The sequence below is a fragment of the Nothobranchius furzeri genome, chromosome 1 (genome assembly GCF_043380555.1).
Source record: "Nothobranchius furzeri strain GRZ-AD chromosome 1, NfurGRZ-RIMD1, whole genome shotgun sequence".
NCBI classification, from domain to species: domain Eukaryota; kingdom Metazoa; phylum Chordata; class Actinopteri; order Cyprinodontiformes; family Nothobranchiidae; genus Nothobranchius; species Nothobranchius furzeri.
This window is the reverse complement of record NC_091741.1, coordinates 99,013,968-99,085,051: the sequence shown is the minus strand read 5'-3', so window position 1 is coordinate 99,085,051 and position 71,084 is coordinate 99,013,968. Positions and strand designations below refer to the sequence as shown.

Here is a 71,084-nt window from a genome sequence, read left to right as displayed (position 1 = left end):
ATAAAAACTGGTGCGGACAAAGGGGGAGTGTAAATAAAATGTATTTTTATTAACACAGGGCTAACACAATTACTCAGTCCTTGACTGGAAAAATGTCAAAACGCAATTACACTGGGATATAACTAACGAAGGCGATGGAGAAAACTCAAAACAACTGAGACAAACGGTCTCAGGGAAGAAAACACGAGAATATCGGTACTAAAGAAAAAACATGCCGGAGCTAACTAACTAAAACAAATCTCGATGGCTATAACTATGATAAATATTATTACTACTAGCAAAACTTAAAGAGAGCTCTAAGGCTGAAAAGAACTGAAATTCAAGCACTAGAGCAGACGAAACATGGATCACTAAACGAAAATAGCTAATAATTATTCGAGGATTAAATGAAAAGAACTATCTATTCTAATTATCACAATCATAAAAGTTCTTTATCCAATTCGAAACCGTAAGTCCACAAAGATCCACACCGAGGAGAGAAAGACAGGGTGTTAAGCTGTGAGTCTCTCCACGAGAACTGAAAGCTGCAGTCCTTTAAACCATCGGTCTTCATTAGTTGATTGTATGCAGCTGGGACAGCGAAGGCGGGCAGAGGTGGAGGCCAGCCTGACGAGGACCTGTCCAAGGTCCTGAATGGCATGGAGGGAGCAGGACTGGGCCATTCAAGGTGCAGGAGCCCAGGATTCATAACAGTTAAACATGGCCTAAAAAAGATGTGAAGTCCTTTGCATTTGCAAAATACTGTGTTGAAGGAATAACCAAAGGGAAACAGCCAAAAATGTGATAACAATTTATATTGTGTCTCCATGTTTCTGCCCTTCCCCTGAACTTCAACTGTGAGTCTGGGCTGATTCTGTCCACCATCTCTCAGGCTTTTGTGGTGATCCATCAGATCAGAACAGCTCCACAGAATGACGTATTAAATAGAGTGACCATACGTCCTCTTTTCCCCGGACATGTTCACTCTCTGTCCGGGACGTCCGGTAGGGTTTCCTACATGGAATAAAGTGTCCTGTTTTTCATCCAGGAGCAGGGATCGACTTATGGGGTCTATATCTTTCAGGGAAAGATCCAGTTTCTACCATTATTACAATATTTATGGACTCTCAGCGTAGCGGGATTCTGTTGAGCGGAGAGGACGCAGAGTGCTGATCGTTGGTGCGCGCGCTGCGTCCGGCCCACGATACATTCACAAAGTGGCGCAACAAAACATTATTATTAACACATGATCATTCGCATCTGTTTAAATCCTCTGGTATTCTGTCTTTTAATCGTTCCTGACGCACTCCACTCATCGTGTGCTGCGGTGATTTCACCTCACTGAGGCAGCATCGAAACACGCACTACGCTTTGCGGTCAGGAGATCCCTTTGATCTGCTTAGTTCAAAAGTAACTGATGAGGTGAAAAAGTAAGAATCCAGGCAGCAGTTTTTCTGGAGAGTTTAGAGGAGATGCAGGAAGATGAGAGACAGACAGGACAGGAAATAGTTCAATAAAAACAAGAAAACAAAGCAAAGTGTTGAAAAGTAAAATGTAGGTAGGTTTATCCCCAGTACACGTTTTTACCTGTACAAAACTATAAGTTACACACATGTAATATTTATACATCTGATACAATTCAGATCACCTTCAAAACTCAGACAAACCCAGGGCCGTTTCAAGGCATTTTGGGGGGCCAAGGCAAAACAGAACACCCCTCACCCCTATAACTGGGCTCCCCAGAAGTTATACAGTGTTTGTAAAAGCATCTCAGACATCACTGACAGCTCCTAATATTGTCAGACGAAAAACAAAATTGTCGGACACGCTGTCATCTGTTTCTTTTCTAAACTCACAAACAGCGCCGGCGCTCCACACACGCACACCACGCACAGCGCTTAGGGCACCACGCGGGGGGAGGCGCACCAAACGCAAGCTTATGAAAAACTAATATATATGATAAAGACAGATTTCAATTAGAAGATGTGCAAAGCAAGTTAACAGCATGTTTACAGAGAGAAAACAATACAAAAAGTAAAGGAGATGGACCGTGTCACACCGTCCCCCCACCCCACCCCACACCCCAGCAGTACACCTGCGGAGGATGCAGCTGGCACAGTCATGGCTCCGAAAAGGCTGCAGGAGTCCGGGGCAGTAAAGAGACAAAAGAAAAAACAGCGGGATAATGCTGTTCCTTTGATTGCAGGTAAGACAAGTATTTTAATGGAAATTATTGCTTTTTTATCCATTTCTAATTCTAAACACGTGTGATCAAGTTCAGAGGGTCGTTTCACCTAGCTTAAATTCGGACTTGTTACTGCTGTTAATTAATCTGTTTTTGGTCAAATTTTGCCTAGTTTGGTAAGCATGCTGCTTTTCAGGACTTTTATTCAGTGTTTTTTTGCACTCTGCTTCCGCACATTTAACATTTTGACTCTATCTGCGTGGTTTGGGCAGATTTCGTACTCTGCTTCTCCAGTCTGTTAAAAGTATAATGCGCCACTCTGTCCCGCAGCCTCCCGTCTGCCTACCGGGCGTTCATTAGTAGCTGAGTGAGAGAGGCTGAGAGGGAGAGAAACTCAGAGAAGCTTTAGAGCTTTTTTACTGCTGGAGAAAATAACGTAGCAAGTCATCATCTTCCTAAATGCAGTTATTCTCTTCTGAATCAGCACTTCTTTAAAGAAGAAGAAATAGTTAAATGCAACAAAGGGAAATATCCTTTTATTCAGCCTGTTCATGTGACTTGTATCAACAAATAAGTCTGAACAGTGTTAAAGGTTATTCATCTAAAAAATAGACCTTGAAGAGTTAGAAAATTTGTTTTAATAAATTCATCTTAAAACATCTTTCTCAAGTAAAATAAAGTTTCCTCTGTGAGGTCAGAGAGGCCCATCTGTGCTGTTTTGCAACAGAGATAAACAAATGAATCATATTTGTCCACCCAAATACTTAAATATCACAAAAACAGGAAGGACAAAAACACTGTCAAGGTAGAGTAAGACATTTTATTTTTAAATAAGCGGCTGTTTGTGATTAATCATGAGTTAACTATGGACATGATTTATATCATTATTAAATAGCCCATGTGGCCTATAGGCTATGTAACTGAGATTTAATATGAAAAATTAGACAAACCTATTTTCAAATTAGGTATTTGCTCTCTTAATATATATCTCATAAACATTTACAGGCCAAGGGGAACACCAGCTGCTGATGGTATAATTTGAAGAAAAAAGTCCATTATGCTAACCTCCTCCCTTCATATTCAGAATTTTCTAGTTGTGTATAAACGTGTATATTGTGCCTCTCTAGTTCTTAAAAAAGGTTAGTTTTGAATTTAGTCATGTCACATGCCAGTGATTTATAAGCCAATATAAACCTATAAATTATCTATTGCAGTATTTTTTTTACCATGGTTTAAAACTTTTATCTTATTATAAAATGAATATGACAAATTATATTTTTGTGTTTGAATGCAGGCTCAGTGAACAAGTACATTCAAGGAGGAGCTCACGCCAAAAGTTCAGATCAGCCACCCACCAGCAGTTCAAGAGCTCAAGATCAGTTGTCAGCCATCACGTCTGTACCTTCTACAACATCACCCAGCCCTGACCAGGAATTACGAAGTAAAGCACACCTACAGACCGAGCACAGCCCACAGCCAGCACCTCGGAAGGCAGAGTGAGTCCTGGATCTGAAAAATACATTGGAGAAACACATGTGCCACAACCGGTGCTTGTGGTGTGTGGACCTGTTACATAGTTCTAAATAATAACAATATGGAGTTCCTGTGTGTATGTTATATTATGTAAATATCAATCCTACTTTTTGGAAATAATAAGCAGTTTGTGCATACAAGAGAATTAAAGAGAATTTAAGGAGAAGCGCTTGCACATACTGTGTTATTGTGTTGTTTTTTCTGCGGTGGGGGGGGGGGGGGCACCGCGAAGACTTTATGCTTAGGGCACCAAAATAGCTAGCAACGGCCCTGCTCACAAACATCTGTCAGTAACAAAAGCATCTGAAAGCCTCTATTTGTGGATTCTCTGAAAGTTTCCATGGAGTCCATGACAAACTTTTTTATCATTGATCCTATCGTCTAATCTCACAGCTGAAACAAGCATCCTTAATAATCTGTGCACATGAAGCATACAGAAGCTGTAGTAAAACAAAAGGTATAATAATTTCTTATTAACAAAATGTTGTTGCAGCACTTAAGCAGCAGAAAAATGAGATTTTGCAGTAAATATGCAAATATTTACACATGAATTGTTTTACAGCCATTTTGTTGGCAGAATCTGATATTAATTTTAGCTCTTCACCTGGGAAAAAAGGGTCCCAATGTGGTTTGTGTGGCGTTGCCATAGTGTGATGTCATCAGTAGGCACAGATCTCCTGTCCTCTTTTTTGGAAGTGGAAATGTGGTCACCCTATATTAAAGCTGGAGCAGACTCTAAGCAGGTATAAAGTCCTGGTTTTCAGCTGAGCTGAGTTCACTGAACCAGACAGACCCTCTGTGTGCTGACACACTTTGAAGGGTTGACTTTGGTGTGTTTATATATTTATCGTGTGCTGCACCCTGGTTCAGGATGATGTTTCAGTGCTGCCAAGTGAAGAGATTAAATCAGTGAAGTGCACCACCAAGTGGTGGATCTGGGTTCTTTTCTCAAAAAGAAAAAGGAAATCCATGCAGCTGGTCTGTTTTAGAGACATACTTTTACGTTTTATTGTTTTAGTACAGAGAGAACTGTTTCTATGCTACCTGTGTCAGTCCTGATTCAAACATTTCAATAATAAATGTATTAGCTGTTTGTACAACAAACATACATATACCTCTTAAATCAAATTTACTTTCACTCTTTTCAAAAAACATTTGTATATTTTCTGGCAGAAACATTAATTTTTCTCTAAACATAAATTGCATTATTTTATAATAATTTAGATCTTCTATTTTCATAATCCGTGATTTTAAAAACAATGGATCAGTATGAGCATAATAATTGCTCTTGTTTATAACTCGAATAGTTTTCTTTTGTATAGTTTTTATTTCATTTATATGTGTTTTAAAAGTTGAACCCCATATTTCTATACAATATGACATGTAAGGTTGTATTAGTGAGCAGTATATTAAACGTGAGGCCTTATAGTTTAGCCTGTCTTTCACTTTATATAATAGACCCAAATATTTTGCAATTTTTCCTTTTATATAATTTAAATGATGTTGTCAGGATAAATTAAAGTCAATCACAACGCCTAGAAATTTTATTTCAGACACTCTTTCAATTTCAGTATTTGAAAATGTTAATTTAAAGTCCCCATTTTTTACCTTCTTATTTCCAAATATCATTTTTTTTTATTCAATGATAATTTATTTACATCAAACCAAGATTTGAGGACATTTAACTCTTTTTCGGCCTTCTTTAAAAGTTCTTTTACATCTTTACCTGAACAAACTAACTAATTGTGTCAGATTTATGGTTGTAAGTTCTGTTCCATCTGACTGGTGTTCTACTGATTGTTGTTGCCTGTAAATTACTGCTTAATCCTTCAGGTTTGAGTTGAACTCAAGTCTAACAACACTTCTGAAAAGAAAAGCATAACATTAATATTTGGTCTCTTGGTAAAGTCTGAGTCATCTGTTTAAAGGCACTCATGTGAAGACGTAGCTGCAGGGTTTGAACGTTCACCCAAGCTCTGGACAGGAAAGGAAGAAAGTCATTTCCCAGTTACTTTAGTCTTTCTCACATTTGTTTTGTCTTATTTTCACTTCTCCATAAAAACCACTTTATTTTCTCCTGAGCAACATCTGATAATAATCTCATCTGATTATTGTTCTGCCCTGTGTGCTGTCATCATTCAGACAAGTTTCTGATGATGTCATCCTCTGAAAGCTGGACAGATGTCTGTGAGTTGTTTTTGCTGTAATCTAAAATAGTTCTAAAGACAATTACAACTTGATTCGTAATGACTTTTTTTCCCCACAGATTCATGATGGATTTCTTGTCCATGCAAGTGATCCCAACACGTCCCGGAGGAGGCGCTGTGGCTTTGTGATCCGTTATGTTCCCACCTGTGCAAGCCCCATTCAGGTGAGACTAATCTCTTCAGGGTATTTTAGAACGTCTGACCTTCTTTATATAATCATGTTTCTGATTGGTTCTGCTGCTAGGATCCTGATCGACCCAGGAAGTTTCATGCAACAATGTTGGCTTGTGGAGAAGACCAGTTCATTCATTTCTCCAACAAAAGCTCATGAAGGATCAACCATGTGGCTGGCAGCAGTCGTTCATCAAAGTCTTTTCTGTGTTTATCACCATCTCATTGATTTAAGTTACTAACTATGATGATGAACTGAATTGTCTCTGAAACATATAAACAACCCTGCTGTTTTATATGGTTGAAAAAGTAGCTTTGTTACAAACATAAAAGCACTTTCTTACATTTATAGTGGATCTTGTTTCATAACGTAAATAAGCCGTGAACATGCGTAGATGTGGAAAGTAAAATGTAACGTTTTCCAGGGGATTAGGAGGCATTACATTCATGTGTTCAAGTAAATTATAATTTCTTTGTTAACCTCTGTATTTATTCATGACTGCTGGTGTTTTACCATGAGCACACAGAGCCTAGTGAAACACATATACTTTATATTAGATGATCTCAGTGACATTTAAAAGCTGTTTAATGTACTTAAAATAGTATTTGTTTCTGTATCTGTCTTTAATTCAATAAAAAATACATGTATGTATAAAAAAGTACTCATGTCATGAAAAGCCATCAACTTAAACTAAATAAAATTTTAAGTCTTCATTTGAAATCGACTGAACTTACCTGTTATTTGAAGGTGTATCTAAACTTTACAGAAAGTTACATCAATTTCACAAAATACATTTTATTATTATTTTTTATTTATTGTATATTTTTTTATTATTACTTTTCTAAATGTGATCTAATTTTAACTGAAAATAGAAGCTGTTTTAAATGTGGTGGCGTACACTTCCAGGCTGTTTAACTATGAAACTTACAAATGACTCACTGACCAGTTTAATGTGAAAAATGTTCAGAGCTATTTTCTGTCCTTACTTTGCCCAGTTCCGAGTCACGGAGCTCATACCAGTATTAACCAGGAGAGAGACTAATAACACCTGAACAACAGGAAAACAGAGCTGACACAGAGACATGATCATAGATTAAATTAGACTCCTAATTACTCTAAAATAGATGTTTTGGGATTGCAGGGAGGGAACTGAAAAAAAAAAAACATAGATGCAAAAATATGTTTACTGGAAAGTTCCCAGCAGAGATTTGAGCAGCTTCTTGTATCACACTGCCCCATCATAACCATTGTTCTGTTACAGTAATGGATGTTAATGTTGTTGCCTGTCAGTGTGTGTGTGTGTGTGTGTGTGTGTGTGTGTGTGTGTGTGTGTGTGTGTGTGTGTGTGTGTGTGTGTGTGTGTGTGTGTGTGTGTGTGTGCACCAGAAGTGAGCAAATCCCATGTTAATAATGCCAGTTTCACAGCAGAAATAAATGTGTTTATAGCCTGGTTTTAGGCTTCATAGATCTAGTTTGCACTGAACTGTGAGTGTTAGCCCGATATCCTCGGTCAGCTTACCTAGTTATGATTTCATTACTAAGCAGGCCAGAGGTGCTTTCACGTTGGAGTTTTTCTTGCTAAAAATGCCCGGGAAAACTCTGTTAGCTTTGGGTTAGCATGTAGCTAAGTACCGCTGATCTCTGACCGTGGAGTGTCTAAAAGCTAAATAACAGTGTTAAAAAGACAGGTGGTTATACATGATTAAAATGGAGATTTTCAATTAAAACAGACATCTAAAAAGCTCCCACACATGTCACAGAGGTCTACTGACCATACTCACAAATGTTTGGAGCTGAGAGGGAGCCAGCACTCTGGTCCCTCGTCTGTTTTAAAAGCCAAAAAGCATTATGGCTTTCTCCCATCTAAAATAGTTCAAACTAAAACCCGTAAAACACTAATGAAGTCAAAAATTAGACATGGCACAGATATGTGCAAATCAGATCAGACAAACACAAGCAGCCAGGCGACTCTTCCTCTGGCTTTCTCCAGTCTTCCACCAATATTTTGTTCTGTTACCAATAAATCACAGCAAACGTGTCTTTAGTGTACTGCATGATTAAGTCTAGAAGCATCTGATGCCTTTTTTTAGCCTATTTTCTGATTGTTTTTCAACAGCTGAACCAACCCTAACCCACACAATAATGTCTGTGTTGTTAGGCTCTCTCCTGCTGTTGGTGAACGGCTCTGCCAGCTCTCCTCTAAAAGACTTCACCCCCCACACTGCCCTGGGGGTTTTGCTCCTCATCATCACAGTCCTTGTAGCTTATGCAGGTTTGTTTTGAAGGTTTCTGCTGACCAATGTGATTTACTTCCTGTTTCCAGCCTGCTAACTGGACCGTCTCTCCCTCCTAGGTGTCCGTCACAGCCTGTCCCATGCCCAGCTGTTTTCCACTCTGTGTCTCACTGTCTCTGCTCTGTGGTGTGCCTCAGGTCTGATCTACATTCTGGTAGGACAGGGGGTGCTGCAGCTCACAGACCTGAAAGCCTCACTGGTTCCTGGTCTGGCAGCGTTTACTCTAGCCTTGTTCATCATAGGCAGTGTTGCACTCTTTGTGAAGAAACAGGTTCTGTTCCTCATAGCCGTCTGCATTTCTTTAGCTTCTGCCCATCAAATCGCTGACCTGTGTGCTGCAGGGTTTGGAAAGTCTGCCACTGCTGCAAACTACCTTCTTGTCTGTCTGGTGTGTGTTCACTTTGGATTTGGACGTCTTCTGTCCACAATCACTCAGGGTACAGTGAGACCCCCAGGAGTTGCCCTGAAGCTGAAAGCTGAGCTGAAAAGAGACCAGAACCAGAGGTGCAGTGATGTAGCACGTGTAGGTTTGGTGATGAACTTGTTGTCTGCCTCTGTGTTGGCCTGTCCCCTGTTACGTGTTGTCCCTACACCCTCTGTTAGACTTGTCCCCATGCTGTGGACAGCTGGAGTCTTCCAGCTAAGCCTGTGTGTCCTCTTTTATCGATCTTTGGACATACTGGCTGCTACTTTCTATGGTTTTACAGCCCTGCTGAGGTTTGCAGAGGGCTCACAGTACTTTGTTGTCCTGGTACTCCATCCAGCCTTTCTCTCCGGTTCCCTTTCCTGTTGTCTTTGCGGTGCTTTTCTCCACTCTGGCCCTGTTCAGCTGTCAAAAGAGCCTGCTGGTGGGCCTCTACCAGTTATTCTTGTAGCCTATTGTATTTCCATTGCAGCACAGCCCAAAGGCTTATTCCAAGGAGGTACTCAGGGAGTGCAGGGTGCTATATTTGTAGCTACGGTTGGAATGCCGTTAATCACTGCATTCAACATGGTTTCCAGGACCAAGATTCCTGCAGGGCAGGGTGTGTTTAAGGCTTTAGTAACCAGGTTGGGGAAACTCAAGCCCAGAGGTCTTTTTTTTTTTCTTTTCTTTTTTTTTTTTTTTTACCGTGTCCTGTCTGGCTGTGAAGCAAGCAGAATTGATGTCTGAAGGCTGGTGCCAAGCCTTACAGATTTACTCTCAGGTGGTGCATCAAAGCGTTTGCTTTTAATGTCACGCCTGATACTTAAAACTTTATTGTTACTGTTGTTGAATGCTTGGTAATTCCGACCAGACACGGAGACAGAGGTGAAAGAGAAAGGAAAAGAAAAGGTGGTGGTGGTGGTGGGGGGGTGGGGGGTGGTTCCACAAAAATAAACAATGAACAAGAGTCTGCTTCTAGACCTGCAGAAAAAGACAAAAAAAGCAAAAGGACAAAAAAAAAGGGACACAACAACAATACAACAGGATCAAGCTATCCCTGCGTCAACTTGATGAAGAAATATATAATCAACATTGCTTATCTGAAGAATCACGATAATAAATCACAGTGCATTAAGTGCCCACCATAGTCTTAAGACCTGTGTTGAACGTGCCCAAGCCCATACTTTTGAGAGCACCATGTGAGCACCTGTCTGTGTACACGCGCTTGTTTATCTAAGGTTTCTCTATAGGAGCGTCCAACAGAGTGTGAGGGACCCCAGATCCGCCCCCCAAAGATGCGCAGGAGACGGGGAGAGCTCCAAGTTCCAGAGATCCAGGCGCTGCACCAGAACACAGGAACCCCAAGGAGACTGCAACCAGAAAGGCCCCCGCCCCCCTCGAGAGGCACAGAGGATCGCCCCGGGGGACCACAACCAGCAGCCGGCAGAGTCCCGGGAGATATCAGCGGCAAGCCCATAGGCCCGCCCGCAGCCTCCCATCCCCTAGCCGGCCGAGCCCGGGACCCAGCGACCCGGGACCCAGGGACGACCACCCCCGCCGGGGACCCAGCAGAGCCCAGGGACCCAGACCCCACCAGGCAGCCAGCGGGATCTATCAGGCAGATGCCAAAATCTTAAACCCCCAGACCCGGTTGCCACGAACACTCAGGCAGACCATGGCACAACCCCTCACACCAGGTGTGGCAGGGGGAGGGGGGACAAAGATCTATATCATAAAGAGAAGTTCCAGGAGAGGAGAGGAGTCAAAGGCCCCACCTGACATATACAGTCATACACAAACACAGTCACACACTCCCTCCCTCATGCTCACACATGCACATACAACCCAAGACTTACAAAAATGCATGCCGGACACCCACTCAGGCTCCCCATACACACCCTATTCACTCTGGTCCCAGTACTGCTGCACATTGGGTACAACCATCACCGGTAACCAGAGTTTGACCCTTTCTGCTGGGGTGCTGATGAGCAGGCTCCCCCGCCCAAAACTTAGCACAGCAACCCACCACCCCAGACTCCAACCAGACGGCCAGATCCCCCTCCTAGCCTCCAGCCCCAGGAAGCCTAGCAACAACAGAGGTGGCAAAGACCCCTAGTCTCCCTCCGCCTGCTCCAATATAGTGTTGTGTAAACATGAGGCGTATTCCATGGCTGTGGTGAGTGGGCAGTGCGGGCATCATCCGGGCTATGCCCGCTGATGCCACCGCACCACCACACTCACACCTTCAGCCATCAGTGTCTAAGTGCAGTTTAAAATTGGAAGTGGGCACTGGCACCCGGGAGGAGGCTGAAATATCCCCCTGCCAAATGCCGTTGAATGTGCTCACTCCCAAGGCCCTAAGTGTGTGTTTGTGTGGAATGTCGTCAGTGGAAGCGTATAAGGTGCAAATAAAATTGGGGGGCAGGTTGCCACAGGAATGCGGAAATGGGGTCCATACCCGCACTCCCTGACTTGCCCACCCCCCTAGATCCTATGTGTATGTTTGTGTGATGATGTGAGGGAGCAGGAGGAGAGAAATATGCAGTGATTGGGGGGAATGGCTGGTTGGGCTTAGCCCTCCAGGGATCCAGCTCCCCTACTGGCCCCAATAGGCACCTCTGTTGTCAAACTGCCACCCAGGGCATGGAGACCCCAGCCCATCCTGCCAGGGCCCAAAGCAGCAGCATTACAGAGCCTCACGGAGTCCGAGGGCACCAACCCATCCCCACCCCAGCAGAATATCTATGCCCGTCCCTGCATTTGCACAACTTCCAGAATATATAAGACATGGGACATCCAGGTAAGGTTGGGTCCTCCCCCTCCTGGACCTCCCGCTCCCCTGTGATGGAACGGCAGAGGAGCCAAGGTCTACCTGAGGCCCCCGAACCCGGGCCAGGCACTGCTGCGTGTTCCTGCCTTCTTCCCGGCAGCATACATGTCAGGACCCGACCCCCAAGGCCCCGCCCAGATCCCCACACGGGGCCGGCCACCCCCAAACCCCGAGCCCCCAGGCCCCCACCCAGACCCGCCCAGGGGCATTGCAGCCGCCAGGCAGTGACCCATGGCCGCCGCCAAGATCCCCAAGGGGCCCCACTCACAACCGCCAGTAGTCCACCCCCCCGAGGCAACCCAAGCACCTCCAGAGGGGGGCAACGGCCGCCCAGTCCCAGACACCCCCAGTGAACCCACCCCCACGGAACATCCGGATACTCCAAACTCAGACCCCCACCCCCCCCCACCCCCCCCCCCACCCCCACCCACCCACACCATATGGCAGGACAACATCAACGGCCCCCCACCCTCGCTATGTGATGGAACCGATCAAAGGAGCCCAGAGAGATTCATCTGAAGTGGAAGCAGAGGCTATATCAAGTGCAATATGATCTAACAAAAGATTTTTATTCTGGTTAAAGCAGAGAGTTTCTCTATTTTTCCAATTCAAGAGGATAGTTTTCTTAGCGATGCATATGACAGTCAGAACCACGTGAACCAAAGATGTTTCAATCGGGACATCGTCCAGGTTTCCCAGTAAACAAAGAGAGGGGGAAGTTGGGATATGACATTTCAGACATTTTGACAGATCCTCACATACTCTACCCCAAAATTCCTGGACAGGTGGGCAGGACCACAGTGCATGAATGTAATTGTCAGGAATGTTGTTTGTGCAGTGTGTACAGGTGTCAGACGACACAAACCCCATCTTGAACATCCGGTGACCTGTATAGTGTACTCTGTGTAGAATTTTGTACTGAATTAATTGTAAATTAGGGTGTCTGATCATTTTAAAATTTTTTAAACAAGTTTGGGACCAGAAGTCCTGGTCAAAGCTAACTGATAGATCCACCTCCCATTTTTCAATAGGGATTGCAATTTTATCGTTTGACTACAGATTTAATTTGGTGATATTCTAAAAAGCTATTCTTCCAAATTGTGAGACTATTTGATTAAATGGGATGAAGTCCAATCCTTCATATATGTGTTCCAGGTATAGGATTCCTTTATTTTTCCAGTCCGGAAGGTTCATCATTTTGTTGTTTTGCAAAATGTCAGGATTATTCCAGATAGGTGTGCGTCTGCATGGTACTAGTGAAGACTCGGTCATTTTAAGATACTCCCACCATGCTGTCAGAGAGGTGCTGATACTAATACTTTTGAAGCTTTCATGTTTTCTTATGCTTGAGCTAATAAATAGTAAGTCTGAAAGCTCTATCGTATTGCAAAGTGTCTGTTCTATATCTAACCAGGACTCATCTAGTGGGTTATCTTGCAACCATCTTGGTACATATTGCAGCCTGTTGGCTAAGAAATAATAATAAAAGTTGGGTAAATCCAGTCCTCCTCTGTCTTTGGTCTTCTGAAGCGTTTTTAAGCTAATTCGTGGAGGTTTATCCTGCCAAAGGAATTTGGTAATTGAGGAGTCCAGAGATTTAAACCAGTCAGCTGGTGGTTTGTTTGGGATCATCGAGAATAAGTAATTTAAACCATCATTTTAATTGTAGCTACTCTCCCCATGAGTGATATTGGTAAGGATTTCCATCTTGCAAGATCATCTTCCACTTTCCTTAAAATTGGGATGTAGTTTAGTTTGGTTAGATCTGCTAACTTGGGAGAGATATTAATTCCCAGGTATGTGATATTCCCTGACTCCAATTGTGTATTAAGCAAATTGACAAAAGAGAAATTAATTGGTAGAACTGTGGATTTTAACCAGTTTATAGAGTAATCTGAAATTCTTGAAAAAGAGTTTATCAGTTCTATTGCTTGGGAGAGAGAGGATTGAGAATTCTCGAGAAAGAGTAAAACATCATCTGCATAAAGACTGATCTTATGTTCTATTTTCTTACACTTTATCCCTTTAATATCTGTTGTTTGCCTAATTGCTGCTGCTAGTGGTTCGATAAAGATAGCAAATAGTGAGGGGGAGAGTGGGCATCCCTGCCTGGTCCCCCTCTGAAGAGAGAAGCTAGCCGATATTTGGTCGTTCGTCCTAACACGTGCTGTTGGTGAACTGTATAATGTTTGTAGCCAGTTTATGAAGAAGTTCCCAAAGCCAAATTTATGTAAAGTTGCAAATAAGAACTTCCAGTTAACTCTATCAAAAGCTTTTTCTGCATCTAGAGATAATATACTAGTTTCTATGTTTCTACTGTAAGAGAAATCTATCAAATTAAGTAATCTACGTGAGTTTGTGGATGACTGTCTACCCTTAATGAAACCAGTTTGGTCAGGGTGTATTATGAAGGGGGTTACCTTCTCTAATCTTTTGGCCAGGGCTTTACAAATTATTTTGAGATCAACATTAATAAGAGAAATTGGGCGATAGCTGGTTGGAAATGTTGGGTCTTTGCCTGGTTTTAACAAGAGACTAATATTGGCTGAATTCATGTTTGGCTGTAATCTGCCGCTCTCTTCGATTTCCCTCACCATTCTGAAAAATGTTGGAGCCAGAATGATCCAGAATTCTTTGTAGAATTCTATTGGGAACCCGTCTGGACCTGGAGCTTTCCTATTAGTCATGGATTTAAGGGCTTCCTGGAGCTCCGCTGATGTCAGTGGCGAGTCCAGGACTGTAACTTGGCTGTCTGATAATTTAGGAAGTGTTATCCTGTCAAGGAACTCATTGATCTCATTATCTGATGGGTTTATCTGTGGTGAGTACAAAGTTTGGTAAAAGTCTCTGAAGGTGTTGTTTATTCTTTCAGGGTCATTAACTATATTCCCGGTTGAGTCTTTAACAGCAGATATGGTAGTTTTCTCTTTATTTATTTTTAATTGGCTAGCTAAGAATTTACCTGATTAATTACTATGTTCAAAGTTTTCTATTCGTAGTCTTTGTGCTAAAAATTGTGTCTTTTTGTCAATAATTTCATGAAGTTCTGATTTAGCTTCACGTAATTTGCTCATTGACTCTTCTTCTGTGGATGCCTCTAAAGACTTGATGATTTCCTCTAACTCCTGAATAAGTTTTTTTCCTATGTGATGAGAAAGAGATTATTTTACCTCTCATCACTGCCTTTCCTGCCTCCCAAAGAATAGGTGCTGATGTTCCAGGCAGGTCATTATGTTCTAAATATAAAGCCCACTCCTTTTTAAAAAAATCAATAAAACCTTCGTCTTTAAGCAGTGATGTATTAAACCTCCAGTTTTTGCTTGGTGGGATTGTCTTCTTATTTACCAGAGTTAAAGAAACTGGAGCATGGTCGCTGACAACTATGGGGTGTATCTCAGTGTCTGAAATGTCAGCCAACAATGAGCTGCTGACTAGAAAATAATCCAAACGTGAGTGAGAGTGATGGACGTGCGAAAAAAGTATGCTCTCTACGGTTAGGATGAAGAGATCGCCATGCATCACAAAGCCCATAATCACTCATGGACTGTTTAACTATGTTAGTGGATTGCCAATTGCGCTGAGTCCCAGCTGTACTGAGCATGTCTGTTAAGGAATTCATCCAAAAATTAAAATCACCTCCAAGTATAAGTGGACAGTCCAAGTGTTCGGAGAGTACAGAGAAAAAATTATGAAAGAATGGAGGGTCATCAATATTTGGGCAGTATATGCTGACGAAACATAAGCGTTGGTTCTGTATGGATATTTTTAACATTATAAATCTACCCTCTGGATCAGAAACTGTGTCCAATACTGTGAAATTGATGTTTTTGTGTATTAAAATAGCTACACCTCTTTGCCTAGTGTTATAGCAGGCAGAGAACATGCTGGGAAACTCAGGTGTCTTAAGTTCATCTGTGGATGTGGCAGATCTATGAGTCTCTTGTAACAATATTACGTCTGCTTGCACTCTCTTTAACTGATCAAAAAATTTTAATCTCTTCTCTCTAGAGCCAGCCCCATGTAAGTTCCATGAGACAAACCTTAGTGCACCTGTAGATGTGTGTGTGAGTAGCTAAAATATGACGCCTTCATGTGAATAAGATGGAATAAGTATATAAATGTATAAATAGTATGTTAATAAATAACAGAAAAGTAAATAATAATAATAATAAAGATCCAACAGTTTTTGTGGTTGTATTATTTGACGCATAAATTATGATATTTTGCTGTGAATTTAATATATCCGTGTGTGTGTGTGTGTGTGTGTGTGTGTGTGTGTGTGTGTGTGTGTGTGTGTGTGCGTGCGCGTGCGTGTGTGTGTGTGTGCGTGTGTGCGTGTGTGCGTGTGTGTGTGTGTGTGTGTGTGTCGAGTCTGACGCAGTGTTGGAAAGTTGTGTGGTTGTGCCATACAGGTGTAAAGGTACAGAAGCAGGTAAAGAGGAAGGGAAAGTACAGATACAGGTTAAAAAAGAAGAAAGAACTAAAAAGAGGAGGTGATGGGGTGTAAGGTGGTGATGAACAGGTGATCTTATCATCTAGAAAACGGATTTAGCAGCTGTTAAATCCTGACGTGATCAAACCCAGTGAATCCTGATAAGAATAATAATGTCTGACCTGATGTTGGGCTAATACAGCCAGTCTGTCACTCCTCGCTCCTTGTAAAGTTTATTGTCCACATAATGCTTATGCACCGAGATGACAGCCCTCTTCCCATCCTGGATAAACTTTTTACGCAGCGGAAAGAGGACTCTGCGCCGATCCAGAATTTCCTTCGGGACCTGATCATTCACGGTGAAATCTTTCCCTTTGAGCTCTCTTCCGTGACTTTTAACAAGATCCTTCTGCTTAAAATGTTCAAATTTAGCCACGATGGGACGAGGTCTTCTGCTGTCCACTCGTCTAGCTCCAAGGCGATGTGTCACGAACTCCTCCAGCTGACTGCATTCCATTCATTCCTGCCACTAACGTGGCGACTGACGTCATCACGCCGACACTACTTAAGGAAGTGCCGGCGTTTCATTCATTGCTCAGTCATCGTTCTCACCAGACTTTGTATCGAGTCTCCAGGCTTACCAGCCCTCTAAACCCTCAAGCTACACCTACAGGAAATAACCACGCCGGTTATCTCCGTCTCTCCGCGTCTGGGCAACAGAACTCTCAGTCACGCTCAGATCTGCCAACGAACCTGAAAGGATGACTGAGCCTAAAGTTGACCCAGCGGAGTTCGCGCGTCTGCGTGCCGAAGTGGCTCAACAGCGCGCAACCTTGGATCAGCATACGGCAGAAATGAACCAGCTCCGTGCCATAGCTGATCGCCAAGCAACTAAGATCGAGTCACTCACCGAGCTAGTACTCCAGCTGACCACCGCTCTGCAACGTCAGACCGCAGCTGTTCCTGACAGGATGGAACCACGCCTCAGCCTTCCAGAGAAGTGGGACGGAACCAGGGGATCCCCGGAGGGCATGTTGGCGACCCTGGCCATGACTTTCGAGTGCCAACCGGCACGTTACCCCACATCCTGCTCTCATGTCGCCCTGCTGACCTCACTGCTGACAGGTCGAGCCGGTGAATGGGCGGCGGCTCTTTACAATCAGAAATCTCCTGCCTGCAATGACTAAGAGACTTTTGTAAAGGAGATGAAAAAGACTTTTGTGCACCCCAGCAGCGAGGTCTCGGACGAGACGCGGCTGCTTCAGCTTCGCCAGGGCTCCCAGACGGCGGCTCAGTACACCTCTCGCTTCCGGACGACAGCAGCTCGGTTGAAGTGGGATGACGCCGCCCTAAAGGCCGTTTACCTGGAGGGACTGTCACTGAGAATCCGGGAGGGCATGATCGGGCACGAGGTCCCAACCTCCCTGGACCTGGCAGTGGATCTGGCTCTCCAACTGGACCGCTCCATCCTGAACCGGCCGAGCACCGTGTCAGCCCCCGTACACACCAGGACGTCACCCCGCCGGCCGGCTCACAAACTGACGGAGGAGCCGATGCAGCTGGGACATCTTCCCCCTGAGGAACGGGCACGGCGCTACCAGGAGGGAAGATGCGCTTACTGTGGGGATTTGGGTCACCACCGTGGCGCGTGCCCAAAACGACCGGGAAAAGGTCCCTCCGGGTCGGAGTAGGAGCTGTCCCGCCCGGAGTCTCCACCTTTCCAGCTCCACACCGAACCACTCTCCCGGTCTCCCTCCACCTGGACCAAGGCCCGACCAGACTGGAGGCACTTTTAGACACTGGGGCTGCGGAGTGTTTTATCGATCACGGACTGGTTACTCGGCTCAAGATACCCCTCACCGCCCTCGACCGACCCATTCCCGTGACCTCTGTGGACGGCCGGCCCATCATGCTGTACCCTCTCACCCACCGAACTCAGGGTCTCCACATGACTATTGACCAACACCGGGAGACCCTCCACTTCCTGGTTATCCAGGCTCTGGCTACGCCACTCATCCTGGGTCATTCCTGGTTCTGCCGCCATGAGCCTCACATCTCCTGGTCCACCAGTAAAGTCCTGGCCTGGGGTACGGGTTGCCATAACCACCGGGACTCCCCTGCACCTCGGACTGGAGCAGCCACTCCCACAGACGTAGACCTGACGCTCATCCCTCCTCAATACCACGACCTCGCTCAGGTCTTCGCTAAAGAACCCACTACCAGGTTACCTCCTCACCGACCCTACGACCTGGAGATCAGGCTCCAGCCCGGCACCACCCCCCCTCGGGGTCGCCTGTTCTCCCTCTCTCCGGCGGAAACCCGGGCTATGGACAATTATATAACTGATGCCCTGCAGAAGGGATTCATCCGACCCTCAACATCCCCCGGGGCCGCGGGTTTTTTCTTTGTAAAGAAGAAGGAGGGGGATCTCCGGCCCTGCATAGACTATCGAGGGTTAAACAAAATAACGATCAGGGACCGTCACCCTCTCCCTCTCATGGGCACCGCTCTGGACGCCATCACACAAGCCTCAGTGTTTACTAAACTGGATCTGCGCAGCGCCTATAACCTCATCCGTATTAAGGAAGGTGAGGAGTGGTAGACCGCTTTTATCACGCCCACTGGCCACTATGAATATTTGATGATGCCTTTTGGACTCTGCAACAGCCCCGCCGTCTTCCAGCGGTTCATTACAGATGTGCTGAGAGACATGTTGGGCCGCTGGGTCTTTGTCTATCTAGATGACATCCTCATCTACTCAGGCACTGCCGAAGAGCACATCCGTCATGTTCGAGCGGTTCTGTCCCGCCTCCTGGACCATGGACTTTACTGCAACCTGGAGAAGTGTGCGTTTCACCAGGAGTCCACCTCCTTCCTGGGTTTTACCATCTCCTCCCAGGGCCTGAAGATGGACCCCCAGAAGGTTCAGGCCGTAGCTCATTGGCCTCTACCCACGACCCTGAAGCAGCTGCAAAGCTTCCTGGGTTTCTTGAACTTTTACCGGAGGTTTATACGCAACTTCAGCTCCCTCGCAGCACCACTGACCTCACTCACCAAAACCACCAATCAGCCTCGCCCTTTTCGCCTTACTCCAGAGGCTGTCCGTGCTTTCCATGAGCTGGTCGGACGTTTCACTAAGGAACCCATCCTCCTCCACCCGGACCAGACCCGGCCCTTCGTCGTGGAGGTGGACGCCTCAGATGTGGGAGCGGGGGCCGTTCTCTCGCAACGGGGTCCAGACTCTAAGCTCCACCCATGTGCCTACTTCTCCCGGAAGTTTTCCCCCACACAGCAGAACTACGGAATCGGCGACAGAGAGCTGCTGGCAATAAAATGGGCGCTGGAGGAATGGAGGCAGTGGCTCCTGGGGACCACCGATCCCTTTCTGATCTGGACCGACCACCAGAATCTCATTCATCTACAGACTGCCCGCCAGCTCAACCCACGTCAGGCTCGGTGGGCCCTCTTTTTCGAGCCGTACCACTTCCATATCGCCTACCGGCCCGGCTCCAAGAACCTCAAGGCGGACGCTCTCTCTCGGTGTTTCGCACCAGATGCCGCCCCCCCGGAGCCTCGGACCATTCTGCCGACTCAACGCTTCCTGGCCTCCCTCCAGTGGCCGTTGGAGCAGTCCATACAGGCGGCACTTCCTGGCGATCCAGCGCCGCCGGAGACCCCACCGAACCGTCTCTACGTTCCCGCCTCCTGCCGGCAAGAGGCGCTCACGTGGGGGCATTGTTCGCGGCTCGCGGGACATCAAGGACAAGCCCGTACCCTCCAGTTCCTCCGTCGGGCTCTCTGTTGGCCGTCCATGAGGAAGGACGTCCGCGAGTTCATGGCTGCTTGTGATGTGTGTGCTCGCTCCAAGTCCTCCAACCGACCCGGCGCTGGAGAGTTGCAGCCTCTCCCTGTGCCCAAGCGGCCGTGGTCACACATCGGGCTGGACTTTGTCACGGGACTGCCGGCGGTCGACCACCTGGACACTATAATGACTATCACGGACCGTTTCTCCAAGGCCGTGCACTTAGTGGCCCTGGCCGGCCTCCCCACTGCCAGGAGAACGGCCGAACTGCTCCTGGAACAGGTGGTGCGGCTCCATGGTTTCCCTCAGGACGTGGTTTCCGACCGAGGACCCCAGTTCGTCTCACGCTTCCTGAAGGCGTTCTGTCGCCTGGTCGGTGCTTCCACCAGTCTGTCCTCTGGACACCACCCGCAGACAAACGGTCAGACAGAGAGAGCTAACCAGCAGCTTGGACGCTACCTGCGCTGCTTCGCTTCGTCCCAGCCGAGCACCTGGCCCCGCTTCCTCCTGTGGGCGGAGCTGTCACACAACCTCCAGACCTCCTCTGCCACGAGTCTGTCTCCCTTCGAGACCTGTTACGGTTATCACCCTCCTCTGTTTGATCATCAGGTGCCCGAGGTGGAGGTCCCTGCTGCCCAGACGCTGGTCCGCCGCTGTCGGCTCGCCTGGATCTGGCCTTACGGTTATCAGCCTCCTCTGTTTGATCATCAGGTGCCCGAGGTGGAGGTCCCTGCTGCCCAGACGCTGGTCCGCCGCTGTCGGCTCGCCTGGATCCGGGCCCGTGCGGCCATCACCCGGGCCAACACGGAGTATGCCAGTCAGCATCGCCGCCGCCACCGGTCTGGCCCCGTCTTCCGGTCTGGCGACCAGGTGTGGCGCTCCTCCGCTAACCTGAGGATGCCGGCTGGCTCCCGGAAGCTCACTCCTCGCTTCCTGGGTCCGTTCCCTGTCCTCAAGGTCAACAATCCAGTCACCTGCCGTCTACGCCTCCCGGCTACTCTCCGGATCCACCCGGTCTTTCACGTCTCCCAGCTTAAGCCGGTGATCTCCTCTCCTCTCCACCCTCCACCGGTCCGGGTGCCTCCGCCCCGCGGTGTTGAGGCGGATCGCACCTACACGGTCCGCAGGATTCTGGACGCCCGCCGCCGGGGACGAGGTTGGCAGTACCTCGTGGACTGGGAGGGGTACGGGCCTGAGGAACGCTCTTGGGAGCCCACGAGCTCGTTTGTCGACCCTGCCCTGCTAACAGACTTTTGGGCCCGCCGTCCTGGGACTTCGGGTGCCGTCCCTAGAGGGGGGGGTCCTGTCACGAACTCCTCCAGCTGACTGCATTCCATTCATTCCTGCCACTAACGTGGCGACTGACGTCATCACGCCGACACTACTTAAGGAAGTGCCGGCGTTTCATTCATTGCTCAGTCATCGTTCTCACCAGACTTTGTATCGAGTCTCCAGGCTTACCAGCCCTCTAAACCCTCAAGCTACACCTACAGGAAATAACCACGCCGGTTATCTCCGTCTCTCCGCGTCTGGGCAACAGAACTCTCAGTCACGCTCAGATCTGCCAACGAACCTGACACGATGTACCCGGTGAAATGTGATCTTTTGTACCGTTTCTTCGGGTATCTTCATTTCGGTCTGGAGAAAGTTCTTGATTGTATGCTCGCAGTTCTCCGCCCCACCCGTCTGCTCCGGCAGACCTGCGAACACCAGATTATCCCTCATGCTACGGGCCTGAAGGTCCAAAACCGTCTCCTTCAGAGTTTTGTTGTCCTGGGTGATCCGCGTCATTCCCTCTTCCAGGGAAGAAACGGACTCCCGCAGAGATGCGTTCTCAGCAGCGAGCCGCTCAACCTGTTCCTGACTGAACTCCAGAGATGTTCGGAGGTTCTGAAACTCCTGGTGAAGAACCTTGAGCAGATGAAGTTGCCCCTCAAATCCCAGAAGCCGTTCATCTATAGAATCTAATAATTCTAATACGTCCTTCCGGGGAGATGAGGCCTCAGGCGAGTCCTGAGGACGGCTCCTCTTGGTCCCAGCAGGTGTTTCAGCCTCAGCTGCTGATTTCTTCGGACCCATGACGACTAACTCAAAAACTTTGTCAATATAATTTAGTAAACTTTCTGAATTTTCTTCACTTACCTCCAGAATGAGTGAGTTATACTTACCAGATTATTTTTTGCATTGTCAGTAAATAAATTAGGCGAAAATGTGTCTTAATTGTTTGTGGATGTTTGTTAACGAGCTGCCATCAGCTTCAAACGCTGCCGTGTATACGGTGACCGTCCGTCAGCGCATGCTCACTCTCCTCCTCCTGTGTCTGTGTGTAGCGGATTTTTGGCTCTTAAAAGAGCCGTCTGGCTGTGTCAGCCTACAGTGTGCAAAGAGGCTTTGACTGTATATCAAAAGCGATGTCTGGAAGATGCTTGTTCCTGAATTGGCCGGTTCGAGAGTCAGCTAGAAACTGAATTAATTGGGAAGTAATTCTTGTTTTAATAAATCACAATGTTATGAGTTTTGGTCAAGTTTGGCAAATCAAAATTTTGCTAAGATAAATATTACATAAACATATTGTTTTTGATTTTTCAAACATCTACTGTGATTACAACAGAAAATGTGTTTTTCAGATTACAGTACTTTTCTGTTGTGTATTTACACCATTTTTATGTAAATTTCATGGTCATTTTTTACTGTGCAGTGATGTATGATGTGCCACCACTTATACAAATATGATAAAGTTTTAATGACTCCCTGAGATTTCTGGCTGGCCCTGTTCTCAATCACAGCTCTTTTACTGCTACTTCAGAAATCCTACGGTTTTCAGTAAACACTTTCCCACAAGTATCGGTGTCATTTGGAAACCAGCTGCAGAAAAATAAAACTGGTTCCCTTTCAGTAGATCTATGGAACTGACAAAGACTTTCCTCCTCTTGGAAACCATTAGCTAACACACGTGTGAAACACTTTTCTCATTCTGTTTGGTCTTTGACTGAAACTTTGAGAGGATCTATAATTACAGGAGCATTTCCATTTACAAGATTTGTTTTACGCCAGCCTCCAACAGGAAGTTGCTAACAAATATCCCTCAGCCTGGAAACGCTTCTCCTTGTTAAATTACCAGTTGCAATAACAGATTAAATATTAAGTAGTTAAAAGTGTTTTAGGTGAAACTGTCCTGCAGTCTTTCTACCGAATGAGTAAAGAAGAAGAAAAGATCTTTTCTATAGCGCCTCTCAAGATAAAAATCACGAGGCGCTTCAAAAAACAAAAAAAATGTAAAATATAAAAAGAATTTAGAAAATTATTATAGGTATATTTAAAATGAGCAAATAATAGACAATTTTGATTAAAAAGTGTAAAGACAGAGAGAGAGAGTAAAAAAGAAAAAGGGAAATCAGTGGATACTGATGAAGGTGGAATAGGTAGAAAGAGCAGAACAAGGAGAGGGTGATGAAGGTCACACCAAAACCTCCCTGAACAGGTGAGTTTTCAGTTGCTTTTTCAAGGAGACCACTGAGTCCACTGATCTCAAGCTCAAGGGGAGAGAGTTCCAGAGTCTGGGGACCACAGCAGCAAATTATCTGTCACCTTTGGTCTTTTGCTTGTTCCACTGCACAACCAGTAGGCTTTGATCACTGGACCTCAGGGACCTGCTGGGGGTGTAGGGACTGAGAAGATCACCAATGTAAGATGGTGCTTGTCCATGTAAGGCCCTATAGACCAGACCTAGAATCTTGAAATGAACCCTGAAGTTGACTGGTAGCTGGTGATGCTGGAGGAGAAGCGGGGTGATGTGGGTGTGCTTGGAGGACTTGGTCAGAAGCCGAGCACAGGCATTCTGAACCACCTGTAGACGGTTCAGGGAGGTTCTGCTCAGACACATGAAAAGAGAGTTGCCGTAGTCTAAGCGTGAGGAGATGAAGGTGTGGATAACAGTCTCAAGTTCAGAGCAGGACAGAATGGGACTCAGCTTAGCAATGTTCCTGAGATGGAAGAAGGAAGAGCGAACAAGAGAACTGACATGAGAAGCATAGTTAAAATAACCCTTTTGTCTTTTCCGTGTGACAGCGAAGGTTTTCTTTAAACAAACAGACTCCAGCAACAGGTAATGTTCAGTATTTGTTCAAAACTCTCAAACATGTGGAAATGTTCCCTTCAACTTTAAAATTATAAGAAGCTTCCAGGGACTTTTATGTATAATTTTTGAATACATCTAGAAATGCCTAATTAATAGAAAAACACAATCAGTTCACACATTGCCTATTCAGATTACTAATACATTCTTACATAACAGTTTTGCTGCCTAGGCAAGTTTTTTAAATGAAGTCTAACCCAATCAGTGTCTTATTAAAAAATGTTTATCATCTTTCAATGTGGAGTCTCGTTTCACCAATTCCTCCCAGTGGTTGGAAAGTTCTACAGATGAGGATGTTTTTCACATCTGCTGTGAAGTGACTCAGAAGAACAAGGGACAATGCTGTCATAGAAATCTTTGTCAAGTCAACCACCCCCTCAGAAAGCCGATTCAACTCATTCAACAATACAAGAGATGTCTGAGATATGGTTGAGACGACCCAGCAACACGAGGCCAGAAGAACAAACAACCTGAAACTAGAAATTCCACATTTTCCCCGCAAAAAAGCTTCACAGACCATTATGTCTCTTTTCAAACAGCTGTTCCTTATCTAGACTATGGTACCTGAAGAAAGTACAGGCATCAGTTACAAGTGAGTAATTTCCTGTATCGGCTGATAATGTATACTACAAATATATTTAATTGTTTGTACATAATATTGTAAATGTGAACGTTAAAGTGGATGAATGGATGGATGGATGTCTGTTAGGGACAATAATAGTCATGGCATCGAAGAGAGAAAGAAGTCTTCTAAGAAACAAGAGAGATTAAACAGCCTATTCCAACTGAGTCACCTGAGAAGCGAGCTTTGGTAATCAGACGAACTCTAGTCGAGTAGATGGTGGTAGATGGTGGTGGTGGGGGGTAGGTCGGGTTTTCACAGCATCTGTCTGCATTCCTTCGTGGGGTTTTTTTTGTTGGCATCTCAAGGCTGCCATGGCGTCAAATTCTGATAACAAGACTTTGTTTGGTCAGGCTGAGATAATTTCCCCCTCTGCCTTCAGTCTGTAACTGATCATTCAAGTCCTCCAGTGAAGCCACTTTAGGTTTTAAACATCTCCACACCGTCCAGTGACCCTCTCCGAGATGACATCCATTTTGCACACTAACTTCGGTATCGCAGCTAGAACATTGTCCAGCTTGCGATTCACCTCAAGTAGCATCCCAGTCTGTGAGGTCTCCACAAGGACGGTGCTCTCCGTGGGTGCGGGTCGCCCTCCAATCGCTCCCGTCTTCCCAAATTTCCAGAAAACCAGACATCGTTCCACTCCAATCAGAAGAAATCCAGTGATCATCAGGCCAAACATCCACAAGTCTACGACGTCCTCAATGGACGGCTGGGAGAGGCATACGATCTTCCACTATTTTCAGGAATCCATCATATATCCTGCCGGGTGTGTCCTTTGCGGGCAAGTGGGAGCCCCCTGCTCCGTTCTCATTGTTGAAAAAATCTTATCAATTGCGTTGAATGACCAATTTATCAAATTCATTCCTAAAAAATAGGGTTTTCCTCACATACATAGAGTATGTGAGGATCTGTCAAAATGTCTGAAATGTCATATCCCAACTTCCCCCTCTCTTTGTTTACTGGGGAAGCTGGACGATGTCCCAATTGCAACATCTTTGGTTCACGTGGTTCTGACTGCCATATGCATCGCTAAGAAAACTATCCTCTTGAATTGGAAAAATAGAGAAAGTCTCTGCATTAACCAGTATAGAAATATTTTGTTAGATCATATTGCACTTGATATAGCCTCTGCTTCCACTTCAGATGAATCTCTCTGGGCTCCTTTGATCGGTTCCATCACATAGCAATGGTGGGGGGCCGTTGATGTTGTCCTGCAGGATGGTGTGGGTGGGGGGGTGTGGGGTCTGAGTTTGGAGTATCCGGATGTTCCCTGGAGGTGGGTTCACTGGGGGTGTCTGGGACTGGGGGGCCGTTGCCCCCCTCTGGAGGTGCTTGGGTTGCCTCGGGGGGTGGACTGCTGGCGGTTGTGAGTAGGGCCTCTTGGGGATCTTGGCGGCGGCCATGGGTCACTGCCTGGCGGCTGCAATGCCCCTGGGCAGGTCTAGGTGGGGGCCTGGGGGCTCGGGGTTTGGGGGTGGCCGGCCCCGTGTGGGGATCTGGGCGGGGCCTTGGGTGTCGGGTCCTGACATGTATGCTGCCGGGAAGAAGGCAGGGACACCAAGCAGTGCCTGGCCCGGGTTCGGGGGCCTCAGGTAGGCCTTGGCTCCTCTGCCGTTCCATCACAGGGGAGGGGGAGGTCCAGGAGGGGGAGGACCCAATCTTACCTGGATGTCCCATGTCTTATATATTCTGGAAGTTGTGCAAATGCAGGGGTGGGCATAGATATTCTGCTGGGGTGGGGCTGGGTTGGTGCCCTCGGACTCCGTGAGGCTCTGTAATGCTGCTGCTTTGGGCCCTGGCAGGATGGGCTGGGGTCTCCATGCCCTGGGTGGCAGTTTCACAACAGAGGTGCCTATTGGGGCCAGTAGGGGAGCTGGCTCCCTGGAGGGCTAAGCCCAACCAGCCATTCCTCCCCATCCCCGCATATTTCTCTCCTCCTGCTCCCTCACATCATCACACAAACATACACATAGGACCTTGGGGGGTGGGCAAGTCAGGGAGTGCGGGTATGGACCCCATTTCCGCATTCCTGTGGAAACCTGCCCCCCAATTTTATTTGCACCTTATACACTTCCACTGACGACATTCCACACAAACACACACTTAGGGCCTTGGGAGTGAGCACATTCAACAGCATTTGATAGGGGGATATTTCAGCCTCCTCCCGAGTGCCGGTGCCCACTTCCAATTTTAAACTGCACTTAGACACTGATGGCTGAGGGTGTAAGTGGGGTGGTGCGGTGGCATCAGCTGGCATATGCTGGATGATGCCCACACTGCCCACTCACCACAGCCATGGAATACACCTCATGATCACACAAACACTATATTGGAGCAGGCGGAGGGAGACTAGGGGTCTTAGCCACCTCTGTTGTTGCTAGGCTTCCTGGGGTTGGAGGCTAGGAGGGAGATCTGGCCATCTGGTTGGGGTCTGGGGTGGTGGGTTGCTGTGCTCAGTGTTGGGCGGGGGAGCCTGCTCATCAGCACCCCAGCAGAAAGGGTCAAACTCTGGTTACCGGTGATGGTTGTACCCAATGTGCAGCAGTACCGGGACCAGAGTGAATAGGGTGTGTATGGGGACCATGAGTGGGTGTCCGGCGTGCATTTTTGTAAGTCTTGGGTTGTATGTGCATGTGTGAGCATGAGGGAGGGAGCGTGTGACTGTGTTTGTGTATGACTGTATATGTCAGGTGGGGCCTTTGGGTCCTCCCCTCTCCTGGAACTTCTCTTGATGATATAGATCTCTGTCCCCCCTCCCCCTGCCACACCTGGTGTGGGGGCTTGTGCCTTGGTCTGCCTGAGTGTTCGGGGCAACCGGGTCTGGGGGTTTAAGATTTTGGCATCTGCCTGTTAGATCCCGGTGGCTGCCTGGTGGGGTCTGGGTCCCTGGGCTCTGCTGGGTCCCCGGCGGGGGTGGTCGCCCCTGGGTCCCGGGTCGCTGGGTCCCGGGCTCGGCCGGCTAGGGGGTGGGAGGCTGCGGGCGGGCCTGTGGGCTTGCCGCTGATATCTCCGGGGACTCTGCCGGCTGCTGGTTGTGGCCCCCCGGGGCGATCCTCTTAGCCTCTCGAGGGGGGCGGGGGCCTTCCCAGTCTCCTTGGGGTTCCTGTGTTCTGGTGCAGCGCCTGGATCTCTGGGACTTGGAGCCCCCCCCCCCCCCCCCCATCTCCAGCGCATCTTTGGGGGGCAGATCTGTGGTCCCTCACACTCTCTGTTGGGCGCTCCTATAGAAAAACCTTAAATAAATCAGCGCGTGTACACACACAGGTGCTCACATGGTGCTCTCAAAAGTATGGGCTTGGGCACGTTAAACACAGGTCTTAAGACTATGGTGGGCACTTAATGTGTTGTGATTTATTACCGTGATTCTTCAGTTAAGCAATGTTGATTATATATAAATATATATTTTTTCTTTTAATCAAGTTGACGCAGTGATAGGTAGATCTTGTTGTATTGTTGTTGTGTCCCTTTTTTTGTGTCCCTTTGTTTTTTTTTTATCTTTTTTCTGCAGGTCTGGAAGCAGACTCTTGTTCATTATGGTTTGTTTTTGTGGAACCCCCCCTCCCCCTCCCCCACCCCCCACCCCCCTCCCCCCTCTCTCTCTCTCCCCACCTTTTCTTTTCCTCTCTCTTTCACCTCTGTCTCCGTGTCTGGTCGGAATCACAAAGCATTCAACAACAATAACAATAAAGTTTTAAGTATCAGGCGTGACATTAAAAGCAAATGCTTTGATGCTCCACCTGAGAATAAATCTGTAAGGCTTGTCACCAGCATTCAGACATCAATTCTGCTTGCTTAACAGCCAGACAGGACACGATAAAAAAATAAATAAATAAAAAAATAAATAAAAGGTTTTTTCAGAAACTGTCTTTGGGTAGACAGGACAAAGAGCCTTGGGAAAAAAGATAAGGGAGCAAAAAGAGAAGCGTCTGTTCTCTGCGAGTGCCGGAAAAGAAGTGAATATATATATTCAAAGAAAGAAAAGAAAAGATTATATATATATGTGTATATATATATATATATATATATATATATATATATATATATATACACACATCCATATACAGTGTATATATATATATATATATATATATATATATATATATATATATATATATATACATGTATATGAATAAATATATATATATATATATATATATAGAGAGAGAGAGAGAGAGAGAGAGAGAGAGAGAGAGAAGAGAGAGAGAGAGAGAGAGAGAGAGAGAGAGAGAGAGAGAGAGAGAGAGAGAGAGAGAGAGAGAGAGAGAGAGACAGAGAGAGAGACAGAGAGAGAGATAATGTCACGTAGCATTCATGGACTCGTCTATCTTGACTCACGACAGGGAAGGCTGTTGTTGGTTTAGGGTATCCAACAGTCTAAGCTAACCGTTAGCATTAGCTACTTCAGGCCAATCCTCAACTCTGATGTGGCTCATTTCTACTTCCTGAAACTGTTCCTGAGCTCTGTTTCCCCAGAGTACGACTTACAAGGCTTCATTACTACTAGAGACCACTGCAAATGTATTGATTAAACAAGGGATCCCCATATTTAAAGAGCTCATAACAAAGTTAGATGGTTGAATTGTTTCAGAGTTCTTGAGCTGCTAATGACCTCTGACAAATAACTAGATGCTGTCAAGTGTTTAATTAGTAATTGTTCAAAAATATATCTATTTATGTCAAGCTTTTAAACACCATTGTTGTTATTGTTTTATCTGAAGATCTGAATAAAGATGTACTGAGGGAGAGAATGCATTCATCTAGAAAACATTTAGTAATTATTTAAAGATGCAAGCCTTAATAAACTTTAGTTATTTTTATTGCACAAATAAATTAATGCATGAGAGCGCTTCAATGCAGAAACCACACAAAGACATTCTGTTTTACAGTGAGTTCAAACATTATAAATTAAAAAAACATAAATACTTATTTACACATTCAAAGTGTTTGTGTTGATATATTTTGAAAATAAATATAACAATAAATATATAAATAATGCAAAACATTGTGGACTTCATGCAGTTTAAGATGACTTTTGAATTAGCCATCTATCTATGCATCCACTAAGACACAAAAGTTACATCCATATAAACACACATCTTTAGTTTTCTTTTCCCTCTTTTGCTGTTTGTCAGTATGAAAAGCAAAGCACAGCTTGGGTTAGACAAGTTAACTTGAACGTGATCAGCCAGGAAGACAGTCTTCGCTAAGAGACACTCAAATCATGGAGTTCTTCAGTCTGTCAAAGATCTGTTGGACTTTGATAGCAGGGACACAGCCTTCTCTCACAATGGTGATGACTCCTGAACGAAGGTTAGAAGAGCTTCAGTTAGAAACTTGACCTTAAACAGCCCCAGTAGGAAGAAATCATGGCCCCTTACCTTCATCAATCCTCAGGCAGTTGACCACAGTTGAAGCAACTACTTCATTCGAGTCACCATCACAAAGTACTCCTTGGATCTTGTGTCCCAGTCGACTGCAGCAAAAGAAGCAGTTTGAAACAGTAATTAGTGTATGGTGCTAAAAGTTTTAGAGATGTGTTGTTTGTTAGTTTGCATTAAACTTCTTTGAGGAGACTCTTACTTAATGACCATGCTGTGGTGGGTGCTGTCTGATTCTCCACTGGGATTGGCTGATGTTATGGCCAGGGGTCCAGTGATGTCACATAGGTGGCAGGTCACGGTGTGGTCTGGGACACGGATCATGATGCTGTCTCTGGTACCAACACGGTCATAAGAAGGTCCAACTCCTACAGAAATGAGGTTAAAGTTCACGTAAAAACTGAATACTGATACAGAATTCTGCCACTCAACATTCAAACACTCTACACTGCTGACCTAGTCTGTAAAGCCAGTCTCCTTTGCTGACAATGCAGCTGATGCCTCCAGGATACACATTCCTCATGAACTCCCACAGCAGAGGGCTGAAAGGAGGCCTGGCTGCAACCAGCTGTTCCACACTGGAGATGCAAATGCATATAGGCTTCTCTGCAGGTCTGTCCTGCAAAAGGTCCAATTCAACAAGATGGTGACTTCATGAAAATGTATATTGCTGTTAAACAAGCCTCCTCTATCTTCTTACTTTAATGTTGTAGATTTTTTCTATCGCCTGAGGATTCTTGCAGGAAGCAGCCAGAGCGTACACAGTATCTGTGGGAATACCACACACCCCCCCGTCCTCGAGAAGTCGAGCTATCTTCAACAGACCGCTGGTGAGACGCGAGCTAGCCACCGGACAGGACGGCTCGTCACAAGCTTCCTGTTTCACTTTTTCCTAAAACAACACACACACACATTTTTATTAATTATTCACGCTGATTCTTAAAGGTAGGTCAATCTAAACTTCAGTCATTACCTTTATTATGGGAGGACCCATTGGGATCACTCTTTGTGAGAAGATGCAGTTCATCAGTGAAGCCAAGGTGCCATAAAAGCAAATGATGGATACCAATGCAAGCATGGCAACTGCAATACATCGTTTCTGGATGTTAGACTTTATTTGTTCTGATGAGAGTCAGTATCGTAAACACATAAAGTTTATAACAGGCGGTTTTAACTCACTTTCAAGTTGGTATGGAAGTCTGTGCAGGGTGGAGAGAAGGAAGCAGACAAGAACAACCTCCATGATTGTTGTTAGAAACAACAGAACCACGTTCCTATAAGCAGCTAATAGAAGAAACAAAAGTACAAAATTATGAATGAATAAAAACTGTGATTTCCAGCGCTGAAAGCAGATACTAGACCTTACCAATCAGCATGAGGAAGGCATTAATGACCAGTAAAGCAACGCCTCCAGCTGTGAATCCATAGGCTGCCAGGACGGGGAGCTGAAGCTGAAAACCTGTAGAACAATAACTCCTGATGAGAATATTGTTCAAATCAGTCAGAAAAATGTATTTTGCTCATACTTTATGCTGACATACCTGCAAATCGAAACCACGTCCATGTTGCCCATACAACCACGTAGATGGATGAGATGACTGATCCAAACCGGCCCTCTCCGGTGACTTGTAGCCTGCTGACATAGGTCTGAATGATGCCTCCAGAGATGAGGACCCAGGGGACAGTCAGATGAAGGAATGAAGGGTTCCCACTTGACACTTCTGATTGAAGAGCTGAAAGTGCTGCAACCCCGTTGGTGAGATAAAACAGAGCATCTGAGGCCTGGTCACTGTTGGGCAGCTCTTTTTGTTCTCCCTGTTGAGATCTTCTACACATCAGAGCTCTCTTCAGCTGCTCGGAGGAGACCGGCTGTGGTCCCACAGGGATTAGAGACTTCTCTGCGATGGTGTTTATGAGGCGTGAGAAGGTACCGTAGACTGAGACTGCAGTGAAGAGAGAGCAGGCTACACCAAAGAAGATGTAGTAACCCTGCAGGGGGATCTGGGGGATTGTTGAGACTGTGAGCAGAACAAAGAGCAAGTTGTGGATCAGCTCCAGAGTGTCCATGTTCAGGCTTCCCACACAGAGCACCAAGCCGGCCACCACAAAGAACCAGTCTCCCACCATGGCTTCCCTACCAGCAACAACTTGACTGTGCTCCACAATCAGGGCAGATGCCACAAACTCATCCCAAGCCTTGATCAGCCAATACATGGCATGAATCCCAAATTTTGTAGTGTGGTAGCTATCCTGGCGCAAATGAGCGTAGTAGCTGGAGAACAGCTGGGCGACTGAGATGATTGATACCCATGCAACTCCTAAACCAAACGATTTCATGTACCCAAAGCTGTAGAAGGCAACGATGAAGGGAGCAATAGAGTCACAGAAGAAACCCAAGGCCATGGGCTCTGCATATTTTGTGTTCTTCTTCTTCTCTTGACCAGGTTTCTGAGCACCTGTTGAGTTGGTGGTTCCTAGCAGGAGAACATTAAAGAGGGGGGTCCCAAAGCCTTTAAGAACTAGACGTTGAGTCAGCCCTTTGATGAGTAGAGCAGCTGAACCGTAGATGGCAAAGATCAAAATGAGCAGCTCCAGAACCCCAGAGACCACCAGAGCCCAAGGACCTGTCACCAGAGCTGCTGCTTCAAAGATCAAAGTGGCCGTGATGGCTCCAAAAACAAAAGGCATGATGTAGTTGACCGTGGCAGAGCAAAATGCCAGGATAAAGGACAGAAGGATATAAGGGATCAGACCAGCAATGGCTGACTCTTCTATGGACACACATAAGTGGCACTGTGTTGAGTTTTGAAGAGAAGTGTTGACCATGATGTTGGTGGTTGAACCATTGAACATGTGCTCTGACACTGGTGGTATAGTCTGATTGTTAAATAAAGCACCATAGTAGATTCTGGTCGCCCCATAGCTACCCCAAAGGGCAGCGTAGCCGATGAAGGCAGTGCCACTCAGGTGATCGTACTTTCTAAAGGAGAGCAGTCCAGCCACCAGCTGGCACAAACCACCAATCAGGATGAGATGAACACCTGGAAGAAGTGTTAGAAACTGCTGTAAGCCACCTTCACAGGTTTATATATGAATAGATATTTGTTTTTATGTCAAGAGTTTTACCTGCAAGTATGTTCTCCACTCCAACTGGTTTAATGCCGGTGTGAGCTGTGCTGAAGTTCTGTAGAAGTACAAGGAATGCACTGATCCCATTGGATAACATTCCTAACACTCCTGGTTCTCCATAGAAACTGGCAGGAAAACCGTCTGAGGCTGCCATGGTGTTTCTGTAGACAATCCAGTCAGTACAGGTAACATATGATAAAAGTCTAAAATGGTAATGCTCAACAACAACATTTATATATGAATTTTAATATGACTGTATAATATAATATAATATAATATAATATAATATAATATAATATAATATAATATAATATAATATAATATAATATAATATTATATAACATAAAACGGTCCTTGCCTGTCATAAGTAGGCTGAGCCACTCTTGTCATGTAACTAATGTAAAAGTCATTTATTACGACGCTCCTCTAACAGGCTCTCTGAAGAGGAAGAATTTATTCTAAATGAAAACAATTTTATCAATAGAATAATACCCCTAACATTACTGTTATTTTCATATTGTTGAAAAACTACAGGATATTGCAATGATAGTTTTAATATTTATAAATAAGCTCTTGTCAGGGAGCATCCTTTATGCAGATTTAGGTCTGATTCAATCTACAAAGCAGAGTATATAATAATCTAGCTACAGGTTTAAGGATTTTTGATGGGTGACATGCAGAAACAAAATATTTACTCCTGTCGGCAATAAAAGAAAGAACAAAGTTTTACCTGTTGAAGTTGTTCAGACTGATGGAAAGCTGAGTTGTGCTGAAGGAGGGACGAAGGTTTGCCTTAAATATGATCTGTTTGTGTAAAGGAGGAGTTACTGAGAATTCCCCACTCTGTCACACAGCAGCATACTTACAGGTGACATCACTGCCTTTCACTTTACACAAAAGTGGCTTTTCCTCCTTCTTTCTCCTTCCTCCCCCTCAAGGCTATTGATGATGGTGAACGTTACACCACAGATAATGACCCGGGTGGAAAAGCCTCATTCTGATGTGATGCAGGATTGCAAAAGGAACCTGCCCTTCCTGCTCCTTTGGTGTTTCCGGTCATTGTAAGTCCTGGACTATATAAGGCAGGTGGATTTTCAGCCACAAAAGCATCAGCATCCTTCACTGCTCAGCTGCTGCATCCAAGAGAAACAAGAAACAAGATCATTGTGACAGAAAGTTGAAGTCATGTTCTCCACGCTACAGGTAAGATTACAGACATATTTATGCTTTTAGTCAGTTTTCAGACTCTAAAAGTGATGGTTTTAAGTCCTTTTCAAATAAAGAAGTCATAAAAATATCTAAAAGTAGAGGTTTGTAGTGCAGCCAAGGCAGGGAACTATAAAATAACTCCTGCTAATTGTTGAGGAGAACACTCATGCTGGGAAACACCTGTTACACCTCTACACTGGCTCTTTCAAACACAAACATTAGATTAAAGACGTGAACAAGTAAATGCAGGAACTCATCAGCCTGTAGTCATCCTGAGATGTGAAAAATAACTGAAATGCTTTGTTCTGATTTATGTTTTGTCCCAAAGAAAACCATCAGACCAGTGCGGGCTGCCAGAAGACTGCATAACACTGCAGTGGAGGGTAAACAGATATGCTGACTTTGATTAAAAATAATAATAATAATAACCTTAATTAATAACCTTTATTAATCAACTTTTATCTTTTCATTCCTGCAGTCCAGAAGCACCCAGCCCCAGAAGATACGGTCACAGCCAGTTTTGGGAAGTTCATCAGTGAAATAAAGCCTCAGCATTTGTCTCCGGTTGTGCTCCATCGCAGCAAAAGGATGGTGCTGGACAGCATCGGGGTCGGACTGATAGGGAGCAGGACAGATGTGTTTGAGCTGGCTCTTCAGTTCTGCCAGGTGAGGCAAAGTGAAAGTCTGAGTCAGGTCCAACCCAAATATGTCCAGAACAGATGAGTGAATGTAGGGTTGTTTCTGTGTTTGTTCTTAGCACATGTATGCTCCGGATCACATCAGCTCTGTGTACGGACGCAGAGGGATCAGACTCTCCCCAACACTGGCAGCTTTCGTTAATGGAGTAGCGGTGAGAAACATACGTGGAAAACAACCATATATAAATAACCACATAAACATCAGTGGAAACATTTTGTATAAAAAGCTTTTCTCAGCTGTTGGTGCAGCGTGGCTCCCAAAGACAACAGGGTTAGGATATAGAAATAAAATCAGCTGAGCTGGCCTTAAAGTTTCCCATCAAACATTTCCAAAGAAGCTACTTTCTTCCCCCTCGGTGGCTGGATTCAGGAATGAAAGTCATTTTTCTTTTGAAAACACACCAGGAACAGAAAACATGTCAGTGTTCACTTCAGAAAAAAAACATAAAGAAGTGGATCATTCAGACACGGCACAGGCAAGGTGTTCATAGCTGGGTTCTGATCTAGTTATGACCCTCACAGAAAAAGTTATTATTCTGACTCCTTTCAGCTTCAGTATGATGAGACACAAACTCTGGTTGCTTCCAGACTCATTCCATGGACTTTGACGACACGTGGCATCCAGCCACTCATCCCTCAGGAGCTGTTCTCCCAGCTTTGTTTGCTCTCAGTGACATGATGCCGGCTAACAGCAAACCAAGCGGTCTGGACTTCTTACTGGCCTTCAATGTCGGCATTGAGATCCAGGGCCGTCTGATGAGGTTCTCTAATGAAGCACGCAGCATTCCCAAGAGGTCAGTGCCTCACAGCACAAGTCAAGCTTGAACCAGAAAGTCTGGTTTTAGCACGATCTTCATGAACACGTTCGTTTAAAGACGTCCTTGTTTGACTGTGCTGATCTCAGCACTGAGGTGTAAGAGGCCGTTTTAGTGATGTCAGTGTAATGATGCTTACTGTAGGAACAGCAGGGGCTCTTGGTGTAACGTTAACAGAATTAGCACAAACCAAACCCTTCATCTGGTGGGTGTTTTAGAAACTCAGGTGACCTGAAACGAGTCATATCAATTCATCTTGTTCTAAAGATTCAACCAATAGAAACTTTCTTAAGTGGTGATGCAGATCAGTGATTGTTTCAGTTACAACAGAATAAATGTCCTAACTGAACTGTGTGTGTGTGTGTGTGTGTGTGTGTGTGTGTGTGTGTGTGTGTGTGTGTGTGTGTGTGTGTGTGTGTGTGTGTGTGTGTGTGTGTGTGTGTGTGTGTGTGTGTGTGTGTGTGTGTGTGTGTGTGTGTGTGTGTGTGTACAGGTTCCATCCTCCCACTGTGGTGGGTCCTATGGGAAGTGCAGCAGCCTGTTCTCGTCTCCTGTCTCTGGATCCGTCTCACTGCAGTCATGCCTTGGCTATAGCAGCTTCTCTAGCTGGAGCTCCGATGGCTAATGCTGCCACTCAGTCCAAGCCCCTTCACATCGGCAACGCCTCTCGTTTGGGGCTTGAAGCTGCTCTGCTGGCCTCCAGAGGCCTAGAGGCCAGTCCTCTGGTCTTGGATGCTGTTGCAGGAGTGGCGGGCTTCAGCGCCTTTTATGAAGATTATGTTCCTCAGCCTTTAGAGTCACCTGATGATGGTGGACATGTGTTCCTGTTAGAGGAGCAGGACATGGCTTTTAAGCGTTTTCCTGCCCATCTGGGGATGCACTGGGTAGCTGATGCTGCAGCTGCGGTCCATGAGCTCCTTGTGGGACATGGTCTAGGACAGGTGTCCCCACATCAGGTCCAGGACATCCTGCTCAGAGTCCCCCAGTCTAAATACATCAACAGGCCTTTTCCCGAGTCAGAGCACGAGGCACGCCACTCCTTCCAGTTTAACGCCTGCAGCGCTCTGCTGGACGGTGAGGTGACCGTGCAGTCCTTCAGCCCGCCCGCCATGAGCCGCCCAGAGCTGCACTTCCTGCTGAGCCGTGTTCGCATGGAGCATCCTGAGGACAACCCCGCTAATTTCAACCGCATGTACGGAGAAGTCCAGGTGACTCTAGATGGAGGAGACATCCTGAAGGGCCGCTGTGACACCTTCTACGGCCACTGGCGCAACCCGCTGACAAACGAGAGCCTGAGCAAGAAGTTCAGAAGAAACGCAGAGGTGGTGCTGCCATCAGAGAAGGTGGAGCGGCTGGTGGAGGTGGTGGAGGAGCTGGACAGGCTGGATGATTGTGGAGCTCTTCTCTCACAGCTGCAGTGATCAATAACACTGAACAATAAAGCAACAATCCTTCAGCATAGAAATAAGAATAATATTATTTTTATATTAATGTTCTGAAATGATCTGCTTAGTGTAGACTGGAAATAAACACATTGTCATGTTTTTCCTCTGAAGTTTTCCTCAAGCTGATGTTTCCTCTATTGTTCAAGATTGTCTTTTGGTATTGAATTCTGTTTTTATCGTAACAAAATTCAGATAAAAACATGACTCGTGTGTGTGAGTCATATTAAATGTTTAATGCCTGTTTTTATATTAATATTGTTAATGTATGAAAATGTGTTTCCTGCAACCTTTTCTCAAAATGTGTACATAATAAAGTGTTTTAAACATGTAAAACACATGGTCATAAAGTCACCTGTGTGTGTGTGTGTGTGTGTGTGTGTGTGTGTGTGTGTGTGTGTGTGTGTGTGTGTGTGTGTGTGTGTGTGTGTGTGTGGTGTCTAAGACAAGGACATGTCATTCAAATCTCACGTTAAACTGGTTTGTAGGATTTCCTTTTTTCACCTTTGGAATATTGTTAAGATTAGAAGCATCCTTTCCAGGAGTGATGCTGAAAAAATAGTTCATGCATTTATTACATCAAGACTGGATTACTGTAATTCATTACTCTCAGGAAGTCCACAGAATGTAGTTAAAAGTCTTCAGCTTGTCCAAAATGCTGCAGCAGGAGTTCTGATGAGAATTAAAAAGAGAGATCATAACTCTCCTGTGTTAGCTTCCCTACATTGGCTGCTTGTTAACTTCAGAATAGGTTTTAAGATCCTCCTTCTCACATATAAAGCTCCATCATACATCAGTGACCTGATTGTTCCATACGTTCCTAACTGAGCACTTTGCTTTCAGACTGCAGGTTTACTGGTGGTTCCCAGAATATCTAAAAGTAGGATGGGAGGCAGATCTTTTAGCCATCAGGCTCCTCTCCTGTCGTTAACCAGCTCCCAGCTTTAGTCCGTGAGGCAGACACCTTTTCTACTTTTAAGACTAGACTTAAAACATTTTTATTTTGATAGGGCCTAGTTAATATCAATGGAAACTTCAGGGTTAATGTTACAAACCCTGATGTTGTAAGACATTGTGGTAGAGGGGTAACATAAAAACTGGTGCAGAGAAAGGGGGAGTGTAAATAAAATGTATTTTTATTAACACAGGGCTAACACAATTACTCAGTCCTTGACTGGAAAAATGTCAAAACGCAATTACATTCGGATATAACTAACGAAGGCGATGGAGAAAACTCAAAACACCTGAGACAAACGGTCTCAGGGAAGAAAACACGAGAATATCGGTACTAACGAAAAAACATGCCGGAGCTAACTAAAACAAATCTCGATGGCTATAACTATGATAAATATTATTACTACTAGCAAAACTTAAAGAGAGCTCTAAGGCTGAAAAGAACTGAAATTCAAGCACTAGAGCAGACGAAACATGGATCACTAAACGAAAACAGCTAATAATTATTCGAGGATTAAACGAAAAGAACTATCTATTCTAATTATCACAATCATAAAAGTTCTTTATCCAATTCGAAACCGTAAGTCCACAAAGATCCACGCCGAGGAGAGAAAGACAGGGTGTTAAGCTGTGAGTCTCTCCACGAGAACTGAAAGCTGCAGTCCTTTAAACCATCGGTCTTCATTAGTTGATTGTATGCAGCTGGGACAGCGAAGGCGGGCAGAGGTGGAGGCCAGCCTGACGAGGACCCGTCCAAGGTCCTGAATGGCATGGAGGGAGCAGGACTGGGCCATTCAAGGTGCAGGAGCCCAGGATTCATAACAGTTAAACATGGCCTAAAAAAGATGTGAAGTCCTTTGCATTTACAAAATACTGTGTTAAAGGAATAACCAAAGGGAAACAGCCAAAAATGTAATAACAATTTATATTTTGTCTCCATGTTTCTGCCCTTCCCCTGAACTTCAACTGTGAGTCTGGGCTGATTCTGTCCTCCATCTCTCAGGCTTTTGTGGTGATCCATCAGATCAGAAAAGCTCCACAGGATGACGTATTAAATAGGGTGACCAGACGTCCTCTTTTCCCCGGACATGTCCACTTTTCACTCTCTGTCCGGGACGTCCGGCAGGGTTTCCTACATGGAATAAAGTGTCCTGTTTTTCATCCAGGAGCAGGGATCGACTTATGGGGTCTATATCTTTCAGGGGCTGATCCAGTTTCTACCATTATTACAATATTTATGGACTCTCAGCGTAGCGGGATTCTGTTGAGCAGAGAGGACGCAGAGTGCTGATCGTTGGTGCGCGCGGTGCGTCCGGCCCACGATACATTCACAAAGTGGCACAACAAAACATTATTATTAACACATGATCATTCGCATCTGTTTAAATCCTCTGGTATTCTGTCTTTTAATCGTTCCTGATGCACTCCACTCATCGTGTGCTGCGGTGATTTCACCTCACTGAGGCAGCATCGAAACACGCACTACGCTTTGCGGTCAGGAGATCCCTTTGATCTGCTTAGTTCAAAAGTAACTGATGAGGTGAAAAAGTAAGAATCCAGGCAGCAGTTTTTCTGGAGAGTTTAGAGGAGATGCAGGAAGATGAGAGACAGACAGGACAGGAAATAGTTCAATAAAAACAAGAAAACAAAGCAAAGTGCTGAAAAGTAAAATGTAGATAGATTTATCTCCACTACATGTTTTTACCTGTATAAAACAATAAGTTATACACAAGTAATATTTATACATCTGATGAAATTCAGATCACCTTCAAAACTCAGACAAACCCAGGGCCGTTTCAAGGCATTTTGGAGGGCCAAGACAAAACAGAACACCCCTCACCCCTATAACTGGGCTCCCCAGAAGTTATACAGTGTTTGTAAAAGCATCTCAGACATCACTGACAGCTTCTAATATTGTCAGACGAAAAACAAAATTGTCGGACACGCTGTCATCGGTTTCTTTTCTAAACTCACAAACATCTGTCAGTAACAAAAGCATCTGAAAGCCTCTATTTGTGGATTCTCTGAAAGTTTCCATGGAGTCCATGACAAACTGTTTTATCATTGATCCTATCGTCTAGTCTCACAGCTGAAACAAGCATCCTTAATAATCTGTGCACATGAAGCGTACAGATGCTGTAATAAAACAAAAGATATAATAATTTCTTATTAATAAAATATTGTTGCAGCACTTAAGCAGCAGAAAAATTAGATTTTGCAGTAAATATGCAAAATATTTACACATGAATGTTTTAGAGCCATTTTGTTGGCAGAATCTGATATTAATTTTAGCTCTTCACCTGGGAAAAAAGGGTCCCAACGTGGTTTGTGTGGTGTTGCCATAGTGTGATGTCATCAGTAGGCACAGATCTCCTGTCCTCTTTTTTGGAAGTGGAAATGTGGTCACCCTATATTAAAGCTGGAGCAGACTCTAAGCAGGTATAAAGTCCTGGTTTTCAGCTGAGCTGAGTTCACTGAACCAGACAGACCCTCTGTGTGCTGACACACTTTGAAGGGTTGACTTTGGTGTGTTTATATATTTATCGTGTGCTGCACCCTGGTTCAGGATGATTTTTCAGTGCTGCCAAGTGAAGAGATTAAATCAGTGAAGTGCACCACCAAGTGGTGGATCTGGGTTCTTTTCTCAAAAAGAAAAAGGAAATCCATGCAGCTGGTCTGTTTTAGAGACAGTTTTATGTTTTATTGTTTTAGTACAGAGAGAACTGTTTCTATGCTACCTGTGTCAGTCCTGATTCAAACATTTCAATAATAAATGTATAAATTAAAAATAAAATATAAGGAATCATAGGTCATTAGACAGCCATGTTCAATGTGTTTAACTACCAGTTCAAGCTCAGAAAAACAGAAAAGGATTTCTTCATGTGCAGTTTTTTCCCTCTAACTGTGGACAGAAAGGTTGAAGGAACCCCGACTGGAATTCAAAAGAGAAGAGAGTCTCCGTTAGGAATAAAAGAAATGAACAAAAGACAAACTTAAGGCACTCAGAAGGTGAAATGTGAGACGTCAAGAGACAATCTGATACTGCAGGACTGAGCAGCAGAGGTAGAGAGAGAGAAAGTATTATTTTCTTTTGAAGTATCTCAGCAACATTTGAGGAAACTTGAACGTGACAATTTGGCTACAGATATTTTATTAATTATCTTTAACTCATTTTTTGTATCTAACTCAGTTTTAAATTATTTAAACAACAACAACTAACACCTGACAACAAATGATTATTTTAGTGACATCATACGGTTACACGAGTGATGAGTTTAATCACCTTTTATGTTTTCTTTGCCTTGAAAGGATTTGTGTAAGTGTTTCCTGCTCAGCGGGGTTTTCTGAACCAAAACCACTGACACGGTCCAGTGAAACAATAACGTTGAGTCCTGGTGGTCAGACATGACCCGCTGGAGTTTTAGTCCAGGAATATCAGGATTCTTCCTGGTTCAAAGGGTCAAAGATTTGCTTGTTTTTTTGTAAAAACTAAACTAAATGTTGTAAATAGCAAAACAAGTGATTTCTGCATTTTCAGTCCCAATTAGATTTAGTCATTTTCTTAAATACATTCTTAGTATTTAACTTTATTATAAACAGCTCATCAGCATAAAAGAGGTGGAGCTGGAGTGGTGCTAGAGTAGGTGAGGGCCAGAGATGGGTAACTGTAGAGCAGGTGGTGAACCGTAGGGAACTTCTGAATGGAGTCTGGGTAGAAGAATGAGATGCAGCTTATGGTATAATGCTGGAGGGTGGACAGGAGACACACAGTAGCTGAGGATGATGATGGTAATGATGGAGGTTAACAGGAGCTCAGGAGGATCTCAGGAGATGAGGAGGCCAGTAATGAAGATTAGGAAGGTGGGTATGGCCTCCTCTCCTTTTATCCTCCTGGTTGTAGTTGGTAAAATGGAGTGCAGGTGTGTGGAAAACACACCTGCCACAGCAGCTCCTAGAGGGAGCTGTGATTAGCATCTCCCTAGTGCCCTCCTGTGGCTGCCTGAAGGTGAAAGCAGACACAATGGCTGCAACAGATGGGGGTTGAACCTGCAACCCTCTGGTTATGGGGCGGACACTCAACACCTCTGCCACTGTCGCTACAAATGTTCTTCAGATGTTTTAAATCAAATGAATCAAATTATACTAGTTAGTTAGTTAGTTAGTTAGTTAGTTAGTTAGTTAGCTAGTTAGTTAGTTAGTTAGTTAGTTAGTTAGTTAGTTAGTTAGTTAGTTAGCAGAGGTGGAAAGAGTACTAAAATGTTGTACTTAAGTACAAGTATAATTACTTTCATGAAATTTTACTCAATTACAAGTAAAACTACCTGCCTCAAAATGTACTCAAGTAAAAGTAAAAAGTAGCTTATTTCAAATGTAGTCAGAGTAAAAGTTACGTAGTTACTTTTTTGATTGTGCAAGAACGGGCTCTTCTGAATAGTTAAAAAAAGACAGTGGGGTATAAATGTCAAAGTGGCCGTTTTTTTAATTAAATGAACAAATATGCATCTTGAAGTACAAAGGCAGTTACACTGCAAACTAGTAACATAAATTAGGTAATAGTCACAAGCCCATGACTTTTCCCTGAATGACAGCAGATCCTGATAGGCCTACCCAGTCTCTCAGCCTCTCCAGTAGCAGGTGATGGTCAACAGTGTCAAAGGCTGCAGTCAGGTCCAACAGGACCAGAACAGAACAGTTCCCTGCATCACTGTGGGTCAGTAAAGGTCATTAGAGACCCTAAGAAGAGCTGTTTCAGTAGAGTGAGCTCTACGAAAACCTGACTGGAAGCAATCATAGATGTTATGTTCATCAAGAGCAGCTGTGAGTTGTTTAGCCACAACCTTTTCCAAGATCTTGGAGATGAACGGAAGTTTAGAGATGGGTCTGAAGCTGCTATGGAGAGAGGGGTCGAGACTCGGTTTTTTAAGAAGCGGGTGGATTACAGCGTTCTTAAAGTAAGCAGGGACCTGACTAGAGACCAGAGAAGCATTAATTATAGAGAGCACGCTGGGACCGATGGACTGAAAAGCACTTTTAAACAAAGATGAGGGTAAGATGTGATGACTGTTGCTTGACTTGCTCCGCCCCAGCCTCTGCCATCTGGTCAAGGTGTCTTCTCATATTGATCAAACCTGTTGAATGACAAATACATAACACATATTTAATATATCTGGCAATTAAGTTTTGATAGAAGATGCAACAAGAATTGTTTTTAGTAATACATGCCTTACAAATACTATAATTTGTGTCGACAGACTCGTATAATTGAACTTTAAATATGTTGACAGGATTGAAATGAATAAGAAACAGATTAAGGTATGATATTAAATTATAAAATGTTACCTGCTTCAATGATATCGTGCCTCTCAGTCCAGGTGGTCTTGAACTTTGGAAGAAGGATTGCAGCAGCAGTCAGCTCACGGTCTTCCATCATCTCACCAAAGTGCTTTTGGACACCATCCTGAATGGCTCTGAAGAGTGGCAGACACATCTTGGAGAAAGTCTCCAGTCTGCTGAGTTTTTCTTTTAGCTGGAAGATCACTTGAGGGGCGGGACTAGGAAGCTCAAAAATGACCAATCAGAAAAAAGAAGGAAATCCCGACTGTACCACACGACGCGGTAGATTTCTAGTTGTAGTAAAAAATATAGCATCTGGCAATGGTGCAAACATCTTTTAGTATCTCATAACTGAACAGGTTTAGGCAGAAGCAAAAGCTTATAGAATTGCCTAACCTACTTACAAATCAATTTTTCTGTTTCCCTCAATGTGCCAATAACCAAAAAGAAAAAAGAAAACACAATCCCATCCACCAACATCAAATTAATACTCTTCAAAAATATTTTTACTGATAAGTATTTTAAAAACTGAAAGGGAAGTTGCTCATTTCAATTGTAACTAACCCCAAAATGACATCTTCTTTTGCTTGTATTTTAATTTGGCACAACTTGCCTTTATTTATAATCCGTTTTATTAACTTCCGGTTCGAATGAAATGCTTTTATTTTGAAGGGTCTATTTCCTGTTCTAACAGTTAATGCAAGCTAGCGTAACAGCGATAAAACGGCCAAAGCGGCTTTGACGGAGATCTAACATGGATTTTGCTATTAGCAGCCCCCTTGATAGAGGCACAAGGTAAATTTAGTATCTTAATGTACTTATGTTTTAAATATTTTTTGTTATAAAATGGTTGGATCCAAATGCATTGATTTATCTTATAAAGCTAAGGAAATTGTAATTTATGGTGTATGTTGTAAACTGTTGTAAACTGTTAATAACAGTTGAATTGATGTAAGAGTATGGATCAATTTACATGTTTTCTTTTGTACACATCTCCAGCTCTTACAGTGAAATTGAGGGTCATCGTCATTAAATCCAAAACTTCATCAGTAAAGTGTCATCCTTCATTCGGGGGGGTATTCTACATCAATTATATTTTAGCGTCATTCCAAAATTGTACTCCCATTACAGAGATACATCTCCTTTTTATACCTTTTTTAGCTGTTTGTACAACAAACATACATACTAATTCTAATTCAATTCAAATTCAAAAATACTTTATTAATCCCAGAGGGAAATTAGAGTTTCAGTACAGACAATTCTGAAATCAGACATACATACATATGTCACGATCTGCTCCTACCTTCCTCTGACTCCTACTCTCTCCTGCCCCTTGTTAACCTGCCCATTTGTTCCTGATTGTTCCCCGTGTATTCAGTGGCGGCTGGTGAAAAATATTTTTGGTGGGGCTGTGCTATTTATTATTTCTAAACAAACGTGTGCTTTCTGAGCTTTGTGCACAACTTCACTATTTCCTGAATTAAGCACAGCTCTTGTATTTCCTGTATTACATTATTTGGACAAACTGATTAATCCAGGTGTGTCTGACTATTGGCACGCTGCCTTGCAGACCAAGGTTGAAAAATATTGCATTAAATTGCACATAAAATAACATGACCATAAATGGTAAATAGGCAATGCAAGAGGCAAGTAACAAAAACATTTTGTTTAATTTCAACATTTGAGTGAACACGAAAAATTATGAGCAGGTCACTGTTACAGTAATGGTAGTAAACACCACTTAGACAAAATGCCAGAAATTTACACTGTTAAATATTTCTGGAGTGTTGTGCCAAGGTCAACTTTATACAAAGATCAAGTGGATGCATTTGTGTGTGTGTGATACCTCATTTGTACAGAAATTTTGCCCTTCTGTCCTGAGTGGCAAAGCTCTCGATGAGCTTTTTATTGAAGTCAGGAATGTTTGTGACAAGCTTTTTTTCCATGGAGAGCATGGCAAGAGCATTCAGCCCATCCTGTGTCATGGTGTTCCTCAGGAAAGTCTTAATCCTCTTTAAAGTAGATAAATAAAAAAACAACAGATAAGTACATAGGAAACACTTTCATAGGAAATAATGTCATCAGTATCCTCTTACAAATGTCATATTTCCCAGTTTTTGGGACAATAAAACATTTCTGATTCTCAATCAGATGTTTTTACATTTGAATTAAAAACATCTAATTGAGAATCAGAAATGTTTAATTGTCCCAAAAGCTGGGAAATTTGTTTGCTGCAGCAGAAGTGTAACAAGTAAAATGGAATCAGATTGATGTATGTACAAATTTACATGAAATACACATTTACATGATTAAATATGTATAATAAGTATGTGTGTTGAAATTAGTTTTTACAGTTATTGCACATTAAACATGTTATTAAACAAATGTCCCGGTTTGTGGAACAACCAAGGATTTCTGATTCTGATTGTCTTGTTCACAGAAATGTAATGTACAGCTTACCTCTGCACCCAGCTGCTGTTGTTCCCTGCATGGCAACGTTAGCTCTGCTGCCTAGCATGGCTAGCTTCACCGTGTTGTTGTCCATGTGTGCCCGGGATGACTCGCGTTTCTTCACCTTCTCAGAAAAATGTTTCATGTCTGTAACTCCTGACTCATCCATGCCTTATCTGTCCCAGCCGTTTTGAATAACAAACACGGAAAACAAAATAACGCATTAGCGTGATTGCATCCAGCTAGCCAAGCCTTCCTGGTGTACCAATTTCGGGAGAAGCCTAGTCTGTACAGTTTACCTCTCTCCTTCTCCTGCTGGATTATCTTTACGTCGGGCTGATCTGGTCCAAGCTCTTTGACATTAAGTTTTTCCACCATAGTTCTCCTATCGAACGGATACTGGAGAAGGGACTGAACTGAATTCAGTGGCTGCTGAGATCCGGTATCCATGTTGGTTGTAGTCACCGGCGGCGTCCATGTTACATCTGCGTCACGACCAAAAACGACTCTGCCGAGTTCTACCGAACACCAACGAAACCTTTGGCGGTAGCTCCATCGCCCATCATGCTTCTGAAACGTTCTGAAACAACGTCGACGCTGATTGGATACATTCCCATTCCTACCCATTGATATTCTTGTCAGCAATTGGACAGCTGGTCTCGTCCTGTTTGGGCGATTGAAAAACAGCACACAGCCTCCACTGCTCGGCAGAGACCGGCAGAGATCGGCAGAGACCGGCAGAGACCAATATATATATATATATATATATATATATATATATATATATATATATATATATATATATATATATATATATATATATATATATATATATATACAGTGTTGGGAGTAACGCCATTTAAGTATAACGGCGTTTCTAACGGCGTTCTTTTATAGGTAACGGAATAATCTAATTAATTACTTTTCCCGCCGTTGCAACGCCGTTACCGTTACTGGGGACGGAAGGTTGTGCGTTACTATGTGCTTGTCGAACGTTGAGCAGCAGTGTGAGGCTTTCTGACCGCCACAGGGAGAGAGAGGTGTCGGTAACGCACTTACAAACACGATGATGCTTGACCGGGTGGGCGGAGACCCTCACGGTCTCAGTCGCTGCATTCTGTAGACACAACGGGAATAACTCCGTTTAAAATAACCGCGTTCTGTAACGAGCAAACTAATTAATTACGTCTTCTTTTATCAAAACGTCGTTTCTGTTACTGATAAGAAAATGCGTGCGTTAAGCAGCGCGGTGTGTTGAAGCTGTCATCAGCTGATCAGGAGCTAAAGAGGTAGATGTATTCATCCAAGTGCGTCACGGCCCGTGAAGAACGAGGAAGACATGATGAATATCTACGGCTGCAGACCCCCCAAACCCCCCCAACCCCCCCAGATTTGTCGCTGCAGCAGCGAATCTGCGGGGGTCTGCAGCCGTGCCCTTCTTAGCATGACAGCGGGACGTCCCGAAGGTCTGCTCACCTGTTCACCGCTCAGACGTCCTGACCTTCCTAGATCATCCAGCTGTAACCTGTTTCTGATCATGTCTTTAGTCCCGCTGTAACACTGATGCATCAGTCTCAGATGTCATGGAGCTCAGGTGTTATTAGAACTACCTGTGTGTGTTTACCACCCAGCTTCAGCTCTTCTGTGGTCGGGTCTGACCCAAGTTAGTAAATGTAAGTCCTCCATCAGGCTTGTGCCTCTTCTAGTGTCATTTTAAAGGATATTTATTTATTTAACCGTTACTAGATTACCAGCAACAGAAATGCTAGTAAAAACACACAATTATGTGAAGCTGGAAAAATTAAAATACTGTGCAAAATTACATTTATTTCTGTAATTTAACTAGACTGAGATTTAAAGGCTCGGGAACCTTTACAGGTGTTTCTATTTGCAATTTTAAATTTTAGCTGATTGGGGTTTTGTTAAATATCACACAGTGACCTTTTAATAGTCTAGATAAGTGTAATGTTCCTATTAGTAGTTCCTCCTGTTAAGTTCTTATTTGTTTAAATTATTCAGGTTTATATAAAACAGTTGGACATACATTGTATTATGTTCCAGTCATTAGTCATTTATATTTTACTATTGTAGTAATTCTTGCATTCTTTAATGAAAAAAGTAACTAAGTAGTTACTTTTGTTGGTAATTAGTTACTTTTATGATCTTGTAACTCAGTTAGTAACTGAGTTACTTTTTTGACAAAGTAATCAGTAACTATAACTAATTACTTTTTAAAGTAACGTTCCCAACACTGTATATATATATATATATATATATATGATTTATTTTTGTTACAAAACACACAATTAACTTAGAATATGTAATTATTGTTAATTTTATTTATTATTTTTTTAAATAAAAATTAAAAACACGAAAAAACTGGGAGGGCGGCGCCCTATCGCCCTCTACTGGCCAGCCGCCACTGCGTGTATTTATACCTCCCGTCTTCAAGTGTCCCTCGTCGGATCATTGCTCTGTCTTGTTGTTCCTGCTGCATCCTCTGCCATTAAATCCATTTTTTACGTTATCTGAGCCCGCATTCCTGCCTCCTGGTCAGCTCCACCACACATGGTCCGCCGCCACCCACACCACAGTGTGACAACATGCACACGTATGACAAGAATTGGTGACTGTGGTCATTCACAACCCGAGTCACGCTACCGTTATAGATCAAGAGGGTTTAAATGAGGATAGAGTCAAGGGGAGAGGGAAAAAAGGCACTTCAGAGTTACCCTCAACAGAGAGGGTAGCTTTGCTATGCAAAAAATAATTAAATAAATAAATAAAAACCTCTTAAATCATATTTAGTTTCACTCTTTTCAAAAAACATTAGTATATTTTCTGGCAGAAACATTAATTTTGCTCTAAACATAAATTGCATTATTTTATAATAATTTAGATCTTCTATTTTCATAATCTGTGATTTTAAAAACAACGGATCAGTATGAGCATAATAATTGCTCTTGTTTATAACTCAAATAGTTTTCTTTTGTATAGTTTTTATTTCATTTATATGTGTTTTAAAAGTTGAACCCCATATTTCTATACAATATGACATGTAAGGTTGTATTAGTGAGCAGTATATTAAACGTAAGGCCTTATAGTTTAGCCTGTCTTTCACTTTATATAACAGACCCAAAGATTTTGCAGTTTTTCCTTTTATATAATTTAAATGATGTCAGGATAAATTAGAGTCAATCACAATGCCTAGAAATTGTATTTCAGACACTTTTGAATTTTAGTATTTGAAATTGTTCATTTAAAGTCCCCATTTTTTAACCTTCTTATTACCAAATATCATTATTCATTTATTTTATATTCAGTGATAATTTATTTACATCAAACCAAGATTTGAGGACACCCAAGCTCTGGACAGGAAAGGAAGAAAGTCATTTCCCAGTTACTTTAGTCTTTCTCACATTTGTTTTGTTTTGTTTTCACTTCTCCATAAAAAAGACTTTATTTTCTCCTGAGCAACATCTGATAATAATCTCATCTGATTATTGTTCTGCCCTGTGTGCTGTCATCATTCAGACAAGTTTCTGATGATGTCATCCTGAGTTCTTCTGACCAAAGCAAACGTACAAGCCCCTTGCTTCCTTGTACAGAAAAAGGGCGGGAAGTCAACACTCGGAAAGAACACAGCTGATTAAAACAAAAGATTTCTCGTTACCTGAGAGAACAAAAATGTTTGAATAGGCTCCACACACCAGAATGTTGTAACAATAGATACATCACTGCACGGATTCTCCTCTTCGATTCTGTCTTACTGGAAATATGTGACATGACTCCAGCTGGCATAAGAGCGGGCGTTTCCAGAGGATGCCGGCGAGTATAAAATCTGAGCCTCGTGTGTTTGAGTCCAGACTCAGAACACGAGAAAAGACTGAGCAGACAGGTACGGACAGAACCAGCTGTTTTCTGCTGTCACTGTAGCCTAGAAGAAAAGTTTAGATTTGCACCTGAAAATACTCATTTCTATAGTTTTATCATGTTTTCTTTTTAAAAGGAACAACAGTTTTTATTTTGTGCATGTGTTATAATTAAATGACAGGAAAGATTTAAAACAATTTAGTGACTTTTCCGTTATAATTAAATTCAGGGAGGTAGTGAGTGTTTTATTGGTCTTTTCTCAAAAACCAGTTGGGAAAAATGGGCATGGCAGGATTTATTGTTACATTTATGAGATAAAGACTGAATGAATGTTTCCAAAACTAATCTTTTCTTTGTCTGATTAGTTATCCAAACCTTTCAGAGGCTTCAGCAGTGAGACGATCTAACAAAGATGGCTGAACTCCAGCAGAGCTACAACCAGCAGGGTTTCCTGTCTCCTCTGTCCGTGCTGAATGAGATGGAGCTGAGGGAAGCCAGAGACGCCTTTGCTAAGCTGGAGGATGAATTTGGTGAGGAGGATGTACAAATCAGACATGCTGCAAATATTCAGGATTTATTTAGTACATTTTGTTCTGTCTGATCCATTTGTCCCAAACTGATTTTCTAACAAAACTGTCTATGCAGGTAAAGAGTACACTCAGTACAGCCTCCACAACGTTCACCTCCAGTATCCCTGGGTGATGAGCCTGACCAAACATCCCGTATCCTGCAAGTGATCCAAGCTGTCCTGGGCCCAGACGTCCTCCTGCTGGACTCTCGTTTCATCTGTAAATACCCGATTCTCAAATCAGCCAACATCCTGGAGAATGAAGGAAGTCCGACCAAGTCTGATGGGGAGAACGGTCTTCCTTACGTCGCCTGGCTTCAGGATATGAGGTCCCGGTGACTCCAGTGAAAAAATAAATGTAAAAAGTGTCTTCAGTGATTCTCAGTGTAAGCTTTTGGTTTTACAGGTATTGGGGAATTGCTGGTGGTCCGGTCCTCTCTGTGTGGCTCGCTCTTGATGACTCACAGAAGGAAAACGGAGCCCTTCAGGTTGTTCCAAGTACTTCGTCTGAAGCTATAGCTTAACCCACAGTCCTAGTTAGCGCTTTGTCTCATGATCAGCTTTTTCACTGTAGGAAACCACTGCTCTGGCATGCTACCCCATCGCCAAGCCACCCGCTCTGGAAACATGCTGTCGGTCAACCAGGAGATCCCAGAGGAGCTGGTTCAGGTGGAGGAGACTGTGTTCTGTCCTCTGAAAGCTGGACAGATGTCTGTGAGTTGTTTTTGCTGTAATCTAAAATAGTTCTAAAGACAATTGCAACTTGATTCGTAATGACTTTTTTTCCCACAGATTCATGATGGATTTCTTGTCCATGCAAGTGATCCCAACACGTCCCGGAGGAGGCGCTGTGGCTTTGTGATCCGTTATGTTCCCACCTGTGCAAACCCCATTCAGGTGAGACTAATCTCTTCAGGGTATTTTAGAACGTCTGACCTTCTTTATATGATCATGTTTCTGATTGGTTCTGCTGCTAGGATCCTGATCGACCCAGGAAGTTTCATGCAACAATGTTGGCTTGTGGAGAAGACCAGTTCAATCATTTCTCCAACAAAAGCTCATGAAGGATCAACCATGTGGCTGGCAGCAGTCGTTCATCAAAGTCTATTCTGTGTTTATCACCATCTCATTGATTTAAGTTACTAACTATGATGATGAACTGAATTGTCTCTGAAACATATAAACAACCCTGCTGTTTTATATGGTTGAAAAAGTAGCTTTGTTACAAACATAAAAGCACTTTCTTACATTTATAGTGGATCTTGTTTCATAACGTAAATAAGCCGTGAACATGCTTAGATGTGGAAAGTAAAATGTAACGTTTTCCAGGGGATTAGGAGGCATTACATTCATGTGTTCAAGTAAATTATAATTTCTTTGTTAACCTCTGTATTTATTCATGACTGCTGGTGTTTTACCATGAGCACACAGAGCCTAGTGAAACACATATACTTTATATTAGATGATCTCAGTGACATTTAAAAGCTGTTTAATGTACTTAAAATAGTATTTGTTTATGTATCTGTCTTTAATTCAATAAATGTACATGTATGTATAAAAAAGTACTCATTATGTCATAAAAAGCCAACAACTGAAACTAAATAAAATTTAAAAAGTCTTCATTTGAAATGGACTGAACTTACCTGTTATTTGAAGGTGTATCTAAACTTTACAGAAAGTTAAATACATTTTACAAAATACATTATATTAATATATTTTATTTATTGTATAATTTTTTTATGATTACTTTTGTAAATGTGATCTAATTTTAACTGAAAATAAAAGCTGTTTTAAATGTGGTGGCGTACACTTCCAGGCTGTTTAACTATGAAACTTACAAATGACTCACTGACCAGTTTAATGTGAAAAATGTTCAGAGCTATTTTCTGTCCTTACTTTGCCCAGTTCAGAGTCACGGAGCTCATACCAGTATTAACCAGGAGAGAGACTAATAACACCTGAACAACAGGATAACAGAGCTGACACAGAGACATGATCATAGATTAAATTAGACTCCTAATTACTCTAAAATACATGTTTTGGGATTGCAGGGAGGGAACTGGAAAAAACCATAGATGCAAAAATATGTTTACTGGAAAGTTCCCAGCAGAGATTTGAGCAGCTTCTTGTATCACACTGCCCCATCATAACCATTGTTCTGTTACAGTAATGGATTTTAATGTTGTTGCCTGTCAGTGTGTGTGTGTGTGTGTGTGTGTGTGTGTGTGTGTGTGTGTGTGTGTGTGTGTGTGTGTGTGTGTGTGTGTGTGTGTGTGTGTGTGTGTGTGTGTGTGTGTGTGTGTGTGTGTGTCGAGTCTGACGCTGTGTTGGAAAGTTGTTTGGTTGTGCCATACAGGTGTAAAGGCACAGAAGCAGGTAAAGAGGAAGGGAAAGTACAGATACAGGTTAAAAAAGAAGAAAGAACTAAAAAGAGGAGGTGATGGGGTGTATGGTGGTGATGAACAGGTGATCTTATCATCTAGAAAACGGATTTAGCAGCTGTTTAATCCTGACGTGATCAAACCCAGTGAATCCTGATAAGAATAATAAATGTCTGACCTGATGTTGGGCTAATACAGCCAGTCTGTCACTCCTCGCTCCTTGTAAAGCTTATTGTCCACATAAAGCTTATCCACCGAGATGACAGCCCTCTTCCCATCCTGGATAAACTTTTTACGCAGCGGAAAGAGGACTCTGCGCCGATCCAGAATTTCCTTCGGGACCTGATCATTCACGGTGAAATCTTTCCCTTTGAGCTCTCTTCCGTGACTTTTAACAAGCTCCTTCTGCTTAAAATGTTCAACTTTAGCCACGATGGGACGAGGTCTTCTGCTGTCCACTCGTCTAGCTCCAAGGCGATGTACCCGGTGAAATGTGATCTTTTGTACCGTTTCTTCGGGTATCTTCATTTCGGTCTGGAGAAAGTTCTTGATTGTATGCTCGCAGTTCTCCGCCCCTCCCGTCTGCTCCGGCAGACCTGTGAACACCAGATTATCCCTCATGCTACGGGCCTGAAGGTCCAAAACCGTCTCCTTCAGAGTTTTGTTGTCCTGGGTGATCCGCGTCATTCCCTCTTCCAGGGAAGAAACGGACTCCCGCAGAGACGCGTTCTCAGCAGCGAGCCGCTCAACCTGTTCCTGACTGAACTCCAGAGATGTTCGGAGGTTCTGAAACTCCTGGTGAAGAACCTCGAGCAGATGAAGTCGCCCCTCAAATCCCAGAAGCCGTTTATCTATAGAATCTAATAATTCTAATACGTCCTTCCGGGGATATGAGGCCTCAGACGAGTCCTGAGGAGGGCTCCTCTTGGTCCCAGCAGGTGTTTCAGCCTCAGCTGCTGATTTCTTCGGACCCATGACGAATAACTCAAAAACTTTGTCAATATAATTTAGTAAACTTTCTGAATTTTCTTCACTTACCTCCAGATTGAGTGAGTTATACTTACCAGATTATTTTTTGCGTTGTCAGTAAATAAATTAGGCGAAAATGTGTCTTAATTGTTTGTGGATGTTTGTTAACGAGCTGCTGAATTGGCCGGTTCGAGAGTCAGCTAGAAACTGAATTAATTGGGAAGTAATTCTTGTTTTAATAAACCACAATGTTATGAGTTTTGGTCAAGTTTGGCAAATCAGAATTTTGCTAATGTAAATATTACATAAACATATTGTTTTTGATTTTTCAAACATTTACTGTGATTACAACAGAAAATGTGTTTTTCAGATTACAGTACTTTTCTGTTTTGTATTTACACCATTTTTTATGTAAATTTCATGGTCATTTTTTACTGTGCAGTGATGTATGATGTGCCACCACTAACACAAATATGATAAAGTTTTAATGACTCCCTGAGATTTCTGGCTGGCCCTGTTCTCAAACACAGCTCTTTTACTGCTACTTCAGAAATCCTACGGTTTTCAGTAAACACTTTCCCACAAGTACCGGTGTCATTCGGAAACAAGCTGCAGAAAAATAAAACTGGTTCCCTTTCAGTAGATCTATGGAACTGACAAAGACTTTCCTCCTCTTGGAAGCCATTAGCTAACACACGTGTGAAACACTTTTCTCATTCTGTTTGGTCTTTGACTGAAACTTTGAGAGGATCTATAATTACAGGAGCATTTCCATTTACAAGATTTGTTTTACGTCAGCCTCCAACAGGAAGTTGCTAACAAAGATCCCTCAGCCTGGAAACGCTTTTCCTTGTTAAGTTACCAGTTGCAATAACAGATTAAATATTAAGTAGTTAAAAGTGTTTTAGGTGAAACTGTCCTGCAGTCTTTCTACTGAATGAGTAAAGAAGAAGAAAAGATCTTTTCTATAGCGCCTCTCAAGATAAAAATCACGAGGCGCTTCGAAAAACAAAAAAATGTAAAATATAAAAAGAATTTAGAAAATTATTAAAGGTATATTTAAAATGAGCAAATAATAGACAATTTTGATTAAAAAGTGTAAAGACAGAGAGCGAGAGTTAAAAAACAAAAAGGGAAATCAGTGGATACTGATGAAGGTGGAATAGGTAGAAAGAGCAGAACAAGGAGAGAGTGGTGAAGGTCACACCAAAACCAGCCTGAACAGGTGAGTTTTCAGTTGCTTTTTCAAGGAGACCACTGAGTCCACTGATCTCAAGCTCAAGGGGAGAGAGTTCCAGAGTCTGGGGACCACAGCAGCAAATTATCTGTCACCTTTGGTCTTTAGCTTGTTGCACTGCACAACCAGTAGGCTTTGATCACTGGACCTCAGGGACCTGCTGGGGGTGTAGGGACTGAGAAGATCACCAATGTAAGATGGTGCGTGTCCATGTAAGGACCTATAGACCAGAACCAGGATCTTGAAATGAACCCTGAAGTTGAATGGTAGCTGGTGATGCTGGAGTAGAAGCGGGGTGATGTGGGTGTGCTTGGAGGACATGGTCAGAAGCCGAGCACAGGCATTCTGAACCACCTGTAGACGGTTCAGGGAGGTTCTGCTCAGACACGTGAAAAGAGAGTTGCCGTAGTCTAAGCGTGAGGAGATGAAGGTGTGGATAACAGTCTCAAGTTCAGAGCGGGACAGAATGGGACTCAGCTTAGCAATGTTCCTGAGGTGGAAGAAGGAAGAGCGAACAAGAGAACTGACATGAGATACATAGTTAAAATAACCCTTTTGTCTTTTCCGTGTGACAGCGAAGGTTTTCTTTAAACAATGAGACTCCAGCAACCGGTAATGTTCAGTATTTGTTCAAAACTCTGCAACATGTGGAAATGTTCCCTTCAACTTTAAAATTATAAGAAGCTTCCAGGGACTTTTATTTATAATTTTTGAATACATCTAGAAATGGCTAATTAATAGAAAAACACAATCAGTTCACACATTGCCTATTCAGATTACTAATACATTCTTACATAACAGTTTTGCTGCATAGGCAAGTTTTTTAAATGAAGTCTAACCCAATCAGTGTCTTATTAAAAAATGTTTATCATCTTTCAATATGGAGTCTCGTTTCACCAATTCCTCCCAGTGGTTGGAAAGTCCTACGGATGACTGTGTTTTTCACATCTGCTGTGAAGTGACTCAGAAGAACAAGGGACAATTCTGTCATAGAAAAACTTTGTCAGGTCGAGCACCCCCTCAGAAAGCCGATTCAACTCATTCAACAATACAAGAGATGTCTGAGATATGGTTGAGACGACCCAGCAACACGAGGCCAGAAGAACAAACAACCTGAAACTAGAAATTCCACATTTTCCCCGCAAAAAAGCTTCACAGACCATTATGTCTCTTTTCAAACGGCTGTTCCTTATCTAGACTATGGTACCTGAGGAAAGTACAGGCATCAGTTACAAGTGAGTAATTTCCTGTATCGGCTGATAATGTTTACTAGAAATATATTTAATTGTTTGTACATAATATTGTAAATGTGAACGTTAAAGTGGATGAATGGATGGATGGACGTCTGTTAGGGACAATAATAGTCATGGCATCGAAGAGAGAAAGAAGTCTTCTAAGAAACAAGAGAGATTAAACAGCCTATTCCAACTGAGTCACCTGAGAAGCGAGCTTTGGTAATCAGGCGAACTCTAGTCGAGTAGATGGTGGTAGATGGTGGTGGTGGGGGGGTAGGTCGGGTTTTCACAGCATCTGTCTGCATTCCTTCGTGGGGGGTTTGTTGTTGGCACCACAAGGCTGCCATGGCGTCAGATTCGGATAACAAGACTTTGTTTGGGTCAGGCTGAGATAATTTTCCCCTCTGCCTTCAGTCTGTAACTGATCATTCAAGTCCTCCAGTGAAGCCAATTTAGGTTTTAAACATCTCCACACCGTCCAGTGACCCTCTCCGAGATGACATCCATTTTGCGCACTAACTTTGGTATCGCAGCTAGAACATTGTCCAGCTTGCGATTCACATGAAGTAGCATCCCAGTCTGTGAGGTCTCCACAAGGACGGTGCTCTCCGTGGGTGCGGGTCGCCCTCCAATCGCTCCTGTCTTCCCAAATTTCCAGAGAACCAGACATCCTTCCACTCCAATCAGAAGTAATCCAGTGATCATCAGGCCAAACATCCACACGTCTACGACGTCCTCAATGGACGGCTGGGAGAGGCATACGATCTTCCACTATTTCCAGGAATCCATCACATTTCCTGCCGGGTGTGTCCTTTGCGGGCAAGTGGGAGCCCCCTGCTCCGTTCTCATTATTGAAAAAATCTTATCAATTGCGTTGAGTGACCAATTTATCAAATTCATTCCTAAAAAATAGGGTTTTTAAGAAGAAGTGCAGAGAAGCGCTCTGTGGGTAGACAGGACAAAGAGCCTTGGGAAAAAAGATAAGGGAGCAAAAAGAGAAGCGTCTGTTCTCTGTGACTGCCGGAAAAGAAGTGAATATATATATTCAAAGAAAGAAAAGAAAATTATATATACATATATATATATATATATATATATATATATATATAGAGAGAGAGAGAGAGAGAGAGAGAGAGAGAGAGAGAGAGAGAGAGAGAGAGAGAGAGAATGCCGCGTAGCATTCCTGGACTCGTCTATCTTGACTCACGACAGGGAAGGCTGTTGTTGGTTTAGGGTCCAGGAAACAGCAGACAATGTGTCCAACAGTCTAAGCTAACCGTTAGCATTAGCTACTTCAGGCCAATCCTCAACTCTGATGTGGCTCATTTCTACTTCCTGAAACTGTTCCTGAGCTCTGTTTCCCCAGAGTACGACTTACAAGGCCTTCATTACTACTAGAGACCACTGCAAATGTATTGATTAAACAAGGGATCCCCATATTTAAAGAGCTCATAATAAAATTAGATGGTTGAATTGTTTCAGAGTTCTTGAGCTGCTAATGACCTCTGACAAATAACTAGATGCTTTCAAGTGCTTAATTAGTAACTGATCAAAAATATATCTATTTCTGTCAAGCTTTTAAACACCGTTGTTGTTATTGTTTTATCTGAAGATCTGAATAAAGATGTATTGAGGGAGAGAATGCATTCATCTAGAAAACATTTAGTAATTATTTAAAGATGCAAGCCTTAATAAACTTTAGTTGTTTTATTGCACAAACAAATTAATGCACGAGAGAGCTTCAATGCAGAAACCACACAAAGACATTCTTTCTGTTTTACAATGAGTTCAAACATTATAAATTAAAAAGCATAACTATTTATTTACAGATTCAAATTGTTTGTGTTGATATATTTTGAAAATAAATATAACAATAAATATATAAATAATGCAAAACATTGTGGACTTCATGCAGTTTAAGATGACTTTTGAGTTAGCCATCTATCTATGCATCCACTAAGACACAAAAGTTACATCCATATAAACACACATCTTTAGTTTTCTTTTTTCCTCTTTTGCTGTTTGTCAGTATGAAAAGCAAAGCACAGCTTGGGTTAGACAAGTTAACTTGAACGTGATCAGCCAGGTAGACAGTCTTCGCTAAGAGACACTCAAATCATGGAGTTCTTCAGTCTGTCAAAGATCTGTTGGACTTTGATAGCAGGGACACAGCCTTCTCTCACAATGGTGATGACTCCTGAACGAAGGTTAGAAGAGCTTCAGTTAGAAACTTGACCTTAAACAGCCCCAGTAGGAAGAAATCATGGCCCCTTACCTTCATCAATCCTCAGGCAGTTGACCACAGTTGAAGCAACTACTTCATTCGAGTCACCATCACAAAGTACTCCTTGGATCTTGTGTCCCAGTCGACTGCAGCAAAAGAAGCAGTTTGAAACAGTAATTAGTGTATGGTGCTAAAAGTTTTAGAGATGTGTTGTTTGTTAGTTTGCATTAAACTTCTTTGAGGAGACTCTTACTTAATGACCATGCTGTGGTGGGTGCTGTCTGATTCTCCACTGGGATTGGCTGATGTTATGGCCAGGGGTCCAGTGATGTCACATAGGTGGCAGGTCACAGTGTGGTCTGGGACACGGATCATGATGCTGTCTCTGGTACCAACACGGTCATAAGCAGGTCCAACTCCTACAGAAATGAGGTTAAAGTTCACGTAAAAACTGAAAACTGATACAGAAATCTGCCACTCAACATTCAAACACTCTACACTGCTGACCTAGTCTGTAAAGCCAGTCTCCTTTGCTGACAATGCAGCTGATGCCTCCAGGATACACATTCCTCATGAACTCCCACAGCAGAGGGCTGAAAGGAGGCCTGGCTGCAACCAGCTGTTCCACACTGGAGATGCAAATGCATATAGGCTTCTCTGCAGGTCTGTCCTGCAAAAGGTCCAATTCAACAAGATGGTGACTTCATGAAAATGTATATTTCTGTTAAACAAGCCTCCTCTATCTTCTTACTTTAATGTTGTAGATTTTTTCTATCGCCTGAGGATTCTTGCAGGAAGCAGCCAGAGCGTACACAGTATCTGTGGGAATACCACACACACCCCCGTCCTCGAGAAGTCGAGCTATCTTCAACAGACCGCTGGTGAGACGCGAGCTAGCCACCGGACAGGACGGCTCGTCACAAGCTTCCTGTTTCACTTGTTCCTAAAACAAAACACACACACATTTTTATTAATTATTCACGCTGATTCTTAAAGGTAGGTCAATCTAAACTTCAGTCATTACCTTTATAATGGGAGGACCCATTGGGATCACTCTTTGTGAGAAGATGCAGTTCATCAGTGAAGCCAAGGTGCCATAAAAGCAAATGATGGATACCAATGCAAGCATGGCAACTGCAATACATCGTTTCTGGATGTTAGACTTTATTTGTTCTGATGAGAGTCAGTATCGTAAATACATAAAGTTTATAACAGGCGGTTTTAACTCACTTTCAAGTTGGTATGGAAGTCTGTGCAGGGTGGAGAGAAGGAAGCAGACAAGAACAACCTCCATGATTGTTGTTAGAAACAACAGAACCACGTTCCTATAAGCAGCTAATAGAAGAAACAAAAGTACAAAATTATGAATCAATAAAAACTGTGAATTCCAGCGCTGAAAGCAGATACTAGACCTTACAAATCAGCATGAGGAAGGCATTAATGACCAGTAAAGCAACGCCTCCAGCTGTGAATCCATAGGCTGCCTGGAGTGTTAACATTCCTAATACTCCTGGTTCTCCGTAGAAACTGGCAGGAAACCCGTCTGCTGCCATGGTGTTTCTGTAGACAATCCAAACATATGATAAAAGTCTACAATGGTAATCGTCAACAGCATTAATATATGAATTTTAAAAGGAACCAATGAAAGATTGAGCATAATATAATATAATATAATATAATATAATATAATATAATATAATATAATATAATATAATATAATATAATATAATATAACATAAAACGGTCCTTGCCTGTCATAAGTAGGCTGAGCCACTCTTGTCATGTAACTAATTTAAAAGTCATTTATTACGACGCTCCTCTAACAGGCTCTCTGAAGAGGAAGAATTTATTCTAAATGAAAACAATTTTATCAATAGAATAATACCCCTAACATTACTGTTATTTTCATGTTGTTGAAAAACTACAGGATATTGCAATAATAGTTTTAATATTTATAAATAAACTCTTGTCAGGGAGCATCCTTTATGCAGATTTAGGTCTGATTCAATCTACAAAGCAGAGTATATAATAATCTAGCCATAGGTTTAAGGATTTTTGATGGGTGACATGCAGAAACAAAATATTTACTCCTGTCAGCAATAAAAGAAAGAACAAAGTTTTACTTGTTGAAGTTGTTCAGACTGATGGAAAGCTGAGTTGTGCTGAAGGAGGGACGAAGGTTTGCCTTAAATATGATCTGTTTGTGTAAAGGAGGAGTTACTGAGAATTCCCCACTCTGTCACACAGCAGCATACTTACAGGTGACATCACTGCCTTTCACTTTACACAAAAGTGGCTTTTCCTCCTTCTTTCTGCTTCCTCCCCCTCAAGGCTATTGATGATGGTGAACGTTACACCACAGATAATGACCCGGGTGGAAAAGCCTCATTCTGATGTGATGCAGGATTGCAAAAGGAACCTGCCCTTCCTGCTCCTTTGGTGTTTCCGGTCATTGTAAGTCCTGGACTATATAAGGCAGGTGGATTTTCAGCCACAAAAGCATCAGCATCCTTCACTGCTCAGCTGCTGCATCCAAGAGAAACAAGAAACAAGATCATTGTGACAGAAACTTGAAGTCATGTTCTCCACGCTACAGGTAAGATTACCGACATATTTATGCTTTTAGTCAGTTTTCAGACTCTAAAAGTGATGGTTTTAAGTCCTTTTCAAATAAAGAAGTCATAAAAATATCTAAAAGTAGAGGTTTGTAGTGCGGCCAAGGCAGGGAACTATAAAATAACTCCTGCTAATTGTTGAGGAGAACACTCATGCTGGGAAACACCTGTTACACCTCTACACTGGCTCTTTCAAACACAAACATTAGATTAAAGACGTGAACAAGTAAATGCAGGAACTCATCAGCCTGTAGTCATCCTGAGATGTGAAAAATAACTGAAATGCTTTGTTCTGATTTATGTTTTGTCCCTAAGAAAACCATCAGACCAGTGCGGGCTGCCAGAAGACTGCATAACACTGCAGTGGAGGGTAAACAGATATGCTGACTTTGATTAAAAATAATAATAATAACCTTAATTAATAACCTTTATTAAACAACTTTTATCTTTTCATTCCTGCAGTCCAGAAGCACCCAGCCCCAGAAGATACGGTCACAGCCAGTTTTGGGAAGTTCATCAGTGAAATAAAGCCTCAGCATTTGTCTCCAGTTGTGCTCCATCGCAGCAAAAGGATGGTGCTGGACAGCATCGGGGTCGGACTGATAGGGAGCAGGACAGATGTGTTTGAGCTGGCTCTTCAGTTCTGCCAGGTGAGGCAAAGTGAAAGTCTGAGTCAGGTCCAACCCAAATGTGTCCAGAACAGATGAGTGAATGTAGGGTTGTTTCTGTGTTTGTTCTTAGCACATGTATGCTCCGGATCACATCAGCTCTGTGTACGGACGCAGAGGGATCAGACTCTCCCCAACACTGGCAGCTTTCGTTAATGGAGTAGCGGTGAGAAACATACGTGGAAAACAACCATATATAAATAAACACATAAACATCAGTGGAAACATTTTGTATAAACAGCTTTTCTCAGCTGTTGGTGCAGCGTGGCTCCCAAAGACCACAGGGTTAGGATATAGACATAGCTGGGTTCTGATCTAGTTATGACCCTCACAGAAAAAGTTATTATTCTGACTCCTTTCAGCTTCAGTATGATGAGACACAAACTCTGGTTGCTTCCAGACTCATTCCATGGACTTTGACGACACGTGGCATCCAGCCACTCATCCCTCAGGAGCTGTTCTCCCAGCTTTGTTTGCTCTCAGTGACATGATGCCGGCTAACAGCAAACCAAGCGGTCTGGACTTCTTACTGGCCTTCAATGTCGGCATTGAGATCCAGGGCCGTCTGATGAGGTTCTCTAATGAAGCACGCAGCATTCCCAAGAGGTCAGTGCCTCACAGCACAAGTCAAGCTTGACCCAGAAAGTCTGGTTTTAGCACGATCTTCATGAACACGTTCGTTTAAAGACGTCCTTGTTTGACTGTGCTGATCTCAGCACTGAGGTGTAAGAGGCCGTTTTAGTGATGTCAGTGTAATGATGCTTACTGTAGGAACAGCAGGGGCTCTTGGTGTAACGTTAACAGAATTAGCACAAACCAAACCCTTCATCTGGTGGGTGTTTTAGAAACTCAGGTGACCTGAAACGAGTCAAATCAATTCATCTTGTTCTAAAGATTCAACCAATAGAAACGTTCTTATGTGGTGATGCAGATCAGTGATTGTTTCAGTTACAACAGAATAAATGTCCTAACTGAACTGTGTGTGTGTGTGTGTGTGTGTGTGTGTGTGTGTGTGTGTGTGTGTGTGTGTGTGTGTGTGTGTGTGTGTGTGTGTGTGTGTGTGTGTGTGTGTGTGTGTGTGTGTGTGTGAACAGGTTCCATCCTCCCACTGTGGTGGGTCCTATGGGAAGTGCAGCAGCCTGTTCTCGTCTCCTGTCTCTGGATCCGTCTCAGTGCAGTCATGCCTTGGCTATAGCAGCTTCTCTAGCTGGAGCTCCAATGGCTAATGCTGCCACTCAGTCCAAGCCCCTTCACATCGGCAACGCCTCTCGTTTGGGGCTTGAAGCTGCTCTGCTGGCCTCCAGAGGCCTAGAGGCCAGTCCTCTGGTCTTGGATGCTGTTGCAGGAGTGGCGGGCTTCAGCGCCTTTTATGAAGATTATGTTCCTCAGCCTTTAGAGTCACCTGATGATGGTGGACATGTGTTCCTGTTAGAGGAGCAGGACATGGCTTTTAAGCGTTTTCCTGCCCATCTGGGGATGCACTGGGTAACTGATGCTGCAGCTGCGGTCCATGAGCTCCTTGTGGGACATGGTCTAGGACAGGTGTCCCCACATCAGGTCCAGGACATCCTGCTCAGAGTCCCCCAGTCTAAATACATCAACAGGCCTTTTCCCGAGTCAGAGCACGAGGCACGCCACTCCTTCCAGTTTAACGCCTGCAGCGCTCTGCTGGACGGTGAGGTGACCGTGCAGTCCTTCAGCCCGCCCGCCATGAGCCGCCCAGAGCTGCACTTCCTGCTGAGCCGTGTTCGCATGGAGCATCCTGAGGACAACCCCGCCAATTTCAACCGCATGTACGGAGAAGTCCAGGTGACTCTAGTTGGAGGAGACATCCTGAAGGGCCGCTGTGACACCTTCTACGGCCACTGGCGCAACCCGCTGACAAACGAGAGCCTGAGGAAGAAGTTCAGAAGCAACGCAGAGGTGGTGCTGCCATCAGAGAAGGTGGAGCGGCTGGTGGAGGTGGTGGAGGAGCTGGACAGGCTGGATGATTGTGGAGCTCTTCTCTCACAGCTGCAGTGATCAATAACACTGAACAATAACCCAACAATCCTTCAGCATAGAAATAAGAATAATATTATTTTTCTATTAATGTTCTGAAATGATCTGCTTAGTGTAGACTGGAAATAAACACATTGTCATGATTTTCCTCTGGAGTTTTCCTCAAGCTGATGTTTCCTCTATTCTTCAAGATTGTCTTTTGGTATTGAATTCTGTTTTTATCGTAACAAAATTCAGATAAAAACATGACTCGTGTGTGTGTGAGTCATATTTCTTGTTTAATGCCTGTTTTTATATTAATATTGTTAATCTATGAAAATGTGTTTCCTGCAACCTTTTCTCAAAATGTGTACATAATAAAGTGTTTTAAACATGTAAAACACATGGTCATAAAGTCACCTGTGTGTGTGTGTGTGTGTGTGTGTGTGCGTGTGTGTGTGTGTGTGTGTGTGTGTGTGTGTGTGTGTGTGTGTGTGTGTGTGTGTGTGTGTGTGTGTGTGTGGTCTCTTCGACAAGGACATGTCATTCAAATCTCACGTTAAATTGGTTTGTAGGATTTCCTTTTTCCACCTTCGGAATATTGTTAAGATTAGAAGTATCCTTTCCAGGAGTGATGCTGAAAAACTAGTTCATGCATTTATTACATCAAGACTGGATTACTGTAATTCATTACTCTCAGGAAGTCCACAGAATGTAGTCAAAAGTATTCTGCTTGTCCAAAATGCTGCAGCAGGAGTTCTGATGAGAATTAAAAAGAGAGATCATATCTCTCCTGTCTTAGCTTCCCTACATTGGCTGCCTGTTTAATTCAGAATAGATTTTAAGATCCTCCTTCTCACATATAAAGCTCTTAATAATCAAGCTCCGTCATACATCAGTGACCTGATTGTTCCATACGTTCCTAACCGAGCACTTCTCCCTCAGACTGCAGGTTTACTGGTGGTTCCCAGAATATCTAAAAATAGGATGGGAGGCAGATCTTTTAGCCATCAGGCTCCTCTCCTGTCGTTAACCAGCTCCCAGCTTTAGTCCTTGAGACAGACTTCTTGTCTACTTTTAAGACTAGACTTAAAACATTTTTATTTTGATAGGGCCTAGTTAATATCAATGGAAACTTCAGGGTTAATGTTAAAAACCCTGATGTTGTTAGACATTGTGGTAGAGGGGTAACATAAAAACTGGTGCGGACAAAGGGGGAGTGTAAATAAAATGTATTTTTATTAACACAGGGCTAACACAATTACTCAGTCCTTGACTGGAAAAATGTCAAAACGCAATTACACTGGGATATAACTAACGAAGGCGATGGAGAAAACTCAAAACAACTGAGACAAACGGTCTCAGGGAAGAAAACACGAGAATATCGGTACTAAAGAAAAAACATGCCGGAGCTAACTAACTAAAACAAATCTCGATGGCTATAACTATGATAAATATTATTACTACTAGCAAAACTTAAAGAGAGCTCTAAGGCTGAAAAGAACTGAAATTCAAGCACTAGAGCAGACGAAACATGGATCACTAAACGAAAATAGCTAATAATTATTCGAGGATTAAATGAAAAGAACTATCTATTCTAATTATCACAATCATAAAAGTTCTTTATCCAATTCGAAACCGTAAGTCCACAAAGATCCACACCGAGGAGAGAAAGACAGGGTGTTAAGCTGTGAGTCTCTCCACGAGAACTGAAAGCTGCAGTCCTTTAAACCATCGGTCTTCATTAGTTGATTGTATGCAGCTGGGACAGCGAAGGCGGGCAGAGGTGGAGGCCAGCCTGACGAGGACCTGTCCAAGGTCCTGAATGGCATGGAGGGAGCAGGACTGGGCCATTCAAGGTGCAGGAGCCCAGGATTCATAACAGTTAAACATGGCCTAAAAAAGATGTGAAGTCCTTTGCATTTGCAAAATACTGTGTTGAAGGAATAACCAAAGGGAAACAGCCAAAAATGTGATAACAATTTATATTGTGTCTCCATGTTTCTGCCCTTCCCCTGAACTTCAACTGTGAGTCTGGGCTGATTCTGTCCACCATCTCTCAGGCTTTTGTGGTGATCCATCAGATCAGAACAGCTCCACAGAATGACGTATTAAATAGAGTGACCATACGTCCTCTTTTCCCCGGACATGTTCACTCTCTGTCCGGGACGTCCGGTAGGGTTTCCTACATGGAATAAAGTGTCCTGTTTTTCATCCAGGAGCAGGGATCGACTTATGGGGTCTATATCTTTCAGGGAAAGATCCAGTTTCTACCATTATTACAATATTTATGGACTCTCAGCGTAGCGGGATTCTGTTGAGCGGAGAGGACGCAGAGTGCTGATCGTTGGTGCGCGCGCTGCGTCCGGCCCACGATACATTCACAAAGTGGCGCAACAAAACATTATTATTAACACATGATCATTCGCATCTGTTTAAACCCTCTGGTATTCTGTCTTTTAATCGTTCCTGACGCACTCCACTCATCGTGTGCTGCGGTGATTTCACCTCACTGAGGCAGCATCGAAACACGCACTACGCTTTGCGGTCAGGAGATCCCTTTGATCTGCTTAGTTCAAAAGTAACTGATGAGGTGAAAAAGTAAGAATCCAGGCAGCAGTTTTTCTGGAGAGTTTAGAGGAGATGCAGGAAGATGAGAGACAGACAGGACAGGAAATAGTTCAATAAAAACAAGAAAACAAAGCAAAGTGTTGAAAAGTAAAATGTAGGTAGGTTTATCCCCAGTACACGTTTTTACCTGTACAAAACTATAAGTTACACACATGTAATATTTATACATCTGATACAATTCAGATCACCTTCAAAACTCAGACAAACCCAGGGCCGTTTCAAGGCATTTTGGAGGGCCAAGGCAAAACAGAACACCCCTCACCCCTATAACTGGGCTCCCCAGAAGTTATACAGTGTTTGTAAAAGCATCTCAGACATCACTGACAGCTTCTAATATTGTCAGACGAAAAACAAAATTGTCGGACACGCTGTCATCTGTTTCTTTTCTAAACTCACAAACAGCGCCGGCGCTCCACACACGCACACCACGCACAGCGCTTAGGGCACCACGCGGGGGGAGGCGCACCAAACGCAAGCTTATGAAAAACTAATATATATGATAAAGACAGATTTCAATTAGAAGATGTGCAAAGCAAGTTAACAGCATGTTTACAGAGAGAAAACAATACAAAAAGTAAAGGAGATGGACCGTGTCACACCGTCCCCCCACCCCACCCCACACCCCAGCAGTACACCTGCGGAGGATGCAGCTGGCACAGTCATGGCTCCGAAAAGGCTGCAGGAGTCCGGGGCAGTAAAGAGACAAAAGAAAAAACAGCGGGATAATGCTGTTCCTTTGATTGCAGGTAAGACAAGTATTTTAATGGAAATTCTTGCTTTTTTATCCATTTCTAATTCTAAACACGTGTGATCAAGTTCAGAGGGTCGTTTGACCTAGCTTAAATTCGGACTTGTTACTGCTGTTAATTAATCTGTTTTTGGTCAAATTTTGACTAGTTTGGTAAGCATGCTGCTTTTCGGGACTTTTATTCGGTGTTTTTTGCACTCTGCTTCCGCACATTTAACATTTTGACTCTATCTGCATGGTTCGGGCAGATTTCGTACTCTGCTTCTCCAGTCTGTTAAAAGTATAATGCGCCACTCTGTCCCGCAGCCTCCCGTCTGCCTACCGGGCGTTCATTAGTAGCTGAGTGAGAGAGGCTGAGAGGGAGAGAAACTCAGAGAAGCTTTAGAGCTTTTTTACTGCTGGAGAAAATAACGTAGCAAGTCATCATCTTCCTAAATGCAGTTATTCTCTTCTGAATCAGCACTTCTTTAAAGAAGAAGAAATAGTTAAATGCAACAAAGGGAAATATCCTTTTATTCAGCCTGTTCATGTGACTTGTATCAACAAATAAGTCTGAACAGTGTTAAAGTTGTTCATCTAAAAATAGACCTTGAAGACTTTGAAAATTTGTTTTAATAAGTTAATCTTAAAACATCTTTCTCAAGTAAAATAAAGTTTCCTCTGTGAGGTCAGATAGGCCCATCGGTGCTGTTTTGCAACAGAGATAAACAAATGAATCATATTTGTCCACCCAAATACTTAAATATCACAAAAACAGGAAGGACAAAAACACTGTCAAGGTAGAGTAAGACATTTTATTTTTAAATAAGCAGCTGTTTGTGATTAATCGTGAGTTAACTATGGACATGATTTATATCATTATTAAATAGCCCATGTGGCCTATAGGCTATGTAACTGAGATTTAAGATGAAAAATTAGACAAACCTATTTTCAAATTAGGTATTTGCTCTCTTAATATATATCTCATAAACATTTACAGGCCAAGGGGAACACCAGCTGCTGATGGTATAATTTGAAGAAAAAAGTCCATTATGCTAACCTCCTCCCTTCATATTCAGAATTTTCTAGTTGTGTATAAACGTGTATATTGTGCCTCTCTAGTTCTTAAAAAAGGTTAGTTTTGAATTTAGTCATGTCACATGCCAGTGATTTATAAGCCAATATAAACCTATAAATTATCTATTGCAGTATTTTTTTAACATGGTTTAAAACTTTTATCTTATTATAAAATGAATATGACAAATTATCTTTTTGTGTTTGAATGCAGGCTCAATGAACAAGTACATTCAAGGAGGAGCTCACGCCAAAAGTTCAGATCAGCCACCCACCAGCAGTTCAAGAGCTCAAGATCAGTTGTCAGCCATCACGTCTGTACCTTCTACAACATCACCCAGCCCTGACCAGGAATTACGAAGTAAAGCACACCTACAGACCGAGCACAGCCCACAGCCAGCACCTCTGAAGGCAGAGTGAGTCCTGGATCTGAAAAATACATTGGAGAAACACATGTGCCACAACCGGTGCTTGTGGTGTGTGGACCTGTTACATAGTTCTAAATAATAACAATATGGAGTTCCTGTGTGTATGTTATATTATGTAAATATCAATCCTACTTTTTGGAAATAATAAGCAGTTTGTGCATACAAGAGAATTAAAGAGAATTTAAGGAGAAGCGCTTGCACATACTGTGTTATTGTGTTGTTTTTTCTGCGGTGGGGGGGGGGGGGGCACCGCGAAGACTTTATGCTTAGGGCACCAAAATAGCTAGCAACGGCCCTGCTCACAAACATCTGTCAGTAACAAAAGCATCTGAAAGCCTCTATTTGTGGATTCTCTGAAAGTTTCCATGGAGTCCATGACAAACTGTTTTATCATTGATCCTATCGTCTAATCTCACAGCTGAAACAAGCATCCTTAATAATCTGTGCACATGAAGCGTACAGATCTTGTAGTAAAAAAAAAGGTATAATAATTTCTTATTAATAAAATGTTGTTGCAGCACTTAAGCAGCAGAAAAATGAGATTTTGCAGTAAATATGCAAAATATTTACACATTAATTGTTTTAGAGCCATTTTGTTGGCAGAATCTGATATTAATTTTAGCTCTTCACCTGGGAAAAAAGGGTCCCAACGTGGTTTGTGTGGCGTTGCCATAGTGTGATGTCATCAGTAGGCACAGATCTCCTGTCCTCTTTTTTGGAAGTGGAAATGTGGTCACCCTATATTAAAGCTGGAGCAGACTCTAAGCAGGTATAAAGTCCTGGTTTTCAGCTGAGCTGAGTTCACTGAACCAGACAGACCCTCTGTGTGCTGACACACTTTGAAGGGTTGACTTTGGTGTGTTTATATATTTATCGTGTGCTGCACCCTGGTTCAGGATGATGTTTCAGTGCTGCCAAGTGAAGAGATTAAATCAGTGAAGTGCACCACCAAGTGGTGGATCTGGGTTCTTTTCTCAAAAAGAAAAAGGAAATCCATGCAGCTGGTCTGTTTTAGAGACATAGTTTTATGTTTTATTGTTTTAGTACAGAGAGAACTGTTTCTATGCTACCTGTGTCAGTCCTGATTCAAACATTTCAATAATAAATGTATTAGCTTTTTGTACAACAAACATACATATACCTCTTAAATCATATTTACTTTCACTCTTTTCAAAAAACATTTGCATATTTTCTGGCAGAAACATTAATTTTTCTCTAAACATAAATTGCATTATTTTATAATAATTTAGATCTTCTATTTTCATAATCCGTGATTTTAAAAACAACAAATCAGTATGAGCATAATAATTGCTCTTGTTTATAACTCGAATAGTTTTCTTTTGAATCGTTTTTATTTCATTTATATGTGTTTTAAAAGTTGAACCCCATATTTCTATACAATATGACATGTAAGGTTGTATTAGTGAGCAGTATATTAAACGTGAGGCCTTATAGTTTTGCCTGTCTTTCACTTTATATAATAGACCCAAATATTTTGCAATTTTTCCTTTTATATAATTTAAATGATGTTGTCAGGATAAATTAGAGTCAATCACAACGCCTACAAATTTTATTTCAGACACTCTTTCAATTTTAGTATTTGAAAATGTTAATTTAAAGTCCCCATTTTTTACCTTCTTATTTCCAAATATCATTTTTTTTTATTCAATGATAATTCATTTACATCAAACCAAGATTTGAGGACATTTAACTATTTTTCGGCCTTCTTTAAAAGTTATTTTACATCTTTACCTGAAGAAACTAACTAATTGTGTCAGATTTATTTTTGTAAGTTCTGTTCCATCTGACTGGTGTTCTACTGATTGTTGTTGCCTGTAAATTACTGGTTAATGCTTCAGGTTTGAGTTGAACTCAAGTCTAACAACACTTCTGAAAAGAAAAGCATAACATTAATATTTGGTCTCTTGGTAAAGTCTGAGTCATCTGTTTAAAGGCACTCATGTGAAGACGTAGCTGCAGGGTTTGAACGTTCACCCAAGCTCTGGACAGGAAAGGAAGAAAGTCATTTCCCAGTTACTTTAGTCTTTCTCACATTTGTTTTGTCTTATTTTCACTTCTCCATAAAAACCACTTTATTTTCTCCTGAGCAACATCTGATAATAATCTCATCTGATTATTGTTCTGCCCTGTGTGCTGTCATCATTCAGACAAGTTTCTGATGATGTCATCCTCTGAAAGCTGGACAGATGTCTGTGAGTTGTTTTTGCTGTAATCTAAAATAGTTCTAAAGACAATTACAACTTGATTCGTAATGACTTTTTTTCCCCACAGATTCATGATGGATTTCTTGTCCATGCAAGTGATCCCAACACGTCCCGGAGGAGGCGCTGTGGCTTTGTGATCCGTTATGTTCCCACCTGTGCAAACCCCATTCAGGTGAGACTAATCTCTTCAGGGTATTTTAGAACGTCTGACCTTCTTTATATGATCATGTTTCTGA

The 71,084-nt window shown here is 43.0% G+C and overlaps 3 protein-coding genes and 1 pseudogene across 3 annotated transcripts; 3 read left to right on the top strand and 1 right to left on the bottom strand.

The window, feature by feature from the left end:
- Positions 1 to 31,150: 31,150 nt before the first annotated feature.
- LOC129160698 (uncharacterized) lies at positions 31,151 to 33,297 on the bottom strand. Its single transcript, XM_070555569.1, has 3 exons — positions 33,108 to 33,297; positions 31,523 to 33,022; positions 31,151 to 31,440 (listed from the first exon to the last, which is right to left on the bottom strand). Exons 1-3 carry the CDS (start codon positions 33,262 to 33,264, stop codon positions 31,337 to 31,339), a joined length of 1,761 nt encoding a protein of 586 aa, XP_070411670.1. The 5' UTR covers positions 33,265 to 33,297; the 3' UTR covers positions 31,151 to 31,336.
- Positions 33,298 to 33,866: 569 nt separating this feature from the next.
- Positions 33,867 to 37,575, top strand: LOC129160697 (cis-aconitate decarboxylase-like). Its single transcript, XM_070555566.1, has 5 exons — positions 33,867 to 34,702; positions 34,798 to 34,985; positions 35,077 to 35,169; positions 35,606 to 35,811; positions 36,326 to 37,575. The coding sequence occupies exons 1-5, from the start codon at positions 34,615 to 34,617 to the stop codon at positions 37,251 to 37,253; spliced, it is 1,503 nt and encodes a 500-aa protein (XP_070411667.1). The 5' UTR covers positions 33,867 to 34,614; the 3' UTR covers positions 37,254 to 37,575.
- A 6,741-nt stretch (positions 37,576 to 44,316) lies between these two features.
- LOC129160711 (L-threonyl-[L-threonyl-carrier protein] 4-chlorinase-like) lies at positions 44,317 to 51,518 on the top strand (annotated as a pseudogene).
- A 9,347-nt stretch (positions 51,519 to 60,865) lies between these two features.
- Positions 60,866 to 64,023, top strand: LOC129156238 (cis-aconitate decarboxylase-like). The gene is made up of 7 exons (XM_070555906.1): positions 60,866 to 60,939; positions 60,992 to 61,096; positions 61,431 to 61,485; positions 61,547 to 61,765; positions 61,857 to 61,949; positions 62,184 to 62,389; positions 62,878 to 64,023. Exons 1-7 carry the CDS (start codon positions 60,866 to 60,868, stop codon positions 63,803 to 63,805), a joined length of 1,680 nt encoding a protein of 559 aa, XP_070412007.1. The 3' UTR covers positions 63,806 to 64,023.
- Positions 64,024 to 71,084: the final 7,061 nt, after the last annotated feature.

What these genes read in the sequence shown, in the direction of transcription:
- LOC129160698 (XM_070555569.1), bottom strand. Translation starts at nt 33,264, where the DNA reads ATGGCAGCCTCAGACGGTTTTCCTGCCAGTTTCTATGGAGAACCAGGA. An exon ending in AGTGGAGAACATACTTGCAG is followed by an intron (nt 33,023 to 33,107) that starts GTAAAACTCTTG and finishes CACTTCTTCCAG; the next exon opens with GTGTTCATCTCATCCTGATT. An exon ending in GACGTGGTTTCGATTTGCAG is followed by an intron (nt 31,441 to 31,522) that starts GTATGTCAGCAT and finishes ATTGTTCTACAG; the next exon opens with GTTTTCAGCTTCAGCTCCCC.
- LOC129156238 (XM_070555906.1), top strand. Translation starts at nt 60,866, where the DNA reads ATGACCCGGGTGGAAAAGCCTCATTCTGATGTGATGCAGGATTGCAAA. An exon ending in TGGCTCTTCAGTTCTGCCAG is followed by an intron (nt 61,766 to 61,856) that starts GTGAGGCAAAGT and finishes GTTTGTTCTTAG; the next exon opens with CACATGTATGCTCCGGATCA. An exon ending in GCACGCAGCATTCCCAAGAG is followed by an intron (nt 62,390 to 62,877) that starts GTCAGTGCCTCA and finishes GTGTGTGAACAG; the next exon opens with GTTCCATCCTCCCACTGTGG.
- LOC129160697 (XM_070555566.1), top strand. Translation starts at nt 34,615, where the DNA reads ATGCTTTGTTCTGATTTATGTTTTGTCCCAAAGAAAACCATCAGACCA. An exon ending in TGGCTCTTCAGTTCTGCCAG is followed by an intron (nt 34,986 to 35,076) that starts GTGAGGCAAAGT and finishes GTTTGTTCTTAG; the next exon opens with CACATGTATGCTCCGGATCA. An exon ending in CTTTCGTTAATGGAGTAGCG is followed by an intron (nt 35,170 to 35,605) that starts GTGAGAAACATA and finishes GGTTGCTTCCAG; the next exon opens with ACTCATTCCATGGACTTTGA.